At 38.8% G+C, this 67,020-nt stretch overlaps 4 protein-coding genes and 1 long non-coding RNA gene across 5 annotated transcripts; 2 read left to right on the top strand and 3 right to left on the bottom strand.

The window, feature by feature from the left end:
* Positions 1-33,070: 33,070 nt before the first annotated feature.
* On the bottom strand, positions 33,071-55,313 carry LOC136266557 (uncharacterized). The gene is made up of 2 exons (XR_010706168.1): positions 54,904-55,313; positions 33,071-33,441 (listed from the first exon to the last, which is right to left on the bottom strand). It is a non-coding gene; the product is annotated as an uncharacterized lncRNA (long non-coding RNA).
* Positions 55,314-57,325: 2,012 nt separating this feature from the next.
* LOC136267596 (E3 SUMO-protein ligase ZBED1-like) lies at positions 57,326-58,159 on the top strand. The gene has a single exon (XM_066062756.1). The coding sequence runs from the start codon at positions 57,326-57,328 to the stop codon at positions 58,157-58,159; it is 834 nt and encodes a 277-aa protein (XP_065918828.1).
* LOC136266258 (probable serine/threonine-protein kinase drkB) lies at positions 57,775-61,937 on the top strand. The gene is made up of 8 exons (XM_066061269.1): positions 57,775-58,304; positions 58,360-59,204; positions 59,620-59,925; positions 59,991-60,141; positions 60,195-60,357; positions 60,427-60,544; positions 60,596-60,718; positions 61,195-61,937. Exons 3-8 carry the CDS (start codon positions 59,881-59,883, stop codon positions 61,348-61,350), a joined length of 756 nt encoding a protein of 251 aa, XP_065917341.1. The 5' UTR covers positions 57,775-58,304; positions 58,360-59,204; positions 59,620-59,880; the 3' UTR covers positions 61,351-61,937.
* LOC136266259 (uncharacterized) lies at positions 61,522-62,882 on the bottom strand. The gene is made up of 4 exons (XM_066061270.1): positions 62,815-62,882; positions 62,714-62,760; positions 61,826-61,971; positions 61,522-61,781 (listed from the first exon to the last, which is right to left on the bottom strand). Exons 1-4 carry the CDS (start codon positions 62,827-62,829, stop codon positions 61,579-61,581), a joined length of 411 nt encoding a protein of 136 aa, XP_065917342.1. The 5' UTR covers positions 62,830-62,882; the 3' UTR covers positions 61,522-61,578.
* Positions 62,883-64,082: 1,200 nt separating this feature from the next.
* Positions 64,083-65,473, bottom strand: LOC136267595 (uncharacterized). The gene is made up of 4 exons (XM_066062755.1): positions 65,371-65,473; positions 64,356-64,441; positions 64,213-64,306; positions 64,083-64,148 (listed from the first exon to the last, which is right to left on the bottom strand). Exons 1-4 carry the CDS (start codon positions 65,464-65,466, stop codon positions 64,083-64,085), a joined length of 342 nt encoding a protein of 113 aa, XP_065918827.1. The 5' UTR covers positions 65,467-65,473.
* Positions 65,474-67,020: the final 1,547 nt, after the last annotated feature.

Here is a 67,020-nt window from a genome sequence, read left to right as displayed (position 1 = left end):
TACTAAATTTAAATTTGGCGGTTTAGTGACGAATCGCCAGTTTGCCAAATTTAGTTCACTGCCATATGTAATTGATATACGGTACTTTACAAGTTTTCATATAGTAATAGGATTTACCACCAGCAGACATATAATATTGCCAATGTTAAAACAGATGCCTACATGAGCAGTTTTTTTCCATGAACCATCAGGGAATGGAATGCTCTACCCCCACATGTTATAGAATCAATATCAATCAATTTATTTCATGATCAAATAGACAATTAATATAAGTAATCTGTACTTACCTTTGTAATTATTTGTAGTGTAATTGTTTGGGACAAGCTAGTCCCCAGCAGTGCTGCACCAAATAAATAAATAAGAGGTTTACTTGCTAGATATTGCGATTGGGATCCAGTTCGCGATAGGTTTGTGACCACACCCATCAAATAAAGATCTAGGTTGTCTTATAGCAATAGAATACCACCTCTTAACAATCTAGCTATTTACTTAACAGTAAACAAGATGACCTCACCCCTTATTGGTCTAACTAGCTGCACATCCCTTGGCTGACTCGAGATATTCTAATACAACAGTTACCCTAATAGAACAGTCACAAGTTACACTGTAGCTAGCTGTGCTACAACAAAAAACTAAACAAATTAGTATTGTTAATTTAAAAATGAAGTAGGGATCTATGCAATAAAAGTAGTGAAAGAAGAGATGAATGATGGTGTTACAGCATACTTTGCCACATTAGCTATTTTGTTCAGTGCCATAGTAGGTAATTCCCACCAAGCTATGCTGTAACACCAGCATTCACCTCTTGTTTCACTACTTTTTATTGCATAGATCCCTACTTTGTTTTGAAATTAACAATTTTTTTTAAATGCTAAGTATTTTATGCTACCATTCTTATCCATGTGCTTGCATACACATACTGTGTGAATTTACATTTGCATTCTTCCATTTTCATCTAGGCAACTTGTCCGCAGTGCAGATCATGTTATGGCTGACATGGGACCTTATAATGTTTATAATGAGAGTTGTCAGAATTTTGTCAAACGGTTTTTAGACATTTGGTGTCCTGACCATGGCTACCACACATGGGCTTTTACAAACTAACAATGGACTAGTGGATCATAGTGACAAGTTAGAATTAGATACCTGCAATATGTAGTTTGTGTTGTGTGCTAACTCTTGTATGATTTGCATTGAGCAAAGTATGTCAATACTGAAACTCGCATTATAAACATTTTCTAGTATTTTTGTGCTATTTACATTTATTAATATTTAGTAAAGAATAGATGTTGATATTTTGTGACATTTTGTGATGAAACATTTTAGTGAAGTTCATCCTACATGTGTATACAGCAGCAATACAGAAGCAGATCTATGGTCTGAGGCCTCCAATATCATACCAGTAACCCACATAGAAATACTAATAGGTAGTGTTACCAACAAACATTTAATTGTTTGACAAGTAAATAAGATTAGCATTCAGAAGTTAATTCATGTACAAAAGATAACTGTTTAATTATGAAATCAAATATGTGCAGTGAAGGAAATAAATAGCTGTGATGATTTGAACAGTTATACTTAGAATCATCTAACAGATGAAGTATAGTGTTTTCTAATTCTGTTAGTATTTTCTGTCAAGATTCAGTTACATACTGTAGTACGTATGATTTAATTTTGTATATGAGTGGGAACTCACACACAGGCTATTGCCTTTTTTCTGTTTTAATGATATCAAAACTTTCAATAAATAATAAGTGTAAGAAAGAGAATTTTAATCTAATCCAAAACAGCCAAGCTGTAAAAAAAAGTGTGCGGACCTCAGAAAGGCTATGGTGAAAAAAGATGTGAAATCCAAGGTGGCGGCCAAGAAATGGCTGTGATTGTAGGTTAATGGTAAAAATTTTAAAAATGACAAGTTAGGTAAATTTTGTGAAGCAGCACAAAAATTCACCTGAATTGTCGTTATTAAAATTTTTACCATTAACCTACCATCACAGCCATTTCTTGGCCGCCACCTTGGATTTCACATCTTTTTTCACCATAGCCTTTCTGAGGGCCGCACACTTTTTTTACAGCTTGGCTGTTTTGGATTAGATTTCATTTCTTTTTGTATTTGTATACCCCAAAGCCGGCCTATGGCCAGCTTTGGGACTTTTTTAACCTATGTTTTTTTCTTTACTACAGGAAGAAGAAAAGATGAAGTAGATGTACTTTAAATATTTTATCAGTAAATGTACAAATTATATATACTGTATAATACATATGTGACCGGATTTGCGAAAAGGGGTCTTCCACACACATCCAATTTGCCAACTTTGACAATTGATAACTTCAGATTGGAAAGAGCTATTGCCTTGATATTTGGGCAGTAGTGAGCACCACTATAGCTGAATACATGGTGAACTTTTCAGGTTAATATGTTACTTGAACACTGAGTTATGGTCTCCAACGTTTACGGAATTGGATGTGTGTGGAAGACCCCTTTTCGCAAATCCGGTCACATATTGATTACAGAAATCTCCATGGTGGTTTCTTTGTAACTGAACACTCTACAAGGTGACTTCTTCTAATTGCTCTCTCTACAGGGTGAATTGTTTGTAGCTGAACAATCTACAAGGTAACTTCTTCTAGCTGATCTCTCTACAGGGTGATGTGTTTGTAGCTGAATTTTGTATAGGTGATTTGTTTGCAGCTGAGCTCTTTACAGAATGGTTTCTTTGTAGCTGAACTCTCTAAAAGGTAACTTCTTCTAACTGATCTTTCTACAGGGCAATTTGTTTCTGGCAGAATTTTCTACAGGGTAATTTCTTTGCAGCTGAATTCTCTACATGGTGGTTTCTTTGTAGCTGAACTCTCTACAAGGTAATTTCTTCTAGCTGATCTCTCTACAGGGAGATTTGTTTGTAGCTGAACTCTCTACAGGTGATTTGTTTGCAGCTGAACTCTCTACATGATGGTTTCTTTGTAACTGAACTCCCTGCAAGGTGACTTCTTCTGGCTGATCTCTCTACAGGGAGATTTGTTTGTAGCTTAACTCTCTACAGGTGTTTTGTTGCAGCTGAACTCTCTACATGATGGTTTCTTTGTAGCTGAACTCTCTACAAGGTAATTTCTTCTAGCTGATCTCTCTACAGGCCGATTTGTTTGTAGCTGAACTCTCTACATGATGGTTTCTTTGTAGCTGAACTCTCTACAAGGTGATTTCTTCTATAGCTGATCTTTCTACAGGGTGATTTGTTTGTACCTAAACTATCTACATGATGGTTTCTTTGTAGCTGAACTCTCTACAAGGTAACTTCTTCTAGCTGATCTCTCTACAGGACAATTTGTTTGTACCTGAACTCTCACATGATTGTTTCTTTGAAGCTGAACTCTCTACAAGGTGATTTCTTCTAGCTGATCTTTCTACAGGGTGATTTGTTTGTAGCAGAACTCTCTACAAGGAAACTTCTTTTAGCTGATCTCTCTACAGAGAGATTTGTTTGTAGCTGAACTCTCTACAGGTGATTTGTTTGCAGCTGAACTCTCTACATGGTTTATTTCTTTGTAACTGAACTCCCTGCAAGGTGACTTCTTCTAGCTGATCTCTCTACAGGGAGATTTGTTTGTAGCTTAACTCTCTACAGGTGTTTTGTTGCAGCTGAACTCTCTACATGATGGTTTCTTTGTAGCTGAACTCTCTACAAGGTAATTTCTTCTAGCTGATCTCTCTACAGGCCGATTTGTTTGTAGCTGAACTCTCTACATGATGGTTTCTTTGTAGCTGAACTCTCTACAAGGTAACTTCTTCTAGCTGATCTCTTTACAGGGTGAATTGTTTGTAGCTGAACGATCTACAAGGTAACTTCTTCTTACTTATCTCTCTACAGGGTGATTTGTTTGTAGCTGAACTTTCTACAAGGAAACCTCTTTTAACTGAGCTGTGTACAGGGTGAATTGTTTGTAGCTGAACTATCTACAAGGTAACTTCTTCTAGCTGATCTCTCTACAGGATGATTTGTTTGTAGCTGAACTATCTACAAGGTAACTTCTTCTAGCTGATGTATCTACAGGGTCACTAGTTTGTAGCTGAATTCTCTACATGGTGGTTTCTTTGTAACTGAATTATCTACAAGGTGACATCTTCTAGCTGATCTTTCAACAGGGTGATTTGTTTGTAACTGAACTCTCTACAAGAAAACTTCTTCTAACTGATGTCTGAACAGGGTGAATTGTTTGTAGCTGAACTCTCTACAGGGTGATTTGTTTGTAGCTGATCTCTATACAGGTTACTTATTTCTAACTGATCTCTTGAATTCTGTTCAGGGTGACTGCTCTATTAGGATGACTGCTCTATTAGAGTATCTCGATCTCGCACTTGCTACACCAAGTTGGATTTCGTGTTATAACTCCGTGGCTTTAAGTCTGATTCTTCTACACCATTGAAGAGCCTTTCTAAGATGATAACTCCATCTGTACAGCGATTTTCAAAGCATTACCCCAAGTGGCTTATCTGGTAGGCGTGGCAAGCATAATAATAAAATAAATTAAAAATTAGCTAATCTCGATTGCGTAATTGTTACACACTGTTGATTTTTTCGCTGTATCTTCCTGGTTTTTAGCTCGATTTCTTTCAAACCACAAAAGGTTTGAGGTTCAATAGTTAACCTATTCACCCACCGATTTTCAGCTTCTTCCCATACGCGGTTTACCCTGTAGGCGTGACAACATATTGGTGTTATTTTTCGTGCATAATCGCTCATAACTCTTTGCCTGTTTATGGTATTCCAGCCAAAGTTGGTACCGAGATGCGCCTTTATATCCCCCTTCTGTGTGCCAAATTTCAAGCCAATCGGATAACGCATTCGCGTTTTATAGCAGTTTTTGTAAGTGTGCGAAAAGAAGAAAAATAAGAAGAAAAACAAGTTGATGTTGTGCTACTTCTAAAAACCAGGCGCCAAGCAGCTAGCTAACTCATCTGGAATAACTATAGACAGTATATACTACTATGAATTAACCAACTATGTATCAAGACACACGGTAGTGTGTCGTGCGGCCCAAGAAGCCGGCGCGCCACACCGTGAGTATATTGACAGGAAGAACGAAAACGTCATTTTCACACCTTTGTATCTCGGTGATCACTTATCTGATTGGAACCAAATTTGCTACACAGTTGCCCGCCAGCCAAGGGAGTCTACATTCCAAATTTGAAGGAAATCGCTCCAGCCATTTCCGAGATACGAGCTGCCAAAGTTTCGGTTTTTTTTCTTCGTTTTTTTTTTCTTCTTCGTCTTTTCGCACACTTGCAAAAATTGCTATAACAAGCAAACGCGTACTCCGATCGCCTTGAAATTTGGCACACAGAAAGGGAGTCCAAAGGCAAATCCTAGCATCAACTTTGGTACAAATCCGATGAATGGTTCAGGAGTTATGACCGATTATTCGCGTAAAACAAGATCGATTTGTTGTCACGCCTACAGGGTAAACCGCTTCATGGAATGAGTTGAAAATTGCTATGTAGATGGAGTAACCATCGTAGGAGTGCCTTTTGGTGGTTTGAAAGGAATCGAGATAAAGACCACGGAGATATGACACAAAACCCAACCTGTGTCATAATTACGCGATCGATTTTTATGAATTAAAAGTATTAGTTTTCACGCCTACTAGGCAAACCGCTTAGAGCAATGAGCTGAAAATCGGTGTATAGCTGGAATAATCTTCATAGAAAGTCCTTGCAGTAGTACAGAAGAATCGGATTACAAACCACTGAGTTATGATTCGAAAGCCAACTCCGTGTAGCAAATGCGAGATCGAGATACTCTAATAGAACAGTCACCCTAATAGAGCATTCGGCTAATTTATTTACTCCATTATAGAATTTTATTACATCACAAGTTATTCTGTAGGGAGTTCAGCTGCAAACAGTTAATCTTATAGACAGTTCAGCAAGAAGACAGTCACCATGTGGAGAGTTAAGCAAATATACCACTATAGAGATTCAGAACATTACAAGTCACACTGAAGAAAGTTCAGCTATAAACAAGTCATGCACTGTGTAGAGAATTCAGCTACAATTAAATCACTCTTTAGAGAATTCAGTTACACAGAATTCTGCTACACACAAGTCACTGTGGAGAGAGTTCAGCTACAAACAAATTACCCTTTAGAGTGATCAGCTACAAACAAAACACTTTGCAGGGTGTTCAACTGCAACAAATCAATTACCTTTAGAGCGATCAGCAATGAACAAATCAACACAAATCTACCTGTAGAGAGATCAGCTAGAAACAAATCACCCTGAAGAGAGTTCAGCTACAAAAAATCACCCTGTAGAGACATCAGCTAGAAACTAGACACAATGTAAGGAGTTCAGCTACAAGCAATCACCCTGTAGAGAGTTCAGCTAAAACAAATCAACCTGCAGAGAGATCAGCTACAAACAAATCACCTTATAGAGAGTTCAGCTACAAACAGATTACCTGTAGAGAGATCGGCTACAAACAAATCAACCTGCAGAGAGATCATCTATATACACACAAATCAACTTGTAGACAGATCAGCTAGAAACTACACACAATGTAAGGAGTTCAGCTACAAACAAATCACCCTGTAGAGAGATCAGCTACAAACTAGACACAAAGTAAGGAGTTCAGCTACAAGCAAATTACCCTGTAGAGAGTTCATCTACAAACAAATCAACCTGTAGAGCAATCAGCTAGAAACAAATCACCCTGAAGAGAGGTCAGCTACAAAAAATCACCCTGTAGAGAGATCAGCTAGAAACAAATCACCCTGAAGAGAGATCAGCTACTAAAAAATCCCCCTGTAGAGAGATCAGCTACAAACAAATTTTCCTGTAGAGAGATCGGCTAAAAACAAATCAACCTGCAGAGAGATCAGATACACACAAATCAACTTGTAGAGAGTTCAGCTACAAACAAATTACCCTGTAGAGAGATCGGCTACAAATAAATCAGCCTGTAGAGAGTTCAGCTAAAACAAATCAACCTGCAGAGAGATCAACTACAAACAAATCACCTTATAGAGAGTTCAGCTACAAACAAATCTCCCTGTAGAGAGATCAGCTAGAAGAAGTTACCTTGTAGAGAGTTCAGCTTCAAACAAATCACCCTGTAGAAAGATCAGCTAGAAGAGGTCACCTTGTAGAGAGTTCAGTTACAAAAAAACCACCATGTAGAGAGCTCAGCTACAAACTAGTGACCTTGTCGAGACATCAGCTAGAAGAAGTTACCTTGTAGAGAGTTCAGCTACAAAGAAACCATTCTTTAAAGAGCTCAGCTGCAAACAAACCACCTGTACAGAATTCAGCTACAAATAAATCACCCTGTAGAAAGATGAGCTAGAAAAAGTTACCTTGTAGAGAGTTCAGTTACAAAGAAACCACCATGTAGAGAATTCAGCTACAAACTAATGACCCTGTAAAGACATCAGCTAGAAGAAGTTACCTTGAGAGAGTTCAACTACAAAGAAACCATCATGTAGAGAGTTCAGCTACAAACAAATCTACCTGTAGAGAGATCAGCTAGAAGAAGTTACCTTGTAGAGAGTTCAGCTTCAAACAAATCACCCTGTAGAAAGATCAGCTAGAAGAGGTCACCTTGTAGAGAGTTCAGTTACAAAAAAAACCACCATGTAGAGAGCTCAACTACAAACAAGTGACATTGTAGAGACATCAGCTAGAAGAAGTTACCTTGTAGAGAGTTCAGCTACAAAGAAACCATTCTTTAAAGAGCTCAGCTGCAAACAAACCACCTGTACAGAATTCAGCTACAAATAAATCACCCTGTAGAAAGATGAGCTAGAAAAAGTTACCTTGTAGAGACTTCAGTTACAAAGAAACCACCATGTAGAGAATTCAGCTACAAACTAGTGACCCTGTAAAGACATCAGCTAGAAGAAGTTACCTTGAGAGAGTTCGGCTACAAAGAAACCATTATTTAAAGAGCTCAGCTGCAAACAAATCACCTATACAGAATTCAGCTACAAACAAATCACCATGTAGAGAGATCAGCTAGAAGAAGTTAACTTGTAGAGAGTTCAGCTACAAAGAAACCATCATTTAAAGAGTTCAGCTTCAAACAAATCACCTGTAGAGAGTTCAGCTACAACAAAATCTCCCTGTAGAGAGATCAGCTAGAAGAAGTTACCTTGTAGATCGTTCAGCTACAAACAAATCACCCTGTAGAGAGATCAGCTAGAAGAAGTTACCTTGTAGAGGGTTCAGCAACAAAGAAACCACCATGTAGAGAGTTCAGCTGCAAAGAAATCACCCTGTATAAAATTCTGCCACGAACAAATTGCCCTGTAGAAAGATCAGTTAGAAGAAGTTACCTTGTAGATAGTTCAGCTACAAACAAATCACCATGTAGAGAGATCAGCTAGAAGAAGTTAACTTGTAGAGAGTTCAGCTACAAAGAAACCATCATTTAGAGAGTTCAGCTTCAAACAAATCACCTGTAGAGAGTTCAGCTACAAACAAATCTCCCTGTAGAGAGATCAGCTAGAAGAAGTTACCTTGTAGATCGTTCAGCTACGAACAAGTCACCCTGTAGAGAGATCAGCTAGAAGAAGTTACCTTGTAGAGAGTTCAGCTACAAAGAAAACACCATGTAGAGAGTTCAGCTGCAAAGAAATCACCCTGTAGAAAATTCTGCCAGAAACAAATTGCCCTGTAGAAAGATCAGTTAGAAGAAGTTACCTTGTAGAGAGTTCAGCTACAAAGAAACCATTCTGTAAAGAGCTCAGCTGCAAACAAATCACCTGTACAGAATTCAGCTACAAACAAATCACCCTGCAGAGAGATCAGCTAGAAGAAGTTAACTTGTAGAGAGTTCAGCTACAAAGAAACCATCATTTAGAAAGTTCAGTTACAAACAAATCTCCCTGTAGAGAGATCAGCTAGAAGAAGTTACCTTGTAGAGAGTGAAGCTACAAACAAATCACCCTATTGAAAGATCAGCTAGAAGAAGTCACCTTGTAGAAAGTTCTGTTACAAAGAAACCACCATGTAGAGAGTTCAGCTACAAACCAGCTACCTTGTAGAGACATCAGCTAGAAAAGTTACCTTGTAGAGAGTTCAGCTACAAAGAAACCATTCTGTAAAGAGCTCAGCTGCAAACAAATCACCTGTACAGAATTCAGCTACGAACAAATCATCCTGTAGAGAGATCAGCTAGAAGAAGTTACCTTGTAGATAGTTCATCTACAAACAAATCACCCTGTAGAGAGATCAGTTAGAAGAAATTACCTTGTAGAGTGTTCAGCTACAAAGAAACCATCATGTAGAGAGTTCAGCTGCAAAGAAATCACCCTGTAGAAAATTCTGCCAGAAACAAATTGCCCTGTAGAAAGATCAGTTAGAAGAAGTTACCTTTTAGAGAGTTCAGCTACAAAGAAACCACCTGTACAGAATTCAGCTACAAACAAATCACCTGTACAGAATTCAGCTACATACAAATCACCTGTAGAGAGTTCAGCTACAAACAAATCTCCCTGTAGAGAGATCAGCTAGAAGAAGTTACTTTGTAGATAGTTCAGCTACAAACAAATCACCCTGTAGAAAGATCAGTTAGAAGAAGTTACCTTGTAGAGAGTTCAACTATATAGAAACCATCATGTATAGAAAGTTCAGCTGCAAACAAATCACGTGTAGAGAGTTCAGCTACAAAGAAACCATTATGTAGAGAGTTCAACTACAAACAAGTGACCCTGTAGAGACATCAGCTAGAAGAAGTTACCTTGTAGAGAGTTCAGCTACAAAGAAACCATCATGTAGAGAGTTCAGCTGCAAACAAATCACCTGTACAGAGCTCAGCTACAAACAAATCACCCTGTAGAGAGATCAGCTAAAATAAGTTACCTTGCAGAGAGTTCGGCTACAAACAATTCACCCTGTATAGAGATCAGCTAGAAGAAACTACCTTGTGGAGAGTTCAGCTACAAACAAATCACCCTGTAGAGAGATCAGCTAGAAGAAGTTACCTTGTAGATAGTTCAGCTACAAAAAATCTCCCTGTAGAGAGATCAGCTAGAAGAAATTACCTTGTAGAGAGTTCAGCTACAAAGAAACTATCATGTAGAGAGTTCAGCTGCAAAGAAATCACCACTGTCCAAATTTCAAGGCAATAGCTCTTTCCAATCTGAAGTTATCAATTGTCAAAGTTGGCAAATTGGATCTGTGTGGAAGACCCCTTTTCGCAAATCCGATCACATATGTATTATATATATAATTTGTACATTTACTGATAAAATATTTAAAGTACATCTACTTCATCTTTTCGTCTTCCTGTAGTAAAGAAAAAAAAACATAGGTTAAAAAAGTCCCAAAGCTGGCCATAGGCCGGCTTTGGGGTATACAAATGCAAAAAGAAATGAAATCTAATCCAAAACAGCCAAGCTGTAAAAAAAGTGTGCGGCCCTCAGAAAGGCTATGGTGAAAAAAGATGTGAAATCCAAGGTGGCGGCCAAGAAATGGCTGTGATGGTAGGTTAATGGTAAAAATTTTAATAATGACAATTCAGGTGAATTTTTGTGCCGCTTCACAAAATTTACCTGAATTGTCATCATTAAAATTTTTACCATTAACCTACCATCACAGCCATTTCTTGGCCGCCACCTTGGATTTCACATCTTTTTTCACCATAGCCTTTCTGAGGGCCGCACACTTTTTTTACAGCTTGGCTGTTTTGGATTAGATTACTACTTTACAATAAGGTAGTTTGATAATATAATTAGCTATTTCTCGTATTTCGTAATTCATGAAATATTTGTAATTCGTTCAATTACGTTGCTATGCACTGCTAAGGAAGCGTTTGTTAAATAAACCGCTTTAACCAACATATTATGCACAAAACTATCTTCTAAGCTGTTTTATAGTGTGACTAACGTGTTTTTTCCCACAAATTCTCTCGACAAAGCCTCAAAGCTGCTCTTCATTTTCGTTTGCGTACGTAAGGGATACGCCCCCTTTCAACTCGAAGCGATAGGCTATTCCTGGCAGTGTACGAGGCCTGCGCCGTTGTTTTTCAGTTGCTAAATGCCTGAAAACCTCAAGGGGAAGGTAGTCTGAGGAAAGTCACCACACCCGTATTTCAGTCCGCCGAAAAGAAACCACCTCAGAGCAAAGTTCACCTGTGCAGAAGTTTAATACAGACTTCATTTCACTTTTACTTCTTACGTAAAAGCTGCTTTTACCGTCATTAAACGATTTTGCTCACGTGGGTGCGTACGGACAAACATAGATAGATAGGTACACACACACACTTTTACGGAAACAATTACAGTAAACCAGGCGCACGCCCACAGCCGGCCGAAGGCCGGCTGTGGGCGTGCGCCTGGTTTAAAAACGAAGAAACTAAGCCAATTTTTGAAGTCGCATATCTCAGGAATGCCTGAGGCGATTTCGCTCAAATTTGGAATGTGGAGTACTGAAGTTGGAGGGAATGTACACAGCAAAATTTGTCTTGTTTCATCAAGGCAGCACAGAGCTACGGAGGTGCGAAAATTGCGTTTTCTTTCTTCCTGTCAATATACTCACGGGGTTGCGCGCCGGCTTCTTGGGCCGCACGACACACTACCGTGTGTCTTGATTAATGTAAATTTCACAGCACTAGAGAGCTCTGCATGTCTACTTTAAGCCATAATAGTAAACATATTTATTTATTTATTTAAACTTTATAGTAGAGATCCACCAAGGGTTTGCTGGTAACTTGTATACCAGCAGCCTAACAAGACTTATGTACATCAAGACACACGGTAGTGTGTCGTGCGGCCCAAGAAGCCGGCGCGCCACACCGTGAGTATATTTACAGGAAGAAAGTAAACGCGGTTTTCACATCTTTGTAGCTCTGTGATTCCTTATCCGAATGAAACCAAAGTTCCTACAGACGTGCCGGCTAGGTAGGGGAGTCCACATTCCAAATTTGAAGAAAATCGCTCCAGCCATTTCCGAAATATGAGCGACCAAAGTTTGGGGTTTTTTTCTTCTTTTCACATACTTCGCAAAATCCGCCATAAAATACGAATTCGTGCTCGGATTGGAATGAAATTTGGCATACGTAAAGGGCCCATTAAGGCGAATCTCAGTACCAAGTTTGGTAGGAATCCGATGAACATTCACGGAGTTATTACTGATTATTTGCGTAAAATAAGGTCGAAGGTCTGTCACGATCACAGGGTAAACCGCTCGAAGGAATGAGCTAAAAATTGCTATGTAGATGGAGTAACTATCGTAGGAGTGCCTTTTTGTGGTTTGAAAGGAATCCAGTTAAGGGCCATCGAGATATGACACAAACTCCAACCTGTGTAACAATTGCGTGATTGATTTTATGAATAAAAAAACTATTAGTTTTCACGCCTACCAGGCAAACCGCTTAGAGCAATGAGCTGAAAATCGGTGTGTAGCTGGAATAATTATCATAGAATGTCCTTGCAGTAGTACAGAAGAATCGGATTACATACCACTGAGTTATGATTCCAAAGCCAACTACGTGTAGCATATGCGAGATCGAGATACTCTAATAGAACAGTCACCCTAATAGAGCATTCAGCTACGTTTATAACTTAGTCCATTATATTACATTGCAAGTTATTCTGTAGGGAGTTCAGCTACGCCAGTTAATCTTATAGACAATTCACTACAAGCAAGTCACCCTGTAGAGTCCAGGGCCGGATTGGCCGAACCATTTTTCAGCTACTGGAATTTGAAAAAAGATCGAGATACTCTAATAGAGCAGTCATCATAATATACTCTAATAGAACAGTCATCGTAATACTCTAATACAGCATTATTCGGTATAGATAATAGTCACTGTTCTACTTAGTCTAAGCCATTACACCTATGCTAATTGTCCTCAAATCACTCAAACGTTCTAGTGAGTCATCTGCATTGCACTGCATTGGGTTAATTGATCACGCATTAGCAATTACAAACCCAATGGATTTTGTATTGCAAAGAACTAAGTTTTCACTGAAATTTTGAGAGCTATGAAATTGAATTAATTGGTACTGTAGTACAAAATTACCAGGATATATCCTTAATGTTAACAAAAGGAGAAAGAGGCTTTGCAAGTAAAATAGCTTACATATGCCATTTCAGAGCATCTAGATTCAAAAAGTTTCCTGGGGGAGCATGCCGCCAGATCCCCCTAACTTGGCATGCTGTATGTGCTTAGCACATGCAGTTGAGTATCGCATGATCTAAAAATCAGATCAGATCAATAAGAAATAGTATGACCTCCATTGCAGTCCATGGATGGCCGGACCACTCAAACTCTCTGGGCTCGGGCCCTGCTGTGAAGAGTTCAGCTACAAATATGTCGCTGTAGAGATTCAGAACATTATAAGTCACACTGAAGAGAATTTGGGTATAAACAAGTCATCCTGTAGAGAATTCAGCTACAAACAAATCACTGCGTACTAGAGGGTTCAGCTACAAAAAAGCTACCCAGTAGAGAGTTCATCTAGATCAGCTACAAACAAGTTACTTTATACAATGTTCAGCTACAAGTAAGTCACTCTGTAGAGAGTTCAGCTACAACCAAGTCACTCTGCAGTACAAACAAGTCACCGTGTAGCTGGAGAGTTCAGCAACCAATCAAAAAAACCACTCTGTAAAGAGTTCAGCTATACAAACATGTTATAACTCTATAGAGAAAGTTATAACTCCATAGAAAGATCAGCTATAAGACATCACCTTATAGAGAGTTCAGTTACAAAGAAATCACCATGTAGAGAGTTCAGCTGCGAACAAATCACCCTGTAGAGAGTTCAGCTATGAACAGATCACTCAATAGAGAGTTCAGTTAGAAAAAGTCATCCTGTAGAGAGGTCAGCTAGAAGGATCACCTTGTAGAGAGTTCAACTGCAAATAAATCACACTGCAGATAGTTCAGTCACAAAAAAGTCACCCTGTAGAGAGAGATCAGCTACAAGAAGTTACCTTGTAGAGAGTTCAGCTACAAAAAAAAACAATCATATAAAGAACTCAGATGCAAAAAGAATCACCCTGTAGAGAGTACAACTATGAACAGATCACACTGTAGAGAGTTCAGCTAGAAAAAGTCATCCTGTAGAGAGATCAGCTAGAAGGATCACCTTGTAGAGAGTTCAACTACAAATAAATCACCCTGCAGATAGTTCAGCTACAAACAAGTCACCCTGTAGAGAGATCAGCTAGAAGAAGTTACCTTGTATAGAGTTCAGCTACAAAAATAACATCATATAAAGAGCTCAGCTGCAAACAAAGCACCCTGTAGAGAGTCCAGCTACGAACAGATCACTCTGTAGAGAGATCAGCTAGAAGAAATCACCTTGTAGAGAGTTCAGCTACAAAGAAACCACCATGTAGAGAGTTCAGCTGCAAACAAATCATCTGTAGAAAGTTCAGCCAGAAACAAGTTCACCCTGTAGAGAGTTCAGCTAGAAACAAGTCACCCTGTAGAGAGTTCAGTTACAAATAGATAACCCTATAGAAAGTTCAGCTAGAAATAAGTCACCGTGTAGAGAGATCAGCTAGAAACAAGTCATCCAGATATCAGCTAGAAACATGTCACCGTGTAGAGAGATCAGCTAGAAACAAGTCATCCGGAGATCAGCTAGAAACAAGTCACCCTGTAGAGAGATCAGCTATAAAGAAACCATCCTGTAGAGAGTTCAGCTACAATAAAGTTACACTATAGAGAGATCAGCTAGAAACAAACCATCTTGTAGAGAGTTCAGTTGCAAACAAATTATCCTGTAGAGAGTTCAGCCACCCTGTAGAGAGTTCAGCTGGAACAAGTTACCTTGTAGAGAGTTCAGCCACAAAGAAACCACCATGTAGAGAGTTCGGCTACAAACAAATCATCTGTAGAGAGTTCAGCCAGAAACAAGTTCACCCTGTAGAGAGATCAGCTAGAAATAAGTCACCCTGTAGAGAGATCAGCTACAAAGAAACCATCCTGTAGAGAGTTCAATTACAAACAGATAACCTTATAGAGCAATCAGCTAGAAACAAGTCACCACATAGAGAGATCAGCTAGAAGAAGTTACCTTGTAGAGAGTTCAGCTACAAAAAAACCATCATATAAAGAGTTCAGCTGCAAACAAATCACCCTGTAGAGAGTCCAGCTATGAACAGATCACCCTGTAGAGAGATCATCTAGAAGAAATCATCTTGTAGAGAGTTCAGCTACAAAGAAACAACCATGTAGAGAGTTCAGCTGCAAACAAATCATCTGTAGAGAGTTCAGCCAGAAACAAGTTCACCCTGTAGAGAGATCAGCTAAAAACAAGTCACCTTGTAGAGAGTTCAGCTACAAAGAAACCACCATGTAGAGAGTTCGGCTACAAACAAATCATCTGTAGAGAGTTCAGCTAGAAACAAGTTCACCCTGTAGAGAGATCAGTTAGAAATAAGTCACCCTCTAGAGAGATCAGCTACAAAGAAACCATCCTGTAGAGAGTTCAATTACAAACAGATAACCCTATAGAGAGTTCAGCTAGAAATAAGTCACCGTGTAGAGAGATCAGCTAGAAACAAGTCATCCAGAGATCAGCTAGAAACAAGTCACTCTGTAGAGAGATCAGCTACAAAGAAACCATCCTGTAGAGAGTTCAATTACAAACAAATAACCTTATAGAGAGAAACAAGTCACCGTGTAGAGAGATCAGCTAGAAACAAGTCATCTAGAGATCAGCTAGAAACAAGTCACCCTGTAGAGAGATCAGCTAGAAACCAGTCACCGTGTAGAGTGATCAGCTACAAAGAAACCATCCTGTAGAGAGTTCAATTACAAACAGATAACCCTATAGAGAGTTCAGCTAGAAACAAGTCACTGCATAGAGAAATCAGCTAGAATCAAGTCACCCTGTAGAGAGATCAGCTAGAAACAAGTCACCCTGTAGAGAGATCAGCTACAAAGAAACCATCCTGTAGAGAGTTCAAATACAAACAGGTGACCTTATAGAGAGTTCAGCTAGAAACAAGTCACCGCGTAGAGAGATCAGCTAGAAACAAGTTACCCTGTAGAGAGATCAGCTACAAAGAAACCATCCTGTAAAGAGTTGAGCTACAATCAAGTTACACTATAGAGAGATCAGCTAGAAACAAATCATCTTGCAGAGAGTTCAGTTGCAAACAAATCACCCTGTAGAGAGTTCAGCTAGAGCAAGTTACCTTGTAGAGAGTTCAGCTACAAAGAAACCACCAAGTAGAGAGTTCAGCTGCAAACAAATCACCCTGTAGAGAGTTCAGCTAGAAACTGTAGAGAGTTCAGCAAGAAATAAATCACCCTGAAAAGAGTTCAGCTACAAACAATGAGAGTTTCATCTACAGTTCAGTTATGTAAGAAGTCACCTTATTAATAACAGGATGTGATAATCATCATTCAATGTTAAATATACAAATATTTCATCAGACAAAAGCTATACACGCTCCTTTGTTCCACAATTGCTGCAGTAAAGAAAAAAAACAAGTTAAAAGGAAGCATCAAAGCCAGCCATATGGCCAGTTTTGTGGCTTGCAATACAAAAAGAAGTGATATCTAAACCAAAACAGCCAAGCTGTAAAAGAGAGTGCGGCCCCCAAAAAACCTAAGGTGAAAAAAGATGCGAAATCCAAGGTGGCGGCCAAGAAATGGTTGTGATGGTAGGTTAATGGCAAAAATTTTAATTACGACAATTCAAGTGAATTTGGTGCCGAATCCTAGTGGAGGAGGCAACGCAAATTCACCTCAATTTTCGTAATTAAAATTTTTGTCATTAACCTACCATCACAGCCATTTCTTGGCCGCCACCTTGGATTTCACATCTTTTTTCACCTTGGGCTTTTTGGGGCCGCACTCTTTTTTTACAGCTTGGCTGTTTTGGTTTAGATATATACATTCATATATAACATACATACACTATAATCTTGTGGGATAGTCAGTTAGCTACTGGAAGAGTCCATTGGATTGATTGAGAAAGGACAAAAGTTGAATTTATAAACTGGCCATGAAGTTTCTTTGCACAAAGATTTTGTTGCATTGAATTTTGATGAACTTGTGATCAATATTGTTTTGAATTAATGACCATCTTTCCTTTAGAAGAAGAGACTCAACAAGCCTGTCAACTCGTGACATGTCAAGTTTTATTCTAATGCTTTTTGGTAGAGATCTTGCTTTTAACAACAGTATTGATACATCGATATTAATGGATCAATTGAGTTTGACAAGTAGGATTTAGAATTTCAGCACGTTAATTATTGTATATAGAGGTATTTGATCAATGCATCTTCCATGTATTTGACAAAGAGGTTGATTGATTACGGTTTCAACACTGTTACCTCGGAACAACACATAATTATATAGATGTTGTTATGGTGACCAAAGCAATGAAGGATCTAGAGTACATCTTCTTGCAGCATTTCTTCAAGAGCTTGAATCTGTCAGTTTACAAGAAGGGAATCTCTTCAATATGATAAAGATGAGTAGAGTGAGCCAGTCAGCAAGCAAACTCCTCCTGTATCCATGCACTACAGGGCCGGAGGAGGGAAAATTGATTTGGTCAGGCCATTGACTATAATGTTGAAATTGCTACTGTATACATGTCAATGAGAGAGGAGCTGTTGCACAGTGTGCGAAGCACACTCTGCAAAGTGCAAAGCACGAGCATTCTAGGGGGGTCTGGGGGCATGCCCCCACAGGAACTTTTTGAAAATTAGACACTCAGATATGCAATTTTAGTGATATTTCACTGCTAGCTAGCTATATAAATATGCTCAAGCCTATCTGTTGTTCTTCAGACTTTCTATACTATGTATAATTGTAGACCTGACATACAGGGGACACAGCATGAAACTTGCTGTATGGTTCATTTAGTTATAGCTAGCAATTAGAAGTTCAAGGAGGGTCTGGGGTACAACCCCCAGGAGCTGCAGAATACTTGCAATTTAAAGGTTTGAAAATGCCTTAAAATTTAAAATTGGATGCTAAATTTTAAAGTAAAACTAGCTAGCTAGCAACTTGCAACTTTCCCCCCAAAATTTCACAGGGAACCCATGCAGCATGGCCCCCTTTAGCTAGGATATAATTACTATACAGTGAATTCACACAGCTACAATAAAAAGCTACACAGCTACAAAAATACAGTATACTACTATACTGGTTTGTATGAAGTGAACGGATCATTACGTAAATATACTGGTGGACAGTGACGAGACCAATCAGTATTCGAAAATGGCGCGATGTGGGTGAGACTGATAGTTTGCTCGGTATCTCGACAGGACGAGTGAGTAGTTGAAGACGAGTGAGTAGTTGAAGACGAGTGATTTCTACTCAACATCTCATCCAGATGGCCACCATGTAATGTATGAGTGTGCAGCTTCTTGCCGCGGAATGAGTCATCTGGTTTGTCACTGCCAGCCCTTCGCCCAGTAAAAGAAGCCAAGAGAGACAAGCCAAGGAATGCTAATGATTATTTTATGAAGATTAAATTGTGATATAAGTGTGCTGGTTTAGAACCAAAGAAGGCACCTGCCTTACACGTGATAAATGCCAACTGTCAGCACACGTGATACTGTACGTAGAACCCACAATCATTTCTATACAAAATGATACGAATGCTATGCTGTACTGTAAGGTAATTGGAGGTACTATACGTGTAGTTCTGTGCTTTAGTTAGGCTGAAAAACTAGGTAACTACTCGTGTCATGCATTTTCAATAACATCTGTAAAACGCACGTAGCTACATGTAGATGTGATCGTCCAAAGATTGCTTGAGAGTAATGTAGTTCGAGCTGGTCAGCTAGTTGGTTCAACTCCAGATTATTGGTCCGGCTCAGGCCTGACCAACCGGACCGTCTCCTCCGGCCTTGATGGAAGTAAGACACACACATAATTGGGAAAGTGGAAATAGAGGGATTCCGAGTCACAAACGAAGGCCAACAACAAACTCAGGACCAGGAATAGCCAGAGCAAGGGAGACTTGAGGAATAGCTTTGAGCCATCCACTGCTAGTACCAGATGAGTGAGAGAGAGCAGTAAGTCGAGCACGCGCGGTTTCGGATGTTGAAAGAAGCAAATAGTTGGTCATACTGATTTTGACCTAACTGAGCCTGTAAGTCCTGCTGGGTAGCAGAGGGAATAAAGATATCAGATGTAAACCTTTCAAAGGTAGCAACAGCATGTTCTTCATTTGGAATTCCTGAGATAGAAGATGAGAAGCCAGGAGACGAACACTATTACATGAACCCAAAAAGGTCGCAGCAGCGGAAGAAAAGGATGAGCGCAAGCCCAGACCCCCAAACGAAATGGTAAAGTGGCTTGGCACCAAGAATCATTAGGAAGACTACACTGTATTATGCGACTTAGGCAAGATTTAAGATTAGAATCAACTTGAACTGTTCTAAAAAGGAGTGCAATAGATGAATGATCTTGCAGCTTCCAAGGCAGCTGCGTAGTAAATGAAGCTCAACTTGAGGGTCTTCTAAAATTGCAATGCTGTCTTGAGCAGCTGTAACCTTGGCTAAATGAGAGAACAAGAACTGATCGAAAAAGTTGTCAGTTCCCCAAATAGAAGATCCCAAAAGCTCCAAACCTTCACCAACTCGGTTGATACTAGTGGGAAATTCAGGAAGAGTCTCCAGAAAGCCAGAATAGTTCGCACTTGGACAGATTATAATCCACCGAACAAAAATATTAGTTCGCACTCTAATATTTTGTTCGGTGGATTCACGAGCGAATTGAATGTTGTGTGTGCGCGTTCACTAGCAACCCCTGGTGATACCGCGTAGTAGCGCACATAATTTATAGTCATTTTCGTGTCAGTTCATCAATACTGGTGACGGAGGTTTTTAAAAAAATAACACTACGGTGATGGGGGGCAAATGCCTCCCCTTGCCCCCACCCCCTTGGCTACGCCTCTGGTCAAGGGTAAAAGCTTCCAACCCACAATCGAAAAGTGCTGAAATATCGTTGCTAAGTCACTGGTCAAAGGTCGAAAAAGGCTCTTAGTCACAGGTCAAAGCGAAATTTCGGCCGGTAAAGACTTTGACCGCGGCCGCAGATCTCCCTACAGCGTGTACCTACATGACACCCTCTTGCCAGAGCTCCATTAAGGCCCCCCTGGTATAGGGGGTGTCTATTTTACGGACCGGACCGTCGGACCGGAAGTTTCTACTTAGCAAGCTAGGTGTTTAGCAGGTCTATTTTACGGACCAGACCTGAAGAGTTATAATTAAGGCATGCATGCTCGTGGATCGATTATTTCCATGATCGTGCGTATTTTTTAAATTCCGTGTGCAAAGCTCTAGAGGCTGAAAGCTTGTGAGAGCTGATGTTTTCGCGGGTTTTCGGGCCTCATCAGAGCTAGTGGAGTTCAGTAGCTATCTCAGCATAATGTAGTGTGTCATTGTTTCGAAGTGGACAAGAATGCCGGAAGATTTAGCCGCACACGAAGTCGTAAGACTGGTTAATTTAAAGCTTTAGCGCAGGTGATTGGGGACAGATATTGCAAATTAGCCATATAGATTTATGATTAGATAGCTACTGGAAAGTCAGCTCAGCTGGTTTTCCCATGGGGTGAAAATCCTCAAAAGGTACAATCACATGCATACTGTACAGTCTATTAAACTAATATTTAAGATTAATTAAATAAGTGTGCAAGGCCATGTGTGACTTCTCTGGGGAGGCATATTTTTTAAGCCTAATCCACGAAAGTAAACTCCAACTGTAATTTGTTGCTAGTTGTTGCCTAGCTATAGCTAGGTGTCACTGAGCTGCTGAGCAAGAAATTTTTCAGAAGGACAGTTAGTTATTGCTGCATGCCGGAACCAAAACATTGTTTCAGTGTGTAACCAACGGCAGACTGATCCAGCATTGATTAACACTTTTTCTTCTGATACAGATCAAGGAAAATTGGTCAGTCAAAAATAATAGCTATGGCCTTTTTATAATACTTGCAATTGTGTTTTAAGTACGTAGCTATAGCATGCTAGCCTATAAAACACTGCTGTAATATTACACAGTAACCTATACTGTAACATTTTCATGTGACATTGATTTGTATAATTCTACACAGAGGACTGGAAATCTGACCATGCGGCATTGCATACTGGTCTATCAAAATGAAACAAAAGAACTTTCTGGCAGAGCTCAAGATGGTTCACAATGTGTGTGTAACACCAGATGGAAAGGACATGTGTGCAAGTCTTTTAAATGTTTGATTTGTTAAATATTACCTAAGTCTGATTCATACACAATACCACAGTGTACATACATATAACATCATTAATAAGCATCAACACGGTTTCAGGCCTTCTCATTCCTGTCAAAGTCAGCTACTGCTACTAACTGATGACACTCTTTAAGCTATGGACGAAAAGATCTGATCTTTTTAGATTTTTGCAAAGCCTTTGATAAAGTGCCACATAGACAAACTAAAGCACTATGGAATTACTACACAGTAAAAACAAACTAGTGAACGTCACTACTAAATGTAGTGAACGTCACTACTAATGGCTGCCACAATACTCACTATTTTTGTGTAGTGACGTTCACTACTAAGTTTGTAGTGAACGTCACTACATTGACCACCAAGTAGTGACGTTCACTGCAAAATGTAGTGACGTTCACTACAAAAAGTAGTGAACATCACTACTTAAAAGTAGTGAGTATTGTGGCAGAGCAATTCACTACTAATTTTTTACACAGTAAAAACAAACTAGTGAACGTCACTACTAAATGTAGTGAACGTCACTACTAATGGCTGCCACAATACTCACTATTTTTGTGTAGTGAGACTAGTGACGTTCACTACTAAGTTTGTAGTGAACGTCACTACATTGACCACCAAGTAGTGACGTTCACTGCAGAATGTAGTGACGTTCACTACAAAAAGTAGTGAACGTCACTACTTAAAAGTAGTGAGTATTGTGGCAGAGAAATTCACTGCTAATTTTTTATAACCTTGTTAAATGGATAGAGCAATGGCTGACTAAAAGAAACCAACAAGTAACTCTAGAAAATCATGTGTCAAATAAACTACCCGTAAAGTCTGGAGTTCCACAAGGAACCGTATTGGGACCTCTCATGTTTTTGTTGTACATTAATGACATTGATGAAAATATTTCCTCAACTGTTTGGCTATTTACTAATGATTGCGTTATGTATAGGATAATTGATTCCCTATAGAAGATTCACTGTGCCTTCAAAGAGACCTCAGTACCATTCTTAACTGGACTAAAAAGTGGCAGATGCAATTGAACATTGACAAATGTGTAGTATTAAGGTGTACAAGATCAACATCTCCCATTAATTATGACTATAATTTAAATGACGAAACTCTTCAAGTAACAGAACAACATCGATACCTGGGACTTATTTTTCATGAAAGCATGCAATGGTTGCATCATATTCAAGCTATGTGCATTAAAGCAAACAGATCCTTAAATTTTCTTCGGCGCAACTTAAGTAAATGTAGTAGTAATGTCAACCAAAATGCCTACATTACCATTATAAGGCCATTGTTATAGAGTATGCAGCTTGTGTCTGGGACCCTTATCATGAATACTTAATATAATGACAGAAAAAATCCAACGACGTGCTGCAAGATGGGTCCTTTCTGATTTTAGTTGGTACAGTAGTGTGACAGATATGTTGAACTTCCTTGAATGGCCAACCCTACAAGAGAGAAGACACATTAATAGGTTAAGCCAATTTCACAAAATTGTTCATCAGCTTACTCCTTCCATACAGCTACCATCTTATTTCTTACCAACTCAGTATCCAACTAGACAGCTTCATCAACATAAATTATCATCCCAGTCAGTTCCACTGTATCGTATCAGAAAAGTTTCTTTTCGAATACTTTAAGAGAATGGAACACTTTACCTAACAACTTTATTGAAGAGAAATCCACAGAAATTTTTACCAACCACCTTGTCAACACACAATAAATAATTTTATGTATACATGTATGTGTTAAATGTTTTCTTTTGTTTGTAATTACCTGGGTCAATTATCAGCTATACTGTCTCAACCCAGTATATAATCATAATCATATCATAATCAGCAAAACGTTTGCTGCTGCCAGGTAGCTAAGGGCATTAGCTAGCAAGATTGCTAAGATAACCGTCGTCTCTGATATGAACGAGCAAGCTTCACCCGTGAACAGTTGCTATCGAGGTTGCTATTTACTGTAAGCTACAGTTACTGTAGTTAAAATGGCTTTTGTAGGACTATAGCTAGCTAGATACGTACACCCAGCACGAGAGTGACCAGACCAATGCGAAGCTACAATCATCCGGGCACGACAGAGCTGGCAAAATGCTCGTGGGCTGGCACACAGACTATTTCTAGTCTAGATCTGGTCCGTAAAATAGACTTGAACGTATTAAACACTTAGCTTGCTAAACAGGAACTTCCGGTCCGACGGTCCGGTCCGGTCCGTAAAATACACACTCCCCCACACCACACGTACTGATCGCCACTGGGCTTGGGAAAAGCAGCCAGCAAAAAACCACACCACTCAAGTCTAGCTGATTTTGATTGTGGAATTAGATAGTTTATTAGATTATCGATTTTTGTCAAAAGACAAGGGTCTGTCATGCTACAACCGGTCCCCCCAAAATCCGGCGGTCCCCCCGGACCAGTTGCAGCAACCATACTTGGTCCCTCCGGACTACTTGCAGCACTGCAACTTGTCCCCCCCGGACAACTTACGCCGCCACAGTTGGTCCCCCTCTGCCATAAGTGGTCCCCCACTGGCTTTATCATAGACTCGATCATAGATCTTTGAGAAGTCATGGGGCTAGGCACAAAGTGCCCCACTGTGCCGATCTAGCTTCCCGGCCGTTCCACTGTGGTCTTCGAAGTGGCCTTATAATTACTAGTATGCGTAGACCTTCAGTGCTGGTCACTGTAAAGCATTAATACAATACGTGGACAAGATCGAGATACTCTAATAGAACAGTCACCTAACATCTACAGTTGCATTGGTACATTTAGCCTGCTAAGAATATCTTGCAAATGAAATGCATGCGATCTTGTGTATGCCATTCTTTAGGTCTATAATAATAATAATCTGCTGGCACGATTGTCACTTAATGTCCCTATACCACTCTTGATCAATGTAGTCCACATAAAAAGCAGTATGATCTAAACCATTCAACGTAATTTTGTCTTACAAAAAGCTTTAGCTTCTGGGGGACACAGATCCCTACTCCATATACTGGTGCACCCCCTTTGATAAACCCTGGATCAGCTGCTGTAAACATTAGGGGTAAAAACACTATAGCTAGCTATAGTACATACAGTGGAACCTCTCTTAACAAACTCCCCGAATTAAGGACACAATAGAAAAAACCTCCACAATAAGGACAAACATTTTGGTCTCAAATGGTCTGGTCAATACATTTTTACCTCTGAAAAAGGAAAACCTCTATATTATAGCAAAAAGTGGCCAAAAATTCTGTGTCTCACAGTGTCCATAATAAAGAGGTTCACTGTACAATTAAACTTGCAGCTTAATGCCGACAAGATAAATTACATATAAATGACATAATAACAAAACTTTAGCTGATACTATTATTAGTAGTTAACTATTAGTGTTCACAGTATTGAGGTTGACTGGCACAATCCACTGGCACAGCAAAAGGCTACTGCATGGAGGTTTATCAGCTGTGATGCCTGAGCACATAATGTACCCACATCCATGCATTACAGCTACAGTGCTATATAGATGATGATGAAAAGTACAATGGCTTAATACACATCACGTAAATGCAATTATAAGAGGTTCTTGGAAAGGTAATCTTATGTCATTGATATGAAGCATGATTAAATTAGAAGCTGGATTTTCATAGAAGTACAGTAACACCTTCACTGATCTCATGCACAACACTATAATGCAGTCCATGATGTGCTGATATTGTAGTCATTTAGTCACCAAGAAGGTCAGTGCCATCTCTATGTAGCAGTTGTAAACTGTAACTACAATTTTACCATCTATAATTAAATTACTTGAACTCTTTACAGCTATTGACCATATCCAAGGAGTATAATGCATAAGAAGAGAATTTCATAATATCAAGCAAAAGAGATACCAGATATTGTTTTCAAGGATAGTTGTTTGTAATGATCATGTGATCAATAACTAACTTACTCACACTTAATTAATAATATTATTTTATATTACATGTATACTCTTTTAGAGTCCTACAACTTTGAGTGGCCAGTACAATCTTCATGATGAATTGTGTCAGTGCTTTTGTGAAGTGTTGTTGTGAGCATGGTGAACCCTTTCCTATATAACCATGTGACACCCATGACCTGTGTAAAATGGTGAAATATACAGTAACGTAAATAGTTGCATGGACATCAAGTGGAGTTTTCAGATTTGGTAATTATTTAGCTTGATTGGCTATTGATCCCCTACTGTAACACTGGCCAACAGTGAGGGTGGTTGGTCTGGTCATAACAATGATGCTTTCTCACATTTATAGGTAAAACAATGGATATTATAGAGAATCCACTAAATGCAAATTTTGTCAATGCTGGTATGAATCTTAACTATGTGCAGGATTCAAGAAATGGAAATCGTGAAAGTACTAGCACTGACTCATTATCACAATAGTTTGAAATAGAAATAAAGTAAAATTCCAATTCCACCTTTTCGTTCCAAAAATTTAATTCTTGTACAACTCATTCAGCTTGTCTTTATCAGTAACCTCTACTGACTCCACACACACACAAGTCTGTTGACAACTGCTAAGTAACATTACTGAGTATACAGTATCTACTGTAATTGTATCTGATTTTGTAAGTCCTAAAATGTTAATCCTTGCTGGTTGTCACAATCAGTTGCTCCAAGTAACTGAAAAGCACATCAAGTTGTGAATAACAGATTTTAAAATGGAGAATCTACATAACTGAACAAATGATTTCTTATTTTCAACTAGCCAAGTTGTGTTTATACATGCATGCTGCTTAGGCTCATTGCCAGCTAGAAGAAGTCACCTTGTAGAGAGTTCAGTTACAAAAAAACTATGCACCATGTAGAGAGTTCAGCTGCAAACAAATCACCCTGTAGAGAGATCAGCTAGAAGAAGTCACCTTGTAGAGAGTTCAGCTACAAAGAAACCATCACGTAGAGAGAGTTCAGCTGAAAAAATCACCCTAGAGAGAGTTCAGCTACGAAAAGATCACCCTGTAGAGAGTTCAGCTAGAAGAATTCACCCTATAGAGAGTTCAGCTGCAAATAAATCATGCTGTAGAGAATTCAGCTACAAACAAACCACCCTGTAGAAAGATCAGCTAGAAGAGGTTACCTTGTAGAGATTCAGCTACAAAGAAACTATCATGTAGAGAGATCAGCTACAAACAATTCACCCTATAGAGAGTTCAGCAAGTAGAAGTCACCTTGTAGAGAGTTCAGCTACAAAGAATCCATCATGTAGAGAGTTCAGCTGCAAACAAATCACCCTGTAGAGAGTTTCAGCTACGAAAAGATCACTCTGTAGAGAGTTCAGCTAGAAGAAGTTACCTTGTAGAGAGTTCAGCTACAAACAATTCACCCTGTACAGAGATCAGTTTGAAGAAGTTCTTTGTAGAGAGTTCAGCTACAAACAAATCACCCTGTATAGAGAGATCAGCTAGAAGAAGTTACCTTGTAGAGAGTTCAGCTACAAACAATTCACCCTGTACAGAGATCAGATAGAAGAAATTACCTTGTGGAGAGTTCAGGTACAAAGAAACCATCATGTAGAGAGTTCAGCTGCAAACAAATCACCTGTAGAGAGTACAGCTACTAACAAATCACCCTGTACAGAGATCAGCTAAAGAAGTTACCTTGTTGAGAGTTCAGCTGCAAAGAAACCGTCATGTAGAGAGTTCAGTTACACTACAAACAAATCCTGTAGAAATATCAGCTAGAAGAAGCCACCTTGTAGAGAGTTCAGTTGCAAAGAAACCACCATGTAGAGAGTTCAGCTGACCCTATAGAGACATCAACTAGAAGAAGTTACTTTGTAGAGAGTTCAGCTACAAAGAAACCATCATGTAGAGAGTTCAACTACAAACAAATCTCCCTGTAGAGAGATCAGCTAGAAGAAGTTTCCTTGTAGAGAGTTCAGCTTCAAACAAATCACCCTGTAGAAAGATCAGCTAGAAGAGGTCACCTTGTAGAGAGTTCAGTTACAAAAAAACCACCATGTAGAGAGCTCAGCTACAAACTAGTGACCTTGTAGAGACATCAGCTAGAAGAAGTTACCTTGTAGAGAGTTCAGCTACAAAGAAAACATTCTTTAAAGAGCTCAGCTGCAAACAAATCACCTGTAAAGAATTCAGCTACAAATAAATCACCCTGTAGAAAGATGAGCTAGAAAAAGTTACCTTGTAGAGAGTTCAGTTACAAAAAAACCACCATGTAGAGAGCTCAGCTACAAACTAGTGACCTTGTAGAGACATCAGCTAGAAGAAGTTACCTTGTAGAGAGTTCAGCTACAAAGAAAACATTCTTTAAAGAGCTCAGCTGCAAACAAATCACCTGTAAAGAATTCAGCTACAAATAAATCACCCTGTAGAAAGATGAGCTAGAAAAAGTTACCTTGTAGAGAGTTCAGTTACAAAGAAACCACCATGTAGAGAATTCAGCTACAAACTAGTGACCCTGTAAAGACATCAGCTAGAAGAAGTTACCTTGAGAGAGTTCAGCTACAAAGAAACCATTATTTAAAGAGCTCAGCTGCAAACAAATCACCTATACAGAATTCAGCTACAAACAAATCACCATGTAGAGAGATCAGCTAGAAGAAGTTAACTTGTAGAGAGTTAAGCTACAAAGAAACTATCATTTAGAGAGTTCAGCCTCAAACAAATCACCTGTAGAGAGTTCAGCTACAAACAAATCTCCCTGTAGAGAGATCAGCTAGAAGAAGTTACCTTGTAGAGAGTTCAGCTACAAAGAAACCACCATGTAGAGAGTTCAGCTACAAAGAAATCACCCTGTATAAAATTCTGCCACGAACAAATTGCCCTGTAGAAAGATCAGTTAGAAGAAGTTACTTTGTAGAGAGTTCAGCTACAAAGAAACCATTCTGTAAAGAGCTCAGCTGCAAACAAATCACCTGTACAGAATTCAGCTACAAACAAATCACCCTGTAGAGAGATCAGCTAGAAGAAATTACTTTGTAGAGAGTTCAGCTATAAAGAAACCACCATGTAGAGAGTTCAGCTGCAAAGAAATCACCCTGTAGAAAATACAGCCACAAACAAATTGCCCTGTAGAAAGATCAGTTAGAAGAAGTTACCTTTTAGAGAGTTCAGCTACAAAGAAACCATTCTGTAAAGAGCTCAGCTGCAAACAAATCACCTGTACAGAATTCAGCTACAAACAAATCACCCTGTAAAGAGATCAGCTAGAAGAAATTACCTTGTAGGTCGTTCAGCTACAAACAAATCACCCTGTAGAAAGATCAGTTAGAAGAAGTTACTTTGTAGAGAGTTCAGCTACAAAGAAACCATTTTGTAAAGAGCTCAGCTGCAAACAAATCACCTGTTCAGAATTCAGCTACGAACAAATCACCCTGTAGAGAGAGCAGCTAGAAGAAGTTACCTTGTAGATAGTTCAGCTACAAACAAATCTCCCTGTAGAGAGATCAGCTAGAAGAAATTGCCTTGTAGAGAGTTCAGCTACAAAGAAACCATCATGTGGAGAGTTCAGCTGCAAAGAAATCACCACTGCCCAAATTTCAAGGCAATAGCTCTTTCCAATCTGAAGTTATCAATTGTCAAAGTTGGCAAATTGGATGTGTGTGGAAGGCCCGTTTTCGCAAATCCGGTCACATATGTATTATATATATAATTTATACATTTACTGATAAAATATTTAAAGTACATCTACTTCATCTTTTCTTCTTCCTGTAGTAAAGAAAAAAAACATAGGTTAAAAAAGTCCCAAAGCTGGACCTAGGCCGGCTTTGGGGTATACAAATACAAAAAGAAATGAAATCTAATCCAAAACAGCCAAGCTGTAAAAAAAGTGTGCGGCCCTCAGAAAGGCTATGGTGAAAAAAGATGTGAAATCCAAGGTGGCGGCCAAGAAATGGCTGTGATGGTAGGTTAATGGTAAAAATTTTAATAACGACAATTCAGGTGAATTTTTGTGCTGCTTCACAAAATTTACCTGAATTGTCATTATTAAAATTTTTACCATTAACCTACCATCACAGCCATTTCTTGGCCGCCACCTTGGATTTCACATCTTTTTTTCACCATAGCCTTTCTGAGGGCCGCACACTTTTTTTACAGCTTGGCTGTTTTGGATTAGATATATATATGTATATGTTATACTACAGATTTCGCCTCGCACTATAACATCTTTTCTAAGTTTGTATATCTTTTGGTATATATCTCGAATACCATGATATCTGTAGTATAATATGTTAATACAACATCTCGTCTCCCACTTGGAAGCAGTAACAGCAATTTCTAATGTTTTACACCATTATTAGTACTGGTTGTGATTTTAGCATGCTCAAGGAGTATGCACATGTGTTGCAGCCTGCAATCTTCTTGAAAATCGGTCCAACAATCCATAGCAACTGTTGCTAGGCAACAAAATGTAAACCTGACCTAGTTACATGCTTTTCGGAGGTTGCTATTGCTATGGTGTCAAAATCATTTCTAAAATCAGCAGTGGTTACCTAGCAACGGTTGCTAGGCGCTAGGAAACGGTTGCTAGGCAAAGATGTTGTTGCTAGGTAACATGTATTGGTTACTATGGTACCAGCAGTTGTCAAGTCGGACATGCCTAACTGGTAAAACAACTAAACGCTATAAAAAATTTTAGCCAATCAGATGCGTATATCAAATGTACAAGTGATATACTGATTCTATTGGCTAATTTGCTGTAGTATATCAAAAATATACCACAAGCTGCTATTGGAGTTTTTGTACAGGACACGATATTGATGTTGTATTAGTATATGTAGTAGGATGGATGGCTGTGGTATTCGGGATTAATAGTGCGAGCATTGTAAACAGGTAGGAGTAAAATAGTGCGAAGCGAAGCCAAGCACTATTTCCTTCCTGTTTACAATGCGAGAACTATTAATCCCAAATACCACAGTCATTCGTCCTATTGCAAATTAATCCGACAACCATAGCAACTGTTACTAGGCAACAGAAATTCAAAAAATAACCACTGCAAAAGTCCAATCACACTTAGCAACCATTGCCTGGCAACCGTTGCTATAGTCTCAAAATGACTTTTACCTTAGTAACGGTTACCTAGCAACCGTTGCTAAGCAACCATATTATGTCATACCTTGGGGGCATCTATCACTATGGTAACAATAGTTGTCAAATTGGACATTTACTTCTAATATAAACACACCACACTATTTTAGCCAATCAAATTAGTATTATATATTTTTGTCATGGGACCTTGACAAACAAGTGTAATACTAATTCTATTAGCTAATCGCTTGACGTATTTCAATATAATACATCAAGCTGCTATTGAGAGTATTATACAGTAACACATTCAGTTGTTAGATTAATATATATATATATGTATATAATTTGTACATTTACTGATAAAATCAGAAATATTTAAAGTTTTTAACATCTGCTTCATCTTTTCTTCTTCCTGTGGTAAAGAAAAGAAAATCCCCAAAGCTGGCCATAGGCCGGCTTTGGGGTATACAAATACAAAAAGAAGTGAAATCTAATCAAAAACAGCTAAGCTGTAAAAAAAGGTGCAGCCTCAGAAAGGCCATAGTGAAAAAAGATGTGAAATCTAAGGTGGCGGCCAAGAAATGGCTGTGATGGTAGGTTAATGGTAAAAATTTTAATAATGACAAGTCAGGTGAATTTTGTGCCAAGACCAAGTGGCACCAAATTCACCTGAATTCTTGTTATTAAAATTTTTACCATTAACCTACCATCACAGCCATTTCTTGGCTGCCACCTTGGATTTCACATCTTTTTTCACCATGGCCTTTTTGAGGCTGCACCTTTTTTTACAGCTTAGCTGTTTTTGATTAGATAATACTATACATGATACTACAGTAGTGATTACTTCTGGTATGGAGAACTGTGTAGATTTATCATCTGCTTCAATGTTGATATTTTGAACTTTTCAATTTCATTCTTCTTCTCCTTGAAATGCTTGCTTGAATGTTGACAGCTGTGTGTTATATGTCTCTTATGATTCTTTGGATTCTTTTCTACTTCACTAGTTCCCACTGCTTGATGTTTAACTGCCTTGGGAGAATCAGGTCCTGCAAGATTTCTTAAAGCATTTTTCATTCTGCAGCCAACTCTACAGCATTTTACATATATCATGAGCAATACTAAGAATGACTAGACCACTGGCATCTATGAATAGACCGTTGGGCATCACAAAGTTACCTAGTGTATCTTTGTTTTCATACAGCTGTAGTTTTCTTCGTAAAGTTAATAGACTAGCTAGCAGAGCTAAAAACACTTGGCCATAGTGACTCTCTAGTGGAATGTAGGAGAGTGGAAGAGTAGCAATGTTGCTAGTTGTATCCATCCCATCTATGAGGATGTATTTACTAACAGAAGACAAAGGAATCACATAAGTAATAACACTACTTGTGGAATACTGAATTTCTCCAAATACAGAGGCTGAGCTGACCTGTCTAGAAAACTTGTAATCATGTAATGATCTACTCTTCCTCTTTGATTTCTTGTCATCTGTTGGCAGCTCTTCTAGTCCAGTCAATGGAAGGCTCACAGGAAGGTATATACAGCAATATTAATGTGAGTGTTGGGGACTCATTTTTCCTTTACAAGTATCCTACCAGTTCTTTGCTTGGTAGCTGGTCCACATCACTGCATGGATACAGGAGGAGTTTACTTGCAGACTGGTTCACGCTACTCATCTTTATCATATTGAAGAGATTCCCTTCTTTTGGATCTCATGTGTAAACTGACAGATTCAAGCTCTTGAAAAAATGCTGAAAGAAGATGTACTCTAGATCCTTCATTGCTTTGGTCACCATAACAACATCTGAATAATCATGTGTTGTTCAAAGGTAACAGTGTTGAAACCATAATCAATCAACCTCTTTGTCAAATACATTGAAGATGCATTGATCAAATACTTCTATATACAATAATTAACATGCTGCAATTCTAAATACTACTTGTCAAACTCAATTGATCCATCAATATTGATGTATCAGTACTGTTGTTAAAAGCAAGATCTCTACCAAAAAGCATTGGAATAAAACTTGACATGTCTTGAGCTGACAGGCTTGTTGAGTCTCTTCTTCTAAAGGAAAGATGGTCATTAATTCAAAACAATATTGATCACAAGTTCATCAAAATTCGATGCAACAAAATCTTTGTGCTAAGAAACTTCATGGCCAGGTTATAAATTCAACTTTTGTCCTTTCTCAATCAATCCAATGGACTCTCCCAGTAGCTGACTATCCCACAAGATTATAGTGTATGTATGTTATGTATGTATGTATGTATGTACATAAGTTTTTGTTAGGCTGCTGGTATACAAGTTACCAGCAGACCCTTGGTGGATCTCTACCATAAAGTTTAAATGAATAAATAAATGTTTACTATTATGACTTCAAGTACAAACATGCAGAGCTCTCTGGTGCTGTGAAATTTACATTAATTAAAATTCCTTTTCTTACACTTATTATTTATTGAAAGTTTTGATATCATTAAAACAGAAAAAAGGCAATAGCCTGTGTGTGAGTTCCCGCTCATATACAGAATTAAATCAATATACGTACAATGTAACTGAATCTTGAAATTACTAATAGAATTAGAAAACACTATACTTCATCTGAAAGATGATTCTAAGCATAACTGTTCAAATCATCACAGCTATTTATTTCCTTCACTGCACATATTTGATTTCATAATTAAACAGTTATCTTTTGTACATGAATTAACTTCTGAATGCTAATCTTATTTACTTGTCAAAAAATTAAATGCTTGGTGGTAACACTACCTATTAGTATTTCTATGTGGGTTACTGGTATGATACTGGAGGCCTCAGACCATAGATCTGCTTCTGTATTGCTGCTGTATATACACATGTAGGATGAACTTCACTAAAATGTTTCATCACAAAATGTCACAAAATGTCACACAATATCAACATCTATTCTTTACTAAATATTAATAAATGTAAATAGCACAAAAATACTAGAAAATGTTTATAATGCGAGTTTCAGTATTGACATACTTTGTTCAATATATGTCATACAAGAGTTAGCACACAACACAAACTACACATTGCAGGTATCTAATTCTAACTTGTCACTGTGATCCACTAGTCCATTGTTAGTTTGTAAAAGCCCATGTGTGGTAGCCATGGTCAGGACACCAAATGTCTAAAAACCGCTTGACAAAATTCTGACAGCTGTCTTTATAAACATTATAAGGTCCCATGTCAGCCATAATATGATCTGCACTGCGGACAAGTTGCCTAGATGAAAATGGAAGAATGCAAATGTAAATTCACACAGTATGTGTATGCAAGCACATGGATAAGAATGGTAGCATAAAATACTTAGCATTTAAAAAAATTGTTAATTTCAAAACAAAGTAGGGATCTATGCAATAAAAAGTAGTGAAACAAGAGGTGAATGCTGGTGTTACAGCATAGCTTGGTGGGAATTACCTACTATGGCACTGAACAAAATAGCTAATGTGGCAAAGTATGCTGTAACACCATCATTCATCTCTTCTTTCACTACTTTTATTGCATAGATCCCTACTTCATTTTTAAATTAACAATACTAATTTGTTTAGTTTTTTGTTGTAGCACAGCTAGCTACAGTGTAACTTGTGACTGTTCTATTAGGGTAACTGTTGTATTAGAATATCTCGAGTCAGCCAAGGGATGTGCAGCTAGTTAGACCAATAAGGGGTGAGGTCATCTTGTTTACTGTTAAGTAAATAGCTAGATTGTTAAGAGGTGTGGTCTCCGTATTTTATTGTTATAAGACAACCTAGATCTTTATTTGATGGGTGTGGTCACAAACCTATCGCGAACTGGATCCCAATCGCAAACTAGCTAGTAAACCTCTTATTTATTTATTTGGTGCAGCACTGCTGGGGACTAGCTTGTCCCAAACAATTACAAAGAAAACTACTACAAATAATTACAAAGGTAAGTACAGATTACTTATATTAATTGTCTATTTGATCATGAAATAAATTGATTGATATTGATTCTATAACATGTGGGGGTAGAGCATTCCATTCCCTGATGGTTCACGGAAAAAAAACTGCTCATGTAGGCATCTGTTTTAACATTGGCAATATTATATGTCTGCTGGTGGTAAATCCTATTACTATATGAAAACTTGTAAAGTACCGTATATCAATTACATATGGCAGTGAACTAAATTTGGCAAACTGGCGATTCGTCACTAAACCGCCAAATTTAAATTTAGTAAATATTATTTCCAAGCCTTGGGTCAAACAGTTGTTGAAGTAGTTTTGACAAAACTGGTAAATTAGTGTGGTTCCAATGGGTGTGGCTTACATACTAGACCAGGTACTCAATAAGTAGGCGTGGCTCCATGTAAGCTAGCTTGCAGACAGCAACAGACATGAATTCGTGTGCAGTCATTGATAAATGGGTTGAGTATGCCTACAGACGGCATTAATGATCCTGATAAGTTGGTGTGGCCCACGAAAGAAATTGGGCTGCAGCAGTACAGATATTCGAGTACAGTAGGCTCTAATTATCTCGGCTCGAATTACTATGGAAGCAGGACCCAGATATTGCTTAAAGCGGGTCAAATCCAGGCCTGGTTCAATCATGAATAACGACTCCACCAGACTGATGCATACAGTGACTGAATCCAGCGTAGACTACAGCATCCTCCGTACACCACTAGCCAATTTTTCAATCAGAGTATTTCGCCAATTAGAATTTTTGCCAACTGCAATTTTATAGCAAATCGTCAAATATTAGTTTTGCCGATATTTGTTGTTGTACGGTAGTTTGAAATTTCCAGAGCTGTAAGATTGTTAATGGATTTGTATAGTAAAGAAAGGCATATAATTTTATGATGATATTGCAAGGTGGGTCAGCTGAGATTTTGTAACATGGCTGATACGCTATGGCTGTAATCATAGTCATTAAATATCCAACGTAGAGCTCGCCTTTGGATCTTTTCAATAGAATCAATATGGTTACTATGATAAGTTATAGCAGTGCCGAGACTGAAGCCAGCTCTGAAATAATTCTGTGGCATCTAATATAATAATTATGCTGCTGAAGGAAAGTGTTGATATGGTAAATTAATGCTTTGATATGGTTTCCTTGGATGAAGAAGACAAGCAGCCTGATTGAAGGTTAAAGAAAAGACAAGGCACAGAGGGCTTACATTCATCAGAGCCCCAAAAAGCACCTCCCACCGGTAAGTTTATTATTATGGCATAAAATGGTGGCTGTGTGCTGCTTCGTTTGGCCTCTAGCCTAGTGACTGTGGTCAGGCAGTGTGGCTGGCAGGCAGACAGTGAGATGAAATGGCAATTTTTAAAATTCTATATCCGGCCACCTGTAAGTGTTTTGTTATATTTAATGCTGTATTATATACTATATGGACTAGTACTATTCCGTAAAGGTGGTTTTTGTCAAGTAAGATGTCTCTAGGGTGATCTTCAAAGGCAGACGTTTGGGAGGCACATGAAATTTTTGGTGGTGATCCCGACTTAAACAGTACTACTGTACTGCTTGATAGTAGGAACATTAGGTGACAGCTAAAATGAGCACTAGTTTGAATTAACAATGGGCAGTACAACTTCCTAACTGTGAAACTAACAGGACAAGTGTAAAGCTATGGCAGGAGGGATCATCACACAGTACACTAGCTAGCAATCATACAGCTGGGTTTGGGTGATATTTTTGGCCAGAAAAACCCAAACCTCCATACTGTATATTAGAGATCATGGAGGGTTTGGGTTTTTCTGGCCAAAAATATCACCCAAAACCCAGCTTCATAACACTATCCTGGTGCCTTGGCAGTATTGGTTAGGTATAACCAAAGACTAAAAGTGCCTCCAGTACAACCCTAAATGCTTCCAATAGATTAAAATTTAAAAAAAATTAATGGAACTTTCTACTGACTGATGCCTTCCGGCAAGCATAAGTCAATAACAGCTAAGGCTATGGGCTAGATTTTTCACTGTTCGATATCACTTCATCCCGAGATGTGTCTTTTAGCATACCGCAGTACATACAATGCATGCTTCATAGACTTACCTTTGTCCTCCTTTGTGTCCCATTTCTTTTAGCCCAAGGTGTCAAATCGCGGTAACGTGATGCATGGCTTCCCTACATTTGTAAGCACGAATCATCCGTATTTTATGTGGTGATTGCAGAGGTGCTTCTAATTCTGTTCTTCATTGGTAACGCTGTGTAACGGGCTGAAAATAGGTGAAAGCAAAGCATAACTTTCGAGTCAGTAATTGATAGTTGGGGCATCCAAATCGTCTATATTTTTCGTGGTGACTGGATTGATTACAGAGGCACTTATCCTCCTGTTCTTTGTTTGTAGCACTGTGTAATGGGCTGAACATAGCTGAAAACAAAGAGTAATGGCCACTTCACTTTTGAGTCAGTAAATGATAGCTGGAGTGCAGGGAGGGGGTGGGGGAAATTTAGATTTCTGAGTTTACAGCAGGACCTAGGCCCAACACACCATTTAGTGTGGCAGGACAAAACAAGTGAGTAATAGTGTATGGCACAGCACAAGAATTTTCTTGCATTCATCTCTCAGGGAAGCATTTACAGAGGCAACATGAGCCCTCTTACTAAAAGATCAATATACTCTAATAGAGCAGTCATGTATACCTAAAACAAAAACAGCCTTGGGGCTGTAAAAAAGGGCGTTGCCAAGCAAAGTAGGATCAATCAAACAAACTTATTCAACATGACTGGTAAGAACAAGGAATGATATTTGCGGCAAAGTAGATTGGAACATTACCATGATCAATCTGTTAAACAGCTGGTGAGAACAAGGACTGATATCAAGTTGTGGCTAAGTGAATGCAGTATTACCCATTCTCTTTGTATCTAGCTATAGCTATAAAATAAAACTAGAGCAAATACTCATGCAACTATTATTAAATTGTCATTTGGCCGCTTTTTACAATCGCACACTACAAAAAATGCGGCCAAATGACAATTTAATAACAGTTGCATGTGTATTTGCTCCAGTTTTATTATATACCTATAGCTAGGTACAAAGAGAATGGGTAATACTGCATTCACTTGGCCACAACTTGATATCAGTCCTTGTTCTTACCAGTTGTTTAACAGATTGATCACGTTAATTTTCCAATCTACTTGGCCGCAACTTGACATCAGTCCTTGTTCTTACCAGTCATGTTGAATAAGTTTGTTTGATTGATCCTACTTTGCTTGGCAGCACCCTTTTTTACAACCCCAAGCCTGTTTTTGTTTTAGGATATCACACATTTTTGTCACCGAGCAAGATCAAAAAATTAATGCATAAAGCTAATAGCTAGTTTCATACAAGCCACCTTTGGATATCACAACAGCTTGAACAGTTATTGTGTGTATTACATCATAGCTTGGGACATGAAGTGACAAAACCAAAGAATATAGTTTGGTACAAGTAGGCAGGTACTTGTCAGTGTTGCAACTTCAATAGGGCATGGCTTCTAGGCACCATTAAACCATCAGTAAACAGATTGTCAGTAAATGCCATTTCCTGGCAGGTGAGAATGTGCCCCAAACTTCTTATTATACTGGATTGTCCCTTGAAATGCACAAACAAAGCTGTATTGTGGGCTGTATTAGCTAACTACTTCAGACCCATTATTAAATAACAATTGAATAACAAACACTTACGAGAATAGCACGCACGATAGCAAGTTCATTGAGTGCACTACACTGATCATGTTCACCTAGCATTGACGCTTATGGCCGAGTTTGCACTGAGTTCACTGACTGTGAATAAACACTACTGTAGTTAGAGGTGTCTTAAATATAAGATAGGGTTCTAAAAGACCACAAAATAAGTCAGCAATTAGCGTAGGTGACATTATTATCCTATGAGCACACTTGGAAATTAACCCACCACTTCCCAGAAAAATGGCAGGTCATAATCGAGCAAAACTACTCCATATGTTTAAATACATATCAAACATTATCCCATGAAGCGTAAGAGTGAATGAATGAAACTTTGAGAAATTGCTTATGGTAGCTCTCGCAGGAGAGATGGAGTTGCAAGATTTGTACTGAAGAAACTTAACTAGCCAAAGAACTTGTGATAGCAAATCCAAGGCTGTGCAACTATCACAGTATAAGATATAAATATATAAAAAGTTGGCGGCTTGTTCTAACTAGCAAAATTTCATGCGGTGTTACTAAAATATAACAGGGATTACTCACTTAGTAATATGTTTATATACCAATATACCAAAGGTTTTGTTGTATCGCAAGGTTTTTTTTACAAAAGAATAATTTTAAAGGTAGGTTTTAGGTGTCCGTTCTATTAGAGTTAGTCGTTCGTGTAAATAACTGACGGTAGTCGCGCACCCTACTTTCCTTGCCCATGCGACTCACTACTGTGAGTCTTGAAAGAGCATGCATGTAAATACCATATGTTAAGGGAACTTCATTAGTGGAGTTGTTCAGACATTCTAACATATTTCAAATCAAGGTTCGATTGTCGGTTGCAGCTAGGCTTTCTTCTTTGGATTTTTCACTGAATATTTAACTTATATCATTTTGGAAAGCCTACTAGAGAGGCAAAACAGTCATGCAAATGGCAGACCAATTACTAGGGCTCAAGTTCTATTCACCTTTGGCAACTTTATGGTTCAGCTTATGGGAAGTTGTGTCTAACCCATGGCACAAGTGTAACAGACAACCTGGTGACTCCCCACAGTCACCAGTAAAGGCGGGCAGAACTTCTGTCTACCCGTGCATTACATGCAGTAAAAACACTGAAGCTGACTGTATTGAATGTGTCTGGTGTGGCCAGTGGGAGCACAGAAAGTGTGCTGGACTGTCAGAGGAAGAGTTAAAGGTACTGTGCTCAATAAACACTAATGTAAAGTTTTTCTGTAAAGTTTGTAACCCAAAAGTTGAGGTTGCCTTTCAATTCTTTGATGATATGCAAAAGAAGCAAGACCTAATTGACAGCAAGGTGAAAACCATTGAAGAAACATTATCCAATACTGTAACTAACCTAAATTCACACCTTGATCAAATCTGTAACAAAGAACACTCTGTTGTCAAACAATCAACTTTGCAGGGAACTCATTCCTTACAGAATCTAACAAGGAACCTTGTAACTACACCTGCTAGCAAAGCTCTCACTAGTGATTGGAAGTTTAATCCTATCCAAAAACAGCTTGTAGTTGAAAAAAAGTGCACGTCCAAGTAAAGCAGAGTTAACTGCGACAAAAAGTAATGATATCATAATGCGGCTGTGTGCAAGGTGTGCAAGTTGTAAAATAATATTAGGTAATCAGATAATACAATATTATTATTATAGTGTTATGAAGTTGCTAGTTTTTTAAGTGTGTGAGCATCTTCATAAATGCCACACAAATTTGATTCTCAATAAAGCAATGTGTATAGATTCTCTGATAGCAATAAATAGTTTGAGTTTGGCCATCTTTCCTTTGTTCATAGCATTGCCGTATACAGGAAAGGCGGCCAAACTCAAACTATTTATTACTATCCGAGAATCTATACACACTGCTTTATTGAGAATCAAATTTGTGTGGCATTTATGAAGATGCACGCACACTTAAAAACTAGCAACATCACATAGTTCTCATTTAACTAGTCTTGCATGTCCAGACCCTACGCCATGCGAGGCTAGTTTGTAATGGGAAACATTCAAGTTTTCTGTTGTGACTGGATTGATTGCAGAGGACCTTCTCGTAGTGTTCTTGGTTTGTAAACGTTGTGTAGCAGACTGAACAAAGCTGAAAGTGAAATGTAATGGCCACTTCACAATTTCATAGTTGCGGCATGTTCTCAGATGAAAACAATAAGCCTGGTGCTATTCTTCTAATGTGGTATGCACAGGTACAAAGAGAATACAACAAGTTTGATACTGAAAATTAATGCAATTGGCTGAAAACATAGTACCACCGCTCATGCGCATTTAAAATGGACAGGAACAGCTGTACCAAATTAGAGGGAGGTGTAATGAACTTTGTTTGTACTAATCAACACTACATTTCTTGTTTACAAGTGTCAAGGCACAACAATGAGTTATATTTCAGCAAGCACCTGTAACATGGCAAGCATGTGCTTGCAACATTGGCAACGCATGACTTAAAATTGGGCATTACTATTCAGCGGACTGGACTACTAGACTGACATATTTTTGGTTTTTGCACATTCTATGGTTGGATTTGTGGAATCGTGCTAGTAAACACCCTTAGGGCACCTGTAGCCCACTTCTAAACGTTGAAGACGAACAGCAGAATATGCGAAAACTGTCTCTTAATAATTTCACTACTGTTCATTATGCCACTATACAGTAGGGCTGAGCGATACTACCGTTTTAGCGATATATCGCGATATTTTGAAAGTATTGATATTGCGATATTTTGTTATTAACTATCGTGATACCATGCCTGTACATTACTGTCATTGAAATCCATTTGTTATGCAGTACTAGGCTAAGAATCCTTGTAAGTGATAAAGTCCACCCACCTGGTTTCCCCTGCAGAGAGGTGTGAACACCACAACATAACCTCAAAGCATGTGTTATAATAACTGTTACTGTAAAACAAGAATGATAGTGGCTAGTTTACTATCACCTATAAGGACTTCCTGCAGGAATGCTGAGCAATACAGTATGTAGCAGCAGCTATGATCAAGACACACGGTAGTGTGTCGTGCGGCCCAAGAAGCCGGCGCGTAACACCCGTGAGTATATTGACAGGAAGAAAGAAAACGCAATGTTCACACCTCCGTAGCTCTGTGCTTCCTTGATGAAACAAGACGATTTTTGCTGTGGACATTCCCTCCAACTGTAGCACTCCACATTCCAAATTTGAGCGAAATCGCTTCGCGCGTTCCCGAGATATGCGACTTCAAAAATTGGCTCAGTTTCTTCGTTTTTTTTCTTTTTCTTCTTATTTTTCTTTTTCTTGTCGCACACTTACAAAAACTGCTATAAAACTCGAACGCCATATCCGATTTCCTTGAAATTTGGCACACAGAAGGGGAATATAAAGGCGCATCTCGGTACCAACATTGGCTGGAATACGATAAACAGGCAAAGAGTTATGAGCGATTATTCACGAAACATAACACCAATATGTTGTCATGCCTACAGGGTAAACCGCGTATGGGAAGAAGCTGAAAATCGGTGGGTGCATAGGTTAACTATTGAACCTCAAACCTTTTGTGGTTTGAAAGAAATCAATGTAAAAACCAGGAAGATACAACGAAAAAACCAACAGTGTGTAACAATTACGCAATCGAGATCAGCTAATAAAAAAACGACTGCTTGCCACTCCTACCAGATAAACCGCTTAGGGTAATGCTTTGAAAATCGTTGTACAGATGGAGTAATCATCTTAGAAAGGCTCATCAATGGTGTAGAAGAATCAGACTTAAAGCCACGGAGTTATAACACGAAATCCAACTTGGTGTAGCAAGTGCGAGATCGAGATACTCTAATAGAGCAGTCATCCTAATAGAGCAGTCACTCTGAAGAGAATTCAAGAGATCAGCTAGAAATAAGAAACCTGTATAGAGATCAGCTACACACAAGTCACCCTGTAGAGAGATCAGTTAGAAGAAGTTACCTTGTAGGGAGTTCATGCAACTATGGAAAGAGATAGTTCAGCTAGAAAAAATCACCTTGTAGAGTTCAGCTACAAAGAAACCACCATGTAGAGAGTTCAGCTACAAACAAATCGCCCTGTGGAGAGATCAATAGAAGAAGTTACCTTGCAGAGAGTTCAGCTACAAAGAAACCATCATGTAGAGAGTTCAGCAACAAACAAATTTCCCTGTAGAGAGATTAGCTAGAAGAAGTTACCTTGTAGAGAGTTCAGCTACAAAGAAACCATCATGTAGAGAGTTCAGCTACAAACAAATCTCCCTGTAGAGAGATCAGCTAGAAGAAGTTACCTTGTAGAGAGTTCAGCTTCAAACAAATCACACTGTAGAAAGATCAGCTAGAAGAGGTCACCTTGTAGAGAGTTCAGTTACAAAGAAACCACCATGTAGAGAATTCAGCTACAAACTAATGACCCTGTAAAGACATCAGCTAGAAGAAGTTACCTTGAGAGAGTTCAACTACAAAGAAACCATCATGTAGAGAGTTCAGCTACAAACAAATCTACCTGTAGAGAGATCAGCTAGAAGAAGTTACCTTGTAGAGAGTTCAGCTTCAAACAAATCACCCTGTAGAAAGATCAGCTAGAAGAGGTCACCTTGTAGAGAGTTCAGTTACAAAAAAAACCACCATGTAGAGAGCTCAACTACAAACAAGTGACATTGTAGAGACATCAGCTAGAAGAAGTTACCTTGTAGAGAGTTCAGCTACAAAGAAACCATTCTTTAAAGAGCTCAGCTGCAAACAAACCACCTGTACAGAATTCAGCTACAAATAAATCACCCTGTAGAAAGATGAGCTAGAAAAAGTTACCTTGTAGAGAGTTCAGTTACAAAGAAACCACCATGTAGAGAATTCAGCTACAAACTAGTGACCCTGTAAAGACATCAGCTAGAAGAAGTTACCTTGAGAGAGTTCGGCTACAAAGAAACCATTATTTAAAGAGCTCAGCTGCAAACAAATCACCTATACAGAATTCAGCTACAAACAAATCACCATGTAGAGAGATCAGCTAGAAGAAGTTACCTTGTAGAGAGTTCAGCTACAAACAAATCACTCTGTAGAAAGATCAGTTAGAAGAAGTTACTATGTAGAGAGTTCAGCTACAAAGAAACCATTTTGTAAAGAGCTCAGCTGCAAACACATCACCTGTACAGAATTCAGCTACGAACAAATCACCCTGTAGAGAGATCAGCTAGAAGAAGTTACCTTGTAGATAGTTCAGCTACAAACAAATCTCCCTGTAGAGAGATCAGCTAGAAGAAATTGCCTTGTAGAGAGTTCAGCTACAAAGAAACCATCATGTGGAGAGTTCAGCTGCAAAGAAATCACCACTGCCCAAATTTCAAGGCAATAGCTCTTCCAATCTGAAGTTATCGATTGTCAAAGTTGGCAAATTGGATGTGTGTGGAAGGCCCCTTTTTGCAAATCCGGTCACATATGTATTATATATATAATTTGTACATTTACTGATAAAATATTTAAAGTACATCTACTTCATCTTTCCTTCTTCCTGTAGTAAAGAAAAAAATAGGTTAAAAAGTCCCAAAGCTGGCCATAGGCCGGCTTTGGGGTATACAAATACAAAAAGAAATGAAATCTAATCCAAAACAGCCAAGCTGTAAAAAAAAGTGTGCGGCCCTCAGAAAGGCTATGGTGAAAAAAGATGTGAAATCCAAGGTGGCGGCCAAGAAATGGCTGTGATGGTAGGTTAATGGTAAAAATTTTAATAACGACAATTCAGGTGAATTTTTGTGCTGCTTCACAAAATTTACCTGAATTGTCATTATTAAAATTTTTACCATTAACCTACCATCACAGCCATTTCTTGGCCGCCACCTTGGATTTCACATCTTTTTTCACCATAGCCTTTCTGAGGGCCGCACACTTTTTTTACAGCTTGGCTGTTTTGGATTAGATTGACTTATTCATAAGTATCGTGAACTATTCAGTATCGTGAATAGTGGCTTCAGTATCGATCGTGATACTAAAATGGCAGTATCGCTCAGCCCTACTATACAGCACTTATTCCTTACCTTGGTGTGTAGTAATGCTGCAGGCAGTTCAGGGAATGTAACAGCAATAGTTAACCAGTGATCAACTTGCCAGTAAACAATATCCTTCGAGATGTCCTTACAGCAAGCTAGTCTTGCATGGCCAGACCTCTTTGCAAGGGCTTACCAATTAGAGGTTTTTCAGTACAGGCACTTATAACCTTTAATTGATAAGCCCCTGCACTGAAATAGAAGTCTGGCAGCAGGAATAGTGAGGCTAGCTTGCTCCTCAAGCTTTGCTATAAGGATATCTCGAAGGATATTGTCTACTGGCAAGTTGATCGATGGTTAACTATTGCTGTCACATTCCCTGCACTACCTGCAGCATTACTACACACCAGGGTCACTGTATAGTGGCATAATGAACAGTAGCAATTTACAGTTTCGCATATTCCACTGTTTGTCTTCAGCATTTAGAAGTGGGCTACAGGTGCCCTACGGGTGCTTACTAGCAAGACCCCGTAAATCCAACCATAGAATGTGCAAAAACCAAAAAAAATGTCAGTCCAGTAGTCCAGTCCACTGAATAGTTACCCCACTTAAAATTCCTAACTTTTCCTTGTACTTGTAGATTAATAATCCGGCCCACACATGATCAAGTATTACAATCAGTTGTGGGTTTGAGTTTCCTTTTTAACAAAAGCTAAAAATGCTGTAGGTAAGGATTAAAGGTGTTGAGGGTGCTCTGTACAGTCCACTTATATGGCTTCCCACGAAATTTAATTTGTTCTATAACTTACAAATGTTTTTAGCAAATGTTCTGTACTTTTTTACTGGATATAAACTAACACTAGTACACAGTTTAGTCCAAACCCAACTGCTAAATTTGCTTTAGAACATGAGTTACAGTTTTTCCCTTTATACTAGAACTAGTCCTACAGTTTACATACTAGAGCCTTGATACTTTTATGATACACTATGCTAAACAGCACAAACCATTGCGCGTTTTTATTTTTGTCTTTTAGCTTCTCATTCATCACATATTTATCTTTCGGGTTGACACTCCCAGAAATCCCTTTCTTTACTTTCATGTTATTCATCATCTGAACCAGGGGCATAGCCAGACTTTTGGTGATGCCAGGGCCTAGCTGTAACTTGAAGACCAAAAAGTAAAGTGGAATGTTCGTGGGGGAAGGCCTGGATGCTTCCCCGTCTGAACGAAAATCATGCATACACAAAATGTGCCCTTAGGCAGTAACATTAAAAGGTGCTGTTTGTGCATCTAGCTAACTAGCTAAAACCTACACACTGCTGTTTACGCAGCTTATAGAAACTATAAACCTATTGTAACTTAATCTCCACTTCCAGACCGTGATAGCCAACTTCAAATTTTCTAGCACATGGGAACCCTCCACACTCCGAGTTGCTTAGTTGGCAATACTTCCTTCCGGGTATACATTATCCTCGGTCGGTCCTCCTGTTGGTGGTCAGTAACTTTAGACTTGGCTTGTACTCCAATGTATTCGAGACATCACGTGCCCACAACATGTGACAAAAACAAACCATTCGTCAGATAAATATACATCAATTATTCACAGTTTGTGCTCACCTGACACATGTATAACACGACCACTCAAGTTTATCGCAGCTGCTACCTTGTAATATGTCTGCCTCAACCATTCAACACTAATTTGCCATTTTCACCATGCATCACATGCGTTACTGATCATGTGATTCAACAGATCTCGATGATTTGCAATAGTTCAGCATTAATGCAATGCGACCCTCAAGAGTAGTACAGAGGAGCGCTAGTGCACAAGTAGCTACCGGCATAGATGCGTAGTATATAATATCTATGCTACCAGAGCTCCAGGGCTGTAAGACTTGATGTGATTTTAGATTTAAAATATTCTGCTTCTGAAAGGGGAGTTCATCTGAACCCTCCCCCCTCCCTTCCTGGCTACGCCCTTGATCTTCCCTCCACCAACTACACCTCCTTATTTATAACTACATACGTAGCTAGCTACACTGCTTCTCTGAATACTGAGACTGGTATATCTCGATCTGACTGCTCTATTAGAGTATCTCGAATTATTGATGCCCGGGTTCTGGCTATGCCCCTGATCTGAACTTGCTATTTAAAAATGACAAACGCTCTTCTTTGGCAAAATTACTAAAGTAGCTTGTGTGAAAATTTCATGTCCATTGGATTAAAAATGATGGAGTAGTTCTAATTTAAGTGAGAGGGTGTAGAATAGCAAGATGCGTGCGCTTGTTGCTATGGGATACCTAATTTATGGGTACTAAAATGTGTCAACATGTCACAGACTAATTAAGCGACCATAAAATTTCTTTTAGTGCAAAACAGACTATGCCTTGGGAAGCTTAGTACGAACTGTACAGAGCACCCTTAAGTGAATGTTTCATGTAGGATTAACAATCTATGGCAATACATCCATGTGCACACAAGCTTACAGCAGGTTGCTGGTAACTGGTCCATGATCTTCAGTTGCTGGACGGCCACAATTCCATTGCTCAATATTAAGACAGGATTGTCCTCCTTTATTTTCTTTATCAAGCTCGAGCAATACAGCCACTTCAATATCGGACAAATAAACAATAACATAATGGTGCCATAAAATACATGTTGTGCTGCGGCAATTACTATGCCCATTCTCCTGGCATCCTCTCATTACATACACGTTCACAGGTCCAGTCTTTGTATGGTAATGACTAAGGAACCCGGTAAAGAGTTCAATAAGCTGTGCTTCACCAGTTTTACGCGACGCAGTCATAACTACCGGTATCCAATTATCTGGGAGACTTTTTTGAGTAAGTGTACGTCTATAGTAAATTGAAAAAAAAAAACGGGCTGTTTTAGTTGCATGTGCGATTTACGAGGGGAAGGGGTGATATTGCCTAAATATTTCGAGGGGGAAATTTTTTGGCGTTGCACTTGCACGTGACTTCATTGCGTAATGTGCGAGTTGTAGTAGTGAATATTTTAGAGTCACCCAATGTTGCCAGGTGTTTCATGGTTCTTGAATTTTGTGAAGTGCAACACGTATCTACTGAAGTGCAGACAGCATATTATTGGATTCACCCAGATTGACCACAATTTTTTTGTTGTCTGACAAGCCGCCGTCTGTGTAGAATAACATTTAGTACTGATGTAATCACAGCTGACGTAATGTATAGGTATATAGCTAGACACATGACTTGATTGTATTCATATAGTTGTTAGTTAATCTGTCATGGCGTGTGTGCGTGCTTTGTGACCTCGAGCTGTATCGCTACTAGATGAGTCAGTTCCTCCTAGTTGTAGGAAATTGACTGTGACATTAATTAGAACATAACAATAATATAGTCTAAATATAGTGTGTCATCACGTATGCTAAGTTGTTGCTGTGTGTGTTGTAGCGTGTCATCATTATCTGTATCAATCACGCTCTATCGAGTCGTTAGCTCCTGGCTTGAACCTTCTGTCGCCATATTGGCATTATATTGTGAAAATGTGACCAGTTTTGGTTTGCTACTCTCGTTGCTACTATCAACTATAACCCCAGTCGCATAAGTTGTGGTACCGTGGCAATTTATTCTTAATGGTACCCGTCAAGGCAAGCCACTCCTATAATTTGAACTGTTATTGTTGCCATTGTTTTAGCAAACCAATGGAGGAGCCGACTCATCTAATAGCCTCACAGAGAGGATAAAAGGGTCATGTGACTTGACTCTTCACTAAGATTAACGAACTAATTAATGGAGAATTCGACAATTACACGATCACGTCATTAAACAATTCTATAGAACAATTCACCAGAAAGATGGAGAAGTTGACACATATTGATGAGCGATTATTAAAACTGTATGATGACGCAAGTGAGCTAGAGACAGCTGTGATGGAAGCAGAAGAGTTACATGAAGATATAATGGATAAGATCGTTCGAGCACGGAGGTACATTTAATTAAACACTACAAGACACTCTGGCAGAGTCTCTCCAACACCAGTCAGTCAGGTACAGTCTAATGGAAGCCAAACACAATCAACAAGTAAGCTAGTGATATTCCCTTGTCAACTACCTCCATGACATCAGAAGCTACCTCCCATGTACCTACAGCTGCTACCTTCCATGTACCTACAGCTGCTACTTCCCATGTACCTACAGCTGCTACCTCAGATGTATCTACACCTGCTACTTCCCACTTATCTATGGCTACTTCCTATGTGTCAACAGCTACTACTTACCACTTACCTACAGATGAGTACTATGTTGAAGTAACTAGCACACAACGGGCTACAATGCCACCCCCTAGAATGACAAGCTTGCTCTACAGTGATGGATCAAGGCCACCTCCATTAATTCCAGCAACCTACTACACAGCCGCTACACCTAGCAGTATCAGTCCTTACAGGCCATTTATGTCTAGGGCATTTGTCCCAAGGAACCTCTATGAATCGCCACTGTCTACACAAGCTCACAGATTCCCAGCCTTAGTAATCACAACTTGTGTGACTCCACCAGTTCAAGACCATCAACAGTTTGCCAACACTGGTCTTCCCAAGCTTACGTTGTCTATGTTCTCAGGAGACCCCTTGAGCTGGCTAACATTCTGGGATTCTTTCTACATGACGATCCATGCCAACCCCAACTTGAGTAGGATCCAGAAGTTTTCCTACTTGAAGGCGCAGTTGTAGGGAGATGCTGCTACAACAATTGTAGGTCTTCCACTCACTGAGGCAAATTATACCAACTCCATTGCATTACTAGATAGAAGACCACTATGGTCAAAGAGTGGATGCTCATATGCGAGCCCTCAGAGACATGCCATCCCCATCAAATAGTCTTACTAGTCTTCAAATTTTTTATGACTCAGTGGAAAGCCACATTCGAGGGCTGGCATCATTAGGAAAATCAGAAACATCGTATGGTGAACTACTTGTACTGGTCATCTTAGACAAACTACCCATAGATGTCCAGAGAAATCTTGCACGAGAACATTCAAACTCTCAATGGATTCTTTCTGATCTCATGGCTGCAATTCTTAAGGAAATTAGAGTCCTTGAGTGTGGGCAATACAACCACACAAGCAGATTCCAAGATCAAGTGCAACATTCATCATTAATTCTAGAGATCACTTCAATAAGAAACAGCTCCAAGATGGCTTCAACAGCAAGCGTAAGCAACAGTGTGTGTTTTGCAAAGGACACCATCCTACACATAATTGTAATGTTGTCACAGATTATCAGAAATGACTTGACATTGTCAAGGACAATACACTTTGTTTTAATTGTCTTGCTCGCCACAGGGTATCTCAGTGCCCATCCAAGTTTCATTGTAGGAAGTGCAAAAAGAAACATCACACCAGCCTTTGCAACAGTGAAACAACCATTACTTCAGAAGAGGCGAGTGATGAGCAGAAGACAGAGGTCACCACACCCACCAGTGGACTCCTAACACCAGCATCACACTGTGAGGCTTCTGAGAACAACACCACAACCTGTTTGCTTAAAACAGCTGTTGCCCCAATAATTGCTGGTGGTATCAGGACCCAGGCAAACATACACTTCATTGAGGGTGCACAACGCTCATTTATCTCGGTGGCAATGGCCAATGAGCTACAAATTACTCCTGTGTCAACAACAGATGTAGTAGTAGTCTCCTTTGGGACCACAGCTTTGACACAGCAAAAACTTGGAACCACCATGGTGGAAGTAGAGACAGAGTCTGGTGAGCTGTTACCCTTATCTGTTATAATTGTGTTGTCAATTTCAGCTCCCATTCAGAACTCAATTTCAACCTCTGTCTGTCCACAGTATGCCACATCTTCGATGCCTCAAATTAGCCCAACCAGTGACATCTGAAGGAAAACTTTACTATATCTCTCCTCATTGGCACAGACTATTATTGGAGCTTTGTTCAGGACCACATTGTGAGAGATCAGGGTCCCATTGCTCAACAATCCAAGCTAGGGTACTTGCTGTCTGGGCCACTACCAAGTGCAATTTCAGAGGAAACATCATCTGCCCTACTACAGATCACTTCAGTGATGACCATTGACAAACTCAAGTCACCAGACCTACAGAACTTCTGGTCAGTAGAAGCAGTTGGAACAGATGCTAATTCGAAGTCCATGGACTCGGCATTCCTCCAATCATACCAACAATCTATCACTCAAACCCCTGAAGGACCACACATCACAAGATTCCCATGGAAAGTAGATAAACCACATCTTCCCTCCAACTTCGTTATCTGCAAGAAGAGAACTCAAATACTTGTGAACAAGCTCAGGAAAACTCCTAACATCCTACAACTATATGTGACTAAATGTGACAAAACAAGGCTTCGACGCACAAAGCTTTGTTAGGAGATATGGCGATTTTAAGGAATCATTGTGTAATAACTTCCCAGTGCCTACAGCTGTGCAAATAAATTTGCACCAATTATTCATCTGTTTACTAGCTAGCACTGAGTGGGTGTATACATTTCTGATACCCAAAATTTGCCCTGTTTTGGGAAGCTTTTTTCGAGTGGGTAATAATATCACAGGTGGTAGTAATAGGGTGAGAGGGTGGGGGTGGACGGTGGTCTTAATATAGGGGTATAAAATGAAGTAAGAAGACGATTGGAATCCAGAGGCCAAGTTTGGGCCCTCCATGGCCCTCAAATTACTCCAAATTAACTGAGAACACTATTGGCGAGCTCTCTGTGAAGTCCCAGCTCACTACACACCATTATCACAAAGCCATGGCCATTTAATGGCGTCAATCTCCCACTCGTGGCTTTGACAGGGTCGGAAAAAAGCTGCTACAGAAACCAGACTTGCCAGTGCTGAAGGAAGTACAGTGTGAAATATGATAGTGTATTAGACCAGCAATCCATTTCTGGTAAAATCGTAAGTTTGATTGTGTGTGTGTGGAAGCCTTGTTATATGAAATCCAGTCACATATGATGGCATTATCAAAGAACAGGAAGAACAAGGATTCATTGAGAGAGTGTATGATGATGCCACACCTGATGTTCATTATTTGCCTCACCATCTGGTGAAGAACGAGTCAACCACCACTCCAGGGCCGGAACACTTTTCAGCTACTTGAATTTGTAAAAAGATCGAGATACTCTAATAGAGCAGTCATCATAGTATACAGTACTCTATTAGAACAGTCATCGCAATACTGTAATAGAACATTCGGTATAGAATATAGCCACTGTTCTTCTTAGTCTAAGCCATTACATCTATGCTAATTGTCCTCAAATCACTGAAAAGCTCCAGTGAGCTATCTGCATGGCACCGCATTGGCTAATTGATCATGCATGCATTTGCCACAATCCCAATGGCTTCTGTATCTCAAAGAACTATATAAGCTTTCACTGAAATTTTGAAAGTAAAAAAATGAATTAATTGGTACTGCATGTAGTACAGAATTACCAGAATATATCCTTGATGTTAACAATTAAGGAGAAAGAGGCTTTATATGTTAAATAGCTTCCAGATGTCATTTCAGAGCATCTATTTTCAAAAATTTCCCTGGGGGAGCGTGCCTCCAGACTCCCTAGCTTGGCATGCTGTGTGTGCTTAGCACATGTAGTTGAGTATCACATGAAAGTAGATAATCTTAAAATCACATCAAATCAATAAAAAGTAGTGTGCATGACTATGAAGCTGCTGGCATCACGCACTACTTCATTTAAAATGGGGTCCAAATATTTCAGCTGAAATAATCGTTCCCCTCTCCCCTAAATAGCTAACATGAACCACAAACAGAAAAAAAGATAGCTGGAGATCTACAATGACACAGACTGACAATAGTTTTTTCCTATCATAGATGTAGTAGGGAACTTCATGGCTTTACTACGTGTACAGTTACTCCTGCAACGTGTCTGAATACATGTGAGCACGTGTACCACTAATCACTAATCATGTCATTCTAAGTGGTAATCCTGTCTCTGGTCCCTTCCCATATAAGTTTTTGGCTTTCTCTGATTTTGACATTATTTAGTGTTATGCCTGGTAATTTATTTAATGGTGAGTGTAAAGAGCCTCTTACTGTTCAGAAGAATTATGAGTGCATCCACGTAACATTGTGGATTACTAAATTAATCTGCAATGGCTAGTAGCTATGCATAATTTGTGTGTATGGATCCATTTGAGTTCATCAGTAGGATAGCCTATGCCACAGTCAAAAGGTCAAGTCTACACTAGCTATACCTTAGGGTTGCAGTGCACATGTACCTAACTATACATAGCTGCATATTTTAATTCAATTCTTTTAAGCTAGAGACTGTCATTTTAATTGTTGCACTCTGAGCAAGCATGTGAATTTGTTGCAGCCTGTACAAGCCTCAGCCAGAAAGGTGTTTCCAAGTTATCTGATATCCACAAAAGAATATGTACTGTCTCTTTGAACATGAAGTACGGTGCTACAAAAAAGGTTATCTCTTTATAGTTATTCTACACTACAATGTGTCAAAACTCATTCACAGATTTGCATAAATTCAATTACGTACAATCCATGATTGGAACAATCTCCCTATCAGATCATTGAATCAAATTCCCTGCATGGGATCATTTGTAACAACTTGAACTGACATTCTATGTAACTTCAATTATTGCATGTACTTACGTGTGTAATTTTTGTTCATGCTGGTTCCCTGGACAAATTACTGCCTGTCCAGTTATTAATTCAAATTGTAGTATGGTGCATGGGCAGATCAAAGGCTGCTACCAGTGTTACAAATCAGTTGTATTATCATAACACGGCTAAGTACCTCCTTTTGGCTACACGGTCTGGCCACGAATTAGTTCAAAGACATCAAAACAAAATCAAACACCAGACCAACACAGGATGTTACAATACAAGGCAATGAATTTGGCTAATACATCAAGGAGTTAAATTGCTCTGGAACGAATAAACACACAGCACTGCACTCGTCTGAATGGATGGGAAGTAGTACAACCGCTGCACTGAGTTGCTATCTGTATACCACCCACTCGTTTGCCAATAAATTAAGCTAACCAAGATTATTATAGCACTGCACCAATCATCAATGAATATTAGAGATGTACTGATTCAACTTTTCTGAGCTTTACTGATACCGATCTGATATCAGTTATCTAATATGATGACTGATCTTGTACAGGTAGTTCTCACAGCATTTTATTAATCTCAGACTAAGTTAATTGGTCAATTGTTAGCTGAATGATGATCACAGCATTGTTGCTGGAATCAATACCAATGGCGGTGTGGCCTCAATTACACCACCCAGATAATCAGTAGTGACAGCACCACAAATATTTTAATGCATGGTTCTCCCAAGACTTGCCTGGAATGGTTGTAGGCTGTTGTAGCAGAGACTCTAATAGTTTAGTCTATTTGATATGGTGTATATAGCACTATTCATTGCTTTCTGCCAAGGACCTCTGGTAAGTTCAAGGGTAAGTTTCAGTATTTAAAACAGCTAACTTGTGCATATTTATATGGCTTTTAGTAGTTTCAATGGAGTATACTTTAGCTTCTTTCATAAATGGAGCAGAGAAATGATAGAAGTCTACCATGTTTGAAGAAATGGTGATTAGAAAAATCAGTATCATGAACTGATGGCTTCAACAGAAATAATCGGTTCTATTGATTTTGCTCAAATTATTGTGATCAGCACTGATCCAATACTAGATTGGCACATCTCTAATGAATATCAGACACTTCAGCTTCACCCATCTAAAATGATGTGAAGCAGTACAATGGCTGGAGTGATTGGCATCAATATACACCTTGCAATTGTGCATGGGAAACGCACTACCAATGAACAGACTAGCTAACAATGAATTAAGTAACCATCAAGATGTTATTAGTGAGTAAAATCGTTCGTTGTACACAGCGGTCAGCAGTAGCCAATATTAGCCTCACCTTCTTTTTCCTTCTGTTACAAAAGGGCGCCTTTGATCTACGCATGTCCCATACCACAAATCAGCTATAACACACCCATTTGGTTCAGTGGCAGAGGATATGAGGGGGGCTGACCGGAGTATAGAGTCTGGCAGAAGGGGATCTGGGGGACTGAGCCCCCCAGAAGCTGTAGTTATTTTAGCTTTCACAATGTCTCAAAGTTTACCAAAATTAATTCATAGCAATTTATAAGTACAATTTAAAGTACATTAACTAAAACACCAACTTTTAGTCAAAACTATTCAAAACAGCTTTTGGGCAAAGCTTTCAGCTGTTGACTACAGGGTTAATGAACATATAGCATTTATAAGCAGTACAAAACAGCCTATAGTCACCTGGAAATACTTGATATAGTGGTAAGACACCAACTCTTAAGGTAAGAGGTACCTGGTTCAATTCCCACTGTAAGCAACTTATCGCAGTGATATTCTCGGATATTAGTAGCTGGTCGATAATTCATACTTGGAAAACGTATGTGTGGTCGATAATACTTAACGGTGGTTGATAATGTGTACTTTACATGGTTTCAGTCTAGCATGCAGAGCGTTAAAAGGAATGGTCTATGAAAATGGGACCACACTTTATAGCTGAGAGACAGCTGGAGCAGATGGTGAAAATTGGAAGTTTGTAGGACCTTCCTTCACTGAGTTAGAAGTTAAGGTACCAGGTATGGTCAATAATTGGTCGGTTACGCTACAAGAATCCTAGCTTGTGCGCTACCCCTCATACCACTCTGAGTTCAAGATTTTTGTTCCAGGGTTCAAATATTTGGACCAGCCAAACTAAAATACAGGGGTCCAAAATTCACGACTATGTACATACTTCTTATGCACCTATCTGTCATACCTCACCTACCACAGGTGAGGCAGCAGGTGGGTATTTGTAGGGATTTTGTTACCCTACCCTGTAGGGACATTTGCAATGCATTCAAATAGCCATACTCGGCCATGTTATTAGTGATTGCCGGGGTGAATAATATGAATTAGTAAGGGATTTGTAACTCTAAGTTGTCCCCAGATTTGTCATCTAATATTTGTAAATTCCCACCTCTGCCCACCCTGGGGTAGGTGGGATTTGACACTGCGAATAGGTGCTTTACACTAGTATCCACATACACAATGAACATGACTGTGAATCTCACAACTTACACAGGGCTGCTATAAATCGGTCCGTAATCCTTTGATGTTGAAAGATCACAGGTCCACATTTCAACATTAAGATGAGATTGTTCGCCTTTTCAGATGTCTTTATCAAGCTTGAGCAATACAGCAATGTCAATGTCTTTAAAATTAACAACAACAAAATGGTGATAGAAATTACAAGTTCTTTGACAATCATTATGATCTCGACATCCTTCACGTACGTACACATTACAAGGTCCGTTGTGTGAGAGGTTATAAGTACTCAGCGGGTAGGAAAATAGGGTATAAAGCTTGATTTCACCTTCACCGGGCGAAGCCTTGTCAACAGTTCTATCATGATAGTACGACGTATCAGTATGCTCAGCCATACCAACGATACCGCCTAACAGATGGTAGCTACGGTGGCCCGTTCCGGTCTATTTCAAGGAAATTTCTTTCATTTCTGGGAAATTTCCAAGAAATTTCTTCACTTTTTCTCATTTCTCAACAGTTTCTCTAAAGTTTCTCACCTTTTTCTCAATTTTTTCTCTATTCTTGAAACTTTCCCTAAAATTTTTTTAGTGCTTCTCGATCTCCTCTACCCCTAATGAGTTTTGTAATAACTTAAGTAACTTTTATGATCACACCTGTGCGTTATAATCTTTTGATTGCTGCACAGTAATAAATATAATATAATATAATATTTTCTCGCTTCTCAAAAATTTCCATAGAATAATAAGACGTCATGTGCATGTGATCAGTACTTCTTTCTTCGTGGCATGCGACGTCATAATGCGTATTTAAGAGTTCTTACTGTACAACTTAAAAGTGCGCGTGGATATGGCGGGAAAAGATGAAGTTTCTTTTTTGTTCAAGTGCGTTAAGGAAGGCAAGATTACGGGAGACGAAGCCATCAATATCATTGGCAAGGGCAGATCATCAGCCACCACAGGAGCTATTATGAGATATGGACCCAATCATAGTATCCAACCCCCTACACCAACTGCAAGTAAGCCAGCAACCGTTATCTTGTTACACATACTGAACGTAGTTCGAGCACGTGCATATTGACTTTAATGTATAAACCTGGTTTTGGTCTGTAGAGCTGTCTGGTTTTTTGTCAAAACAAAATGCTCTATATGCAGAGCTCATGAGCAATGGTGTTTTAAAAGCAGGATCTTCTGCCTTGAGCTCTTATCAGAAAATATCTTTTTTTTGTTCATAACATTTTTATTGTAGCCAACTTGTATTTTTCCTTTTAATGCCTGCTTTAATTTGTATAATATGTAGCTAGTCGTATGAAAGTCTCCTGTCTGGACCGTATTACCTTAACTTCTTGACATTATCAATTAGAGATTATAAGTACCCCCTCAGAAAAAGTTTTGTTGTCAGCCCACACCTTTTTGTTTGGCAACTTTTTTGTTGTTACCGCCAAGGTCTCAACCTTAATTTGCATGCAACAATTTTGAACAAGAATGGTATGGATGATTCACCAAACCCCTTCCTAGAAATGGGGGGTTTTAAACATCTAATTGACGAGTGGTGCTTACGAGGAACGTGACTAGCTAGTGTTTTATAAGCATCACCAGCAACATGGCACTTTCATTTTACTAGGTAGCAGTAAAAGAGCTGAGATTATTGAAAAATATAAGCAACTCCAACGAGGAGAACGATCAAATAGCTCTAAGAAGACAAGATGTGCTGCTAGTGTTCAAAAGAGAAACCCAGTTTTAATTAAGGTCAGTGTATAACTAACTATTCTAATAAGCATCAGTGGTGGATCCAGGGGGTTTGAGAGGGTTCCATGGAGCACCGTTTTTGAAAAATCATCAATGAAGCACAATCAAAATACTCTAATAGAGCATTCACTAACATCTAGTGATGTGCGATATAGCTTATTGTTTACATTGCATATTGCGATTATTGCAAGCAAAATTATCACGATTATGATAATTATCACGACAATTAACATGTAACATTAGATGCCAGTCTACAGGTGAGAACTTATACAAACAACAAGTTTCTGAGTGCAGTTGTAACTAGTGATGAAATTTTCTATCAGAAAGTTTCTTGTTTATTGCAATTACTATGTATTTAGTTGAAATTTTTATATCACGATATAGCTTTGTCACAATATGATTATCATGAGATACACGGTATACGATAGATTGTACCATCACTACAATGATGCAACAGTCCAGGATGTAATCAAATGGCAGTTGCCAAATTGGTCTTACTGTATGTTGAACTTGAGAAAAACTGAAATTCACTCAAAATTTCTGCCGCTTTTGGTCTGAGCCTTCAAAAGTGTGGGTTGCAAATAGGCCTGGGCGGGTATACCGGTTTCATTAGTAAACCGCGGTACTTTACAGATACCGGTATAGATACCGAGCATATTTTGCAATATCGTGATACCGCCAGTTAATTATAAGATGTCACGAGACCTAACATGACATGTCGTGATGAAAGAAAAACAATGTCGGATTCAAGTAGTGACCTCGTGGCAAAGAAAGGAACCACATCCTACATTTGGAATTTCTTCGGCGTAAAGGATAATGATAAAGAAAAGGATAAAGCCGTATGTAAACAATGCCACAAGACTGTTCTCGCTTCAGGCGGTAATACGTCGAATTTATCGAGCCATTTGTATTATCACCATCTGAAAGAATATGCCTCTGTTGTCGAAGCGAAGAATTCCAAGAAAAAGAAAGAAGCATCCGGCTCTAGCAAGACGAAGCAAGAATTAACCTTACCAGCAGCCATTGAGCAAACTCAGCCTTATCCTAGTGGCAGCAAGCGGGCTCAAGAAATCACCAATGCCCTGTCACATTTCATCGCCAAAGAAATGATGCCAGGTTTTAAGAAGCTGTTGAGTAGACTTGATGAACGATACGAAGTTCCATCTAGGAAGTATTTTACAAAGGCGGCCATACCAGCTCTCTATGCGGATACAAGGGGAAGAATATCAGAATCAATAAAGAATGCTGAGTATTTCTCCATCACTACAGATATGTGGTCTTCTAATACAATGCAGCCTTACCTTGCAGTTACCATCCATTTTGTTAATAAGGAATGGGAATTGCAGTCTCATTGTCTACAAACCACCTTTGTTCCTGAAAACCACACTGCTGATTGTCTAGTGATGGCTTTGCAGGGTGTGCTGGAGTCATGGGGATTGCCAGAAAATAGACTAGCTTGTGCTACTTCTGACAATGGGTCCAACATTGTAGCAGCTATGAGAAAACTAAATTGGACCTGGCTACCATGCTTTGGCCATCACTAACTCAATGAAAGGTGATAGTCGGATTACACGTGCAATTGACATCTCACATAAAATTATAAACACATTTTCACATAGTTGGAAAAAAAAGAGGGACTTAACTCAACTTCAGGTTGACTTAAACTTACCAAGCCACTCACTAGTCACTGTAAGTTAATAATAACTAATATACATTTCATTTTTTATTATAATTTTTTTCTCAGGAATGTGTTACTAGATGGGGTACCAGGTACAAAATGCTCCAACGATTGCTGGAGCAAGAGAAGCTGTGTGCCAAGTACTTGGAGCAGATCCCAAAACTAGTCATCTTAAGCTCCGGTGGCAGGATACAGAGGTAATAGAATCAATTGTGGGTGCGCTAAAACCAGTAGCTGACTTCACTGACACTTTAGCTGCTGAAAAGCAGGTGACCGCCTCTTGTTTGAGACCAATGATGGAACACCTCAATACAGAAGCACTGGTAGAAAATGAAGGAGATACTACCCTGAAAAAAGATATACAACATAAGATCAAACAATACATGAACACAAAATACGATGACGACAACACAAGGGAATTAATCAGCTTGGCTACTATCTTGGACCCACGTTTCAAGTCAAACTATTGTACTGAAGAGGACAAAACCACTTTGCAAGAAAAAATTATAGCTGAAGGGAAAATTGTAGCCTGAAGGATAGAAGAATCAGCCGCACCGGGAGAAATAACATTAACACAAGTAAGTCAACAGGACGAGGCTGTCCAAGCTCCTATAAAGAAAAAAAGAAAATTATCTGACATACTAGATCAAAGGAAAACATCTACAACTAGAGCTAAGAGTGTTGAACAGCGTATCCAAGATGAATTGAGCCAGTACTTACTGCTACCTTGCCCAGAAATTAAATCTAACCCTCTTGAGTGGTGGAAAATTCACCAGGAACATTTTCAAGTACTGTCGACATTGGCTAAAAAGTATTTGTCAGTTTGTGCAACTAGTTGTGCATCAGAGAGGGTATTTAGTACTGGTGGCAATGTAGTAACTCCAAGCCGCTCTTGTCTAAAGCCAGAAAAGGTTAATCAACTGGTTTTTTTAGCACAAAATCTTTAACCCTTAGTCCCTTACTTATCCTTATACTGTTATTTACAATACCTTATTATCATCATTATACCTATAATACTCACAAGTGATAACTAGTCCCTTACTTAGTCCTTATACTGTTATTACTTATTGTCATTATACATGTACCTATAATACTCACCTTGTCTGTGCGTGTCACCAATAGTAACTATTAACTATTCATTCAGTATTACTAATACCGTGATATTTAGTAATATCATGATATATTAATATCAAGATATATCATTTTCCAATTTCTGATACCGCCCAGGCCTAGTTGCAAAAGTGAAACCCCGAAAGTATGGATCCACCCCTTGAGCATTAGCCACATGTGTGCAAATGACTCAATAAGTTTGTTCGATTATGTTAGATTACACTTGGTGGAATGAGGTTCGATGATGTAAAGCAACGTGGTGTGCACTGCAAGGAACTTGGACCTAATGTTGGGGTTTCTATGGCACCCACAGCAACGTATGATGAATTGGTTGAGGAAGGAATAAAATACTTCTTCAGTTACAAGGAAAACGCAGCAGGTGTGGCAAGTCGTGAATATTTTTTGGCAGATGGGCAAGGAAGCAAGTTGCCCAACACCTTGCAAGGCCGCCCATGAGTTTTGGCAGATTATCTACACATGCATGGCATGTTCCCATCAAAGACTAGGATATTCTGTGTACGAGTAAGCAGTCTTGTGTATATGCTGAATGTAGGATGTTTAATCATGTGTATTGGAAATCTATATAGCAAGAGATCATCGGTATTCCCAGTGAGCCAGTTAATGTTCATACTCCAATACCAGAGCCAGGTACTTCTCATGTTGTTGCCACAATACCATCTGACTCAAATGATGAGGTGGCTTTGAGAGATGTACAACGCAGCAGTGACAAGAAAATAAGTAAATATATCACAGTATTGTAACACAATTTCAATCTCTACGCATGTACGAAGATGAACACTTCATTCCATTTTCATCATTTACACTGGGACGTAAACTTGTTAAGGGGGGTTATGGATTGGTGTTCCTGTCCGAACTAAATGGAACGTTTGTTGCTGCAAAGCAAATTCCATTGACATCAGATGAGGTCAACATGAGTGAGATTAATGTTTTAAGGTGATAAAATAGTTATATAGCTATATGATTTCCATACGTGCTTTTATAACATTTGTTTACACTGAACAGCTCACTGCGCCACCCTAACGTTGTTGTGTTCATGGGGTATTCCAGAGATGAACATCACATATACATCTTGACTAATTATGTACATGGTGGAGATTTATTCAACCTCCTTTTCAAAGAGGTACATTTATTGACTTGACTGAAATCTTTACATGTGTAATTATCGTCACAGAAAATACCACTCTCAGCAAGTGACCAACTGTCGATAACCGATCAAGTGGCACAGGCACTTGTTTATATGCATGGACGAAAGCCTCCTTTTATTCATCGAGATGTAAAGCCAATGAACATATTGGTAAGTACATATGTAGATTGATGTAATATAGGCAAGCATTGTCTGTGTACTTGTCAAGTTCTTCGGTGCCTTAATAGTACTACTAGAGAAAGATTGGGTATAAATGTTATGAGATGTCACTGATATGGTACCTTAAAAGCTTTGTACATTGTACAAATGAACTTCATATGTACTTTTATATTACTTTGGACTTTCTGCTGCACATAAAGCAATATACCATATTTACTTGGTTAAACGCCGCACCTTTAATAGTTGCCGCACTGAAGGGGGGCCCACAATCGATTGTGAAAATAAGGGCTTAAACATCGTTCACGTGTATCGAACAGTGGTTAAGCTTGAATAGTCGCCACATCGATTTTTGAGACTATAAGGTAATAGTAGCCGCAGCGTTTAACCAAGTAAATATTGTACTTTTAAACTTATTTATGAATAAAATAATTTTATGGTTTGTTAGAAATTATAATTATTGTTCACAGGTTGAAAAGGGAACTTTCCATGTATACTTAACAGACATGGGATTAGCCAGACTCAAGACAACAGCTTATACAATGACAAATGTTGGAAAAGCTGAAGGCACACCTTATTATTCTTCACCAGAATGCTTTTTTTGGAAACACATGCCTTGCGTCTGATGTTTGGAGCTTTGGTTTAGTCTTATCTGAAGTGTTCGGGAGAAAGCATGCGTGGGGAAAACTAATGACCCATGCTGAGATGGCACAACTTATTGTGGCTAAAACTCTACCTTCCATACAACACCTCAACCCAACCATCAGAAGGGTGTGTGAAGGTTGTTTACAGTATGATGCGAAAAAGAGAATCAATATGATGACTGTGATACAACAACTAAGGGAAATAAATATTTAACAACTCAAGACACTTTTTAGATGTTTGTACAATACTATAGCTTCATCGGCATTTGTAGGCTTTGAAATATTATCTTCACTCATTACATGTTCAGCTAAATCAGTGAACTCCTTTGGTACAGAGCAGGGCTTAGTGACACTCCATTCACGTGCAGATTCTACATCATCACTACTCACAGTGTGTCTATATGATCGTGTCCCTAATAATTGCATAACATTTTATTCAAATTTAAGTTTATCATACCTTCATCTTCAGGAAAAAAATACAGCTTATCTGGTATACCACCAGGATTATGATTACTTGGTCGTATTCTATGAATGTTCCATTCATGTGCCACGTAATCCAATTCAGCTTGTATCAAGTCCATAAAACAGTATCGAAGGCAGTCACTACACACAAAATCCATTGTTTAATTGGTGAGAAGTATGTGTATTTTGACAAATTCTATAGCTGTGTTAGCCAAACTATAATCCAGCCAATATACATTGTCTCAGAAAACATGACTATTTTAATGTTTTTAATTTGACATTGGCCTACACAAAATTTTCAACCATAGTAATGTACTTGATATTGGTAGAATGTTCACATAACCTAATGCATAAATTGTGTGACCAAATGCCTAATCATACATAGTTTGTTCAGCACTGGTGATTCTAGACCTCATATACAGGTGGGGGGACAGCATAAAATGTTGTATGACTGTACCATAAAGCAGAATTTTAAGGGAGTCAGTGGGGGGGGGGGGACCCCAGAAGCTGCAAGATTTTTGCAATTATAAGGATTTAAAATGGCTTAAAATTAGTGCTAAAACATTAAAAATGCTAAAACTAACAATACATATCTATACCACAACTTTCCCCCTAAATTTTAGAAAACTTATTTTTCAACAGGGTGGGCCTGTGCCCCCCCAGTAGAATCGCCTATGTTGTTCAACGCTGTGACCAAGCATTTTTTTCTTATTTCAAGCATTGCCAATATTTCCTTAAACTGGATGATGCATGCAAACAAAATCGAAATACTTTAATATAATTGGTTTGCTTCAAACTCCAATGCATTTTAATTGTTTACAGTAAGTTTATTAGCATATATGCAACAGCACCATACATATATAATCAACACTCTTTTACTTACATATGATATTCACTGCTGTCATCCAGTTCACCAGATTCTCTCAAAGCCTGTAATCATAGCAATTTTGCACTTATCACATGTGAAACACTATTTTCACACACCTTAAAATAATCCATCTACCATTGCACAGCATTCTTGCAGAGCTGTCCCCACCAAGCCTCAATACGTTAGTTTGTGCACAATTAAAACAAACAAATAATGAAATACAAGGTAAACAAACTTGATTGGAAGTAGATCGGCCATACATGAAGCTTTTCTCCTTTGCAAAGGGATCGTCATGTTGATCTCGCAAAAATGGCTGCAAAAATGCTATATTTGTATTCTCAGTTCCTCTGTCCTTAAAATTGTAGGACACCCTACAGTAATAAACACATCAGTTTTAATTTATATGTTTAGCTATCATATGGCTTAAAACATACCACATTCAATCAATTAATTAAACACTGCAGCTGTAATTAGCCTATAATATAGTATAAAAAACTAATGAGGATATTCAAGGGTAGCCGGTGCTATCAGTACAAAGCAGCTCTTAGACCTCAGTGCATCAAAAAAAGAGCACGTTCTTATTACAATAGCTGCAATGTGTTTCACCACAATGTACACTAAAAATGGAAACAATAGACAAAAGGTATGGCATACAGACACACATTATAGATAACTATTGTTTGTTCCCTTCTCTATTACTGTAGGATTACCTTTCTAACACTACAGATACATAATTATTGTCACCGTGAGGCATGTTCACTGACACAGTATATATAGCTACAGCCACTATTCAAATGTAAGCCTTTTTGTATCAAATCTAAAAATGTACGTTATTATAGTACATTTGGATATTATGTCTTGGCCTTATATGTTTAATACTGTATATCCGAGGATCAAAATGCCATCCTGCAGGAGCTGAGAATTAGGAAGGATGAGGGTGGGCAACTGTACCCTCTGCCATTTTTGAGGGCAGCACCTATTCACTTATTCCGATACCCAAAAGGCAACTATCTTATGGTACTACTCAAACGCAATGTCACTATATGGATTGCAAGTTGATGTTTTCACAAAATTTTCATCCTTGGAACACATCAGTAGACAATTAAAGTAAAGCAATCCTAAAATATTAAAGCTTAAGTCATTCAGCAAAAAAGTTGAACAAGTAATATCAAGAGTTAGAGGATTAATGCTTGGTTGTATGTATACTATGTTTATCTCATGTTTTCAACTAACCTGCTAATTTTTCTACACAATTTAAATAGTACCCTGCAATAATGTATGGATCATTATTTGAGGGGGATACATGAAGCCAAAGGATTCTACGTGAGTAGCTGTTAAAAGGTAAGATAAGGATTATACGCTTGTTTTTAATATTGCTTACCTGTCAATGCAGCCATGTATGGCAAAACCATTTATCGTATCCGTCACAATGCCATATATAGTCTGGCCCCTACAGTTCACCAGAAAAATGGACACAAAGTACAATAAAGCATTATCTGGTGAAATGAATACACCTTGCTGTGATATATCCTTCTCTTCAGTTTTTTTCCTTTCCTAGCTGCAGCGCCTTCTGGGTTATCCAAAGCTGACAACATCATCACAACATTTCTGTAGCAAAATGTTGCTTACCGACTAAATAAAGGACCAACTGACTCACCTTCCAACACGCAAACTATGTTTCTCTTTCAGCCTCTTGTGCAATATGCGGTAATCAATGCAGTTCCCTGACACCTCCCTTTCTTTCTATGAATACAGTATTGCAGTAATGATAGTCACATTTATTTTGAAAGACTGTAGAATGAATGTAAACAATTGTCCCAATGTTGGATCCATGTAGTATGGAAGTTGGAACAATTGCTTCTCACCCTTCTTTAAGCTACACAAAGCCTGCAACATACAATGAAAGCAACTCATAATAGGATAGGCAGAAATTCATAAACAACAGAAATTCTTTAATAGAATAGCCCTCATAGCTATGCAGCAGGTTGTATTGTAGTACTATGATACCGACTCTTCAACACTGACAATTTTATAATTCTTAACCTGTGAATAAGAAACTTTTCCAGTACAAGATGTGTGGAGAACATTTTACCAGTGTCCTCGCAAGATATTGACCTGTTACAATTTTAGATTGACCGTTGTTACAGATCTGCCAGCCTACAGCAAGTGCTTGTGTGTTACCTCTTGAATACTGTTTGCTTTATAGGCTATAATATACCATTCAGTGTAATTTCTGACTACCACAGATACAGGCTGGGGTACGGGGGAATTGATTGCTATTAACTGAGGCAAAGATGTGGGTCCCTTGAACGTTTGGATACTAAGATACTGCATATATTCATGTAAGGGGCCACTCACGCATATCGACTCGCAACTTGGAATTCATAGATCAACACCGCAAGATTGCACATCTCTTCCTGTGACTGTCCCACTAGCTATTTTCCTGTGCTTTACTTGAATGCCTATACTTCTCCTATAAGTAAGGAGCTGAAAATTACAGATTCCCTGCACCATCCGCAATCTCAGCCCACATCTGTGGACCATGGTAGTTGGGGATTTAATAGGTGCAAAAAAGTATATCTCCCACTAGGGACCTACAGATAGGCTATAGACTAAATTGCTGTGGAGAAGGGAGTATGCGAATGAACTACTTTCATGGATACACAACTTACTTTAATAGCCGCTTCGACTTCTTCAAAGGAAGTTTGACCGTTTTTGTCTCTTCTTCGCAAGCCCATCCTCTTCAGTCGCTTCCTCAGTTGATCCATTGTTAAGTTTATACCGTGTCGTAAGTGTAAAAACTTGCAATCGTCTTTGAAATAACGTAATATCAAATCTTCCTCACCCACTGTGTGCAAAGCAGGAATTGCCATGATAGTGCCGTGCTTGACACCATCCCATAATAACAAATACGAAGTGTATATTTAGCCGGTACCCAGTGGCGGATCCAGGATGGGGTATTTGGGGCAAATGCCCCCCCCCCCCCCCTTCAAGAAATTGCATACAAGATCGATATACTCTAATAGAGCAGTCAATTACTCTAATAAAGCAGTCACAATGTTCATGAGGCAGTGTAGCTTACCTATGAAGCTACAAATAGGATTTTATTTTACATAACAGACGTGATATAGTAGGTAAGGATACCTAGCTATTATTGTTGTGACCTTTTTTTTTTTTTTTTTTGGTCTTCAACTGGTTTTCAGCAAGTTTTTTTGGTCTTCAACTGTTTTTCAGAAAGGTGCCCCCCCCTCTTTCGAAACTCTGGATCCGCCCCTGGTACCGGTTTGCAAACACTACAGTCGATTGCAGAATTGTTGAAATTCCTCTTCCCGTGCCGTAAACATTCCGTGGGCTGGAAAACTATTTGTAGTGATGCCGGATCACCCGGATTGAGGAAAAAGATTAGTGTGGTTCAGTTGCTGTTGAATCCGTGGCAAGAACAATAAAATTTACTCACAGGAAGCCTTACGGAAGCACTCACGGTACGGCATACTTTTTTCAAGAATTCTGCAATTGACTGTAACGGCTATTGTGCCGGCACTAGTAGGCCGGTTGCCCCGAGCATTCAACTTTAGGGCACGCGTCTAGTAGGTTGCCCCGAGCATTCAACTTTAGTGGATGCGAAAAGTAGTTCCTTAGCGTTAGGGGTAGGCTAGGGTTCAGCTTTGGTTTCTTCTTCACTCTTGTTATATATAGAAGTCACTTCAGTCGGATGTTTATAACGTAGAAACTAAATAATATGACTAGCTGCAGCGCCGGTGGTATAATCGTTACAAACATTGCTTATGAGTACGGATGCCCGGGTTCGAACCCTCGCTTAGACAACTTTTTTTTCGCTTTCTTAGGTTTTTTGTACAAGTTTTTTTTTAATGCACGTAACATTCTAAGTATTATACCCTCCACTGCCGGCAAAATAGCCGGCAAAACAGTGTAACCGGTACCGGCTCTATATAACCTGCCTAACAAATATCACGTGCACATGACGTCTGATGATGTCGTATTTCTCAAAGAAATTCTATGGAAATTTTTGAGAAACGAGAAAAGATCGAGAAGTACTAAAGAAATTTTAGGGAAAGTTTCAAGAATAGAGAAAAAGGTGAGAAACTTTAGAGAAACTGTTGAGAAATGAGAAAAAGTGAAGAAATTTCCCAGAAATTTCCCAGAAATGAAAGAAATTTCTGGGAAATAGACCGGAACAGGCCACCGTAACTATGACCTCCATTGCAGTCCATGGATGGCCTGACTGCTCATAATATCTCTGGAGTAAATTGTGTTGCATGTACGTAATTAAACTAGTCTTATAATTGAAGCATGGTATACTG

The sequence above is a fragment of the Dysidea avara genome, chromosome 9, assembly GCF_963678975.1.
Source record: "Dysidea avara chromosome 9, odDysAvar1.4, whole genome shotgun sequence".
Lineage (NCBI taxonomy): Eukaryota > Metazoa > Porifera > Demospongiae > Dictyoceratida > Dysideidae > Dysidea > Dysidea avara.
Note: the sequence above shows the minus strand (reverse complement) of the source record. Positions and strands in the feature narration are given on the sequence as shown.

Coding starts and splice junctions, on each gene's coding strand:
- LOC136267596 (XM_066062756.1), top strand. CDS start 57,326: ATGACATGTCGTGATGAAAGAAAAACAATGTCGGATTCAAGTAGTGAC.
- LOC136266258 (XM_066061269.1), top strand. CDS start 59,881: ATGCATGGCATGTTCCCATCAAAGACTAGGATATTCTGTGTACGA. Junction 59,926..59,990: donor CTAGGATATTCTGTGTACGA/GTAAGCAGTCTT, acceptor AAATCTATATAG/CAAGAGATCATCGGTATTCC. Junction 60,142..60,194: donor CAGCAGTGACAAGAAAATAA/GTAAATATATCA, acceptor GCATGTACGAAG/ATGAACACTTCATTCCATTT.
- LOC136266259 (XM_066061270.1), bottom strand. Junction 61,972..62,713: donor GACAGCAGTGAATATCATAT/GTAAGTAAAAGA, acceptor TTTTGTGTGTAG/TGACTGCCTTCGATACTGTT. Junction 61,782..61,825: donor TTTTTTTCCTGAAGATGAAG/GTATGATAAACT, acceptor TGCAATTATTAG/GGACACGATCATATAGACAC.
- LOC136267595 (XM_066062755.1), bottom strand. CDS start 65,466: ATGGATCAACTGAGGAAGCGACTGAAGAGGATGGGCTTGCGAAGAAGA. Junction 64,307..64,355: donor CATAGTTTGCGTGTTGGAAG/GTGAGTCAGTTG, acceptor ATTTTGCTACAG/AAATGTTGTGATGATGTTGT. Junction 64,149..64,212: donor GAAGGATATATCACAGCAAG/GTGTATTCATTT, acceptor GGTGAACTGTAG/GGGCCAGACTATATATGGCA.